A 72,089-nucleotide genomic window follows, 5' to 3' on the forward strand; every position below is an offset into this window, starting at 1 on the left:
CGCCTCACCTCGATCCAAGGAATTCCCACCCCACTCCCAGCCCATTCCCAGTCCATTCCTGGTCCATCCCCATCACTTTTTCACCATTCCCGCACCTGCCCAGACCCCTCAATCCATGGAATTCCCATTCCATTCCATTCCCAGCCTGTTCCTGCCCCGTTCCCAGCCCATTCCCAGTCCCCTTTCCCTGGCCCCATTCCCAGCCCAGTCTCAGCCCATTCCTGTCCCATTCCCATCCCTTTTCCACCTCTCACCCCATTCCCACCTTTCCCAACCCATTCCCTGGCCCCACTCCCGCACCTGCCTGGCCACCTCACCTCGATCCAAGGAATTCCCGCCCCATTCCCAGTTCCCATTCCCAGCCCATTCCTGGTCCATCCCCATCCCTTTTCCACCATTCCTGCACCTGCCAGACCCCTCTATCCATGGAATTCCCACCCCATTCCCAACTTTCCCAACCCATTCCCACACCTGCCTGGCCACTTCACCTCGATCCAAGGAATTCCCACCCCATTCCCGCCCCATTCCCGCCCCATTCCCGCACCGGCCTGGCCACCTCACCTCGGTCCAAGGAATTCCCACCCCATTCCCACCCCATTCCCGCCCCATTCCCGCACCTGCCTGGCCACCTCCCCTCGGTCCAAGGAATTCCCACCCCATTCCCACCCCATTCCTTGTCCATTCCCGCACCTGCCAGGCCACCTCCCTTCGGTCCAAGGAATTCCCACCCCATTCCCACCCCATTCCCGCCCCATTCCCGCACCTGCCTGGCCACCTCCCCTCGGTCCACGTCCTCCTCCTCTCCGCCGCCTCGGCCGCTCCCCCCGCGGAGCTGCACGATGCCCAGCACCAGGGCGTGCCCGCCGCAGGCCGCGGCCGCCAGCAGCAGGATGCGCGCCAGGCCCTCAACCCATTCCCATTCCCAGCGTTCCCAAACCATTCCCTGACCGATTCCCAAACCATTCCCAGTCCATTCCCAGTCCATTCCCAGTCCATTCCCATTCCATTCTCTTTCCATTCCCACCATTCCCAGGCCCCATTCCTGCTCCATTCCCTGCACCTGCCTGGCCAGAGCCCCTCAACCCATGGATTCCCCATTCCCATTCCCATTCCCATTCCCATTCCCAGCCTGTTCCTGCCCCGTTCCCAGCCCATTCCCAGTCCCCTTTCCCTGGCCCCATTCCCAGTCCAGTCCCACCCCATTCCTGGTCCATCCCCATCACTTTTCCACCATTCCCACACCTGCCAGACCCCTCAATCCATGGAATTCCCACCCCATTCCCAACTTTCCCAACCCATTCCCGCACCTGCCTGGCCACCTCACCTCGATCCAAGGAATTCCCACCCCATTCCCAGCCCAGTCCCAGCCCCCATTCCCGGTCCATCCCCATCACTTTTCCACCATTCCCGCACCTGCCAGACCCCTCAATCCATGGAATTCCCACCCCATTCCCACCTTTCCCAACCCATTCCCTGTACCCATTCCTGCACCTGCCGGACCCCTCAATCCATGGAATTCCCATTCCATTCCCAACTTTCCCGCCCCATTCCCTGCACCCATTCCTGCACTTGCCTGAGCCACCTCACCTCGATCCAAGGAATTCCCACCCCATTCCCACCCCATTCCTTGTCCATTCCCGCACCTGCCTGGCCGCCTCCCCTCCATCCATGGAATTCCCATTCCCATTCCCATTCCCAGCCTGTTCCTGCCCCATTCCCAGTCCCCTTTCCCTGGCCCCATTCCCAGTCCAGTCCCAGTCCATTCCCGGTCCATTCCCAGCACTTTTCCACCATTCCCTGGCCCCACTCCCGCACCTGCCTGGCCGCCTCACCTCGATCCAAGGAATTCCCACCCCATTCCCAGCCCATTCCCAGCCCACTCCCAGCCCATTCCTGGTCCATCCCCGTCACTTTTTCACCATTCCCGCACCTGCCCAGACCCCTCAATCCATGGAATTCCCATTCCCATTCCCATTCCCAGCCTGTTCCTGCCCCGTTCCCAGCCCATTCCCAGTCCCCTTTCCCTGGCCCCATTCCCAGCCCAGTCCCACCCCATTCCTGGTCCATCCCCATCACTTTTCCACCATTCCCACACCTGCCAGACCCCTCTATCCATGGAATTCTCACCCCATTCCCACCCCATTCCCATCTCATTCCTAGTCCATTCCCACCCCATTCCCACCATTCCCGCACCTGCCTGGCCAGAACCCCTCGATCCATGGAATTCCCACCCCATTCCCAGCCCATTCCTGGTCCATCCCCATCACTTTTCCACCATTCCCGCACCTGCCAGACCCCTCTATCCATGGAATTCCCACCCCATTCCCAACTTTCCCACCCCATTCCCGCACCTGCCTGGCCACCTCACCTCGATCCAAGGAATTCCCACCCCATTCCCAGCCCATTCCCAGTCCATTCCCGGTCCATTCCCAGCACTTTTCCACCGTTCCCAGCCCCACTCCCGCACCTGCCTGAGCCGCCTCACCTTGATCCAAGGAATTCCCGTCCCATTCCCGGCCCATTCCCAGCCCATTCCTGGTCCATCCCCATCACTTTTTCACCATTCCCGCACCTGCCCAGACCCCTCAATCCATGGAATTCCCATTCCCATTCCCATTCCCAGCCTGTTCCTGCCCCATTCCCAGCCCATTCCCAGTCCCCTTTCCCTGGCCCCATTCCCAGTCCATTCCCACCCCATTCCTGTCCCATCCCCATCACTTTTCCACCATTCCCGCACCTGCCAGACCCCCTCGGTCCATGGAATTCCCACCCCATTCCCACCTTTCCCAACCCATTCCCTGGCCCCACTCCCGCACCTGCCTGGCCACCTCACCTCGATCCAAGGAATTCCCAGCCCATTCCCAGTTCCCATTCCCAGCCCATTCCTGGTCCATCCCCGTCACTTTTCCACCATTACCGCACCTGCCAGACCCCTCAATCCATGGAATTCCCACCCCATTCCCAACTTTCCCGCCCCATTCCCGCACCTGCCTGGCTGCCTCACCTCGATCCAAGGAATTCCCACCCCATTCCCACCCCATTCCTTGTCCATTCTCGCACCTGCCAGGCCACTTCACCTCGATCCAAGGAATTCCCACCCCATTCCCACCCCATTCCCACCCCATTCCCGCCCCATTCCCACCACTCCCGCACCTGCCTGGCCACCTCCCCTCGGTCCATGGAATTCCCACCCCATTCCCAACTTTCCCGCCCCATTCCCGCACCTGCCTGGCCACCTCCCCTCGGTCCACGTCCTCCTCCTCTCCGCCGCCGCGGCCGCTCCCCCCGCGGAGCTGCACGATGCCCAGCACCAGGGCGTGCCCGCCGCAGGCCGCGGCCGCCAGCAGCAGGATGCGCGCCAGGCCCTCAACCCATTCCCACCCCATTCCCATTCCCAGCGTTCCCAAACCATTCCCTGACCGATTCCCAAACCATTCCCAGTCCATTCCCAGTCCATTCCCATTCCATTCTCTTTCCATTCCGACCATTCCCAGGCCCCATTCCTGCTCCATTCCCTGCACCTGCCTGGCCAGAGCCCCTCAACCCATGGATTCCCCATTCCCATTCCCATTCCCATTCCCATTCCCAGCCTGTTCCTGCCCCGTTCCCAGCCCATTCCCAGTCCCCTTTCCCTGGCCCCATTCCCAGTCCAGTCCCACCCCATTCCTGGTCCATCCCCATCACTTTTCCACCATTCCCGCACCTGCCAGACCCCTCTATCCATGGAATTCTCACCCCATTCCCAGCCCATTCCCATCTCATTCCTAGTCCATTCCCACCCCATTCCCACCCCATTCCCACCCCATTCCCGCACCTGCCTGGCCAGAACCCCTCGATCCATGGAATTCCCTCCCCACTCCCAGCCCATTCCTGGTCCATCCCCGTCACTTTTTCACCATTCCCGCACCTGCCAGACCCCTCAATCCATGGAATTCCCACCCCATTCCCACCACTGCCGCCCCATTCCCACACCTGCCTGGCCGCCTCACCTGGATCCAAGGAATTCCCACCCCATTCCCGCACCTGCCTGGCAACCTCACCTCGATCCAAGGAATTCCCACCCCATTCTCATCTCAATCCCAGCCCATTCCTTGTCCGTCTCCATCACTTTTTCACCATTCCCGCACCTGCCAGACCCCTCCATGCATGGAATTCCCACCCCATTCCCACCTTTCCCAACCCATTCCCTGTACCCATTCCTGCACCTGCCGGACCCCTCAATCCATGGAATTCCCATTCCCATTCCCAACTTTCCCAACCCATTCCCTGCACCCATTCCTGCACCTGCCTGAGCCACCTCACCTCGATCCATGGAATTCCCACCCCATTCCCAGCCCATTCCTTGTCCATTCCCGCACCTGCCAGGCCACTTCACCTCGATCCATGCAATTCCCACCCCATTCCCACCCCATTCCCAACTTTCCTGCCCCATTCCCGCACCTGCCTGAGCCACCTCACCTCAATCCAAGGAATTCCCACCCCATTCCCACCCCATTCCCGCCCCATTCCCGCCCCACTCCCGCACCTGCCTGGCCACCTCCCCTCGGTCCACGTCCTCCTCCTCTCCGCCGCCGCGGCCGTTCCCGCCGCGGAGCTGCACGATGCCCAGCACCAGGGCGTGCCCGCCGCAGGCCGCGGCCGCCAGCAGCAGGATGCGCGCCAGGCGCAGCGGCAGCGTCAGGAAGCAGGAGAAGGCGAAGAACGCCTGCCAGCCCGCCGTGTCCACCGGCTCCGGGGAGCTCCGGCGGAACTCCAGCCCCAGCAGCGCCCACAGCTGCGCCACCGTCAGCGCCCACAGCCCGCACGGCAGGAACCTCTGGGAGAAATCCTCGGGGAGAAGCCGCGATCTCAGCAGCAGGAAAATCGCCCCGTGCGCCACCAGCCCTCCGAGCGCCGCCAGCGCCGGGAGGAGTTTCTCCACTCGGGAGAACGCGGCGCACATCCCGAGGACGTAGAGGTCGAAGAGGGCCGAGAAGACGACGAGGACCAGCAGCGTTTCGTGGCGCTGGCGGCGGAAATAGGTCTGGTAGAGCTTCTCCAGGGACTCCGGGGAGAAGGCGGAGAGGCGGCCGGGCAGGCACGGGCACGGAGCGCCGGGCGCGCCGGGGGAGCCGCGGGAGCGGCGGAGCTGGTGGCTCCCGTCGGGCTCCGAGGGGAAGCTCAGCGAGTAATCGGCCGAGTACTCGGCGGAGAATTCGGGCTCCGAGAAGGCGCGGTTCCTGGGCATCATCGTGGTGGTGGGGTTTTGGGGGTAATTCACGGAGTTTTGGGGGGTTTTTGGGTTTTTTTCCGGAGGGAACGGAGCGTGGGGATGCTCAGCGCAGCGGCGGCGCTGGCGGCATCGGGGTTCGGAGGATGCTTCGGTGCACGGGAAACGCCGGGGTTTGCGGGTTTTGGAGGGTGGGATGGCCGGGATTCCTTCCCGGTTAATTCCCGGGTCCTTCCCGGCTGAATCCTGGACGAATTCCGGCTCCTTCCCGGCTGATCCCCGAAATTCCTTCCCGGTCAATTCCCGGGTCCTTCCCGGCTGAATCCCGGCCGATTCCCGGCCGATTCCCGAAATTCCTTCCCGGTGAATTCCCGGGTCCTTCCCGGCTGAATCCCGGCCGATTCCCGGCCGATTCCCGAAATTCCTTCCCGGTCAATTCCCGGGTCCTTCCCGGCTGAATCCCGGCTGAATCCCGGACGAATCCCGGCCGAATTCGGGCTCGTTCCCGGCTGATCCCCGAAATTCCTTCCCGGTCAATTCCCGGTCCTTCCCGGCTGAATCCCGGCCGATTCCCGGCCGATTCCCGAAATTCCTTCCCGGTCAATTCCCGGCCGAATCCCGGCTGATTCCCGAAATTCCTTCCCGGTCAATTCCCGGTTCCTTCCCGGCTGAATCCCGGACGAATCCCGAAATTCCTTCCCCGCCAATTCCCGGTTCCTTCCCGGCCGATTCCCAAAGTCCTTTCCCGGTTTTTACCCGGCTGAGTCCCGAAATTCCTTCCCGGCTGAATCCCGGCCGAATGCCGGCTCCTTCCCGACCGAATTCCAGAAATTCCTTCCCGGCCAATTCCCGGTTTCTTCCCCAAATATTTCCCCAGGTTTTCCCTATTCCCGGTTTCTTCCCCAAATATTTCCCCAGGTTTTCCCCGGTTGATTCCCAAAATCCTTTCCCGGTTTTTTCCCGGCTGATTCCCGAAATTCCTTCCCGGCCAATTCCCGGTTTCTTACCGGCCCCTTCCAGGCCGATTCCCGAAATCCTTTCCCGGTTTTTTTCCCGGTTGATTCCCAAAATCCTTTCCCGGTTTCTTCCCGGCTGGATCCCGGTTCCTTCCCCGCCGATTCCCGGATTTTTCCCGGATTTTTTCCCGGATTATTCCCGGTCAATTCCCGGCGGAATTCCGGCTCCTTCCCGGCCGATCCCCGAAATCCTTTCCCGGTTCCTTCCCGGTTTTTACCCGGGTGAATCCCGGAATTCCTTCCCGGTCAATTCCCGCTCCGAATCCCGGTTTCTTCCCCGCCGATTCCGGATTTTTCCCCGCCGATTCCCGGATTTTTTCCCGGATTTTTCCCGGATTTTCCCCGGATTTTTCCCGGAATTCCTACCCGGCCGATTCCCGGCTCCTTCCCCTTTAATTCCCGGAATTCCTTCCCGGTCAATTCGCGATCAGTTCCCGGCTGATTCCTGAATTTCCTTCCCGGCCGGATCTCGGCTCCTTCCCCGCCGATTCCCGGATTTTTTTTCCCGGTTTTATCCCGATTTTCCCCCGTTTTTTTTCCCGGTTTTTTTCCCTGTTTTTTCCTGGTTTTTTCCCGGTTTTTTCCCGGATTTTTCCCGGTTTTATCGCGGTTTTTTTTCCCGGTGTTTTCGCGGCCGATTCTCGGTGTTTTGCAGGCGCTTTCCCAGCTGTCCCAGCTCTGCCCCAGAGATGTCGCGATGCCTCCGCTGCTCCTCCTTCCCGAGATCCCGCCGGCATCCGCACACACAAAAAACCAAAAAAACAAAAAAACCCGGGAAAAAAAGGCAAAAAAAAAAAAAATGGGGAAAAAACGCAAAAAAAATGGGGAAAAACCACAAAAAAAATGGGGAAAAACCACAAAAAAACGGGGAAAAGAAAATAAAAATAAAATAAAATACAATAGAATGGAATGGAATGGAATGGAATGGAATGGAATGGAATAGAATAGAATAGAATAGAATAGAATAGAATAGAATAGAATAGAATAGAATAGAATAGAATAGAATAAAATAAAATGAAATGAAATGAAATAAAATAAAATAAAATAATAAAAAAAAAATGAAATAAATAATAAATAATGAAATAAAAATAACAAAAAATAAAATAAAATAAAATAAAATAAAATAAATAAAATAAAATAAGATAAAATAAATAAAATAAAATAAATAAAATAAAATAAGATAAAATAAAAATAAAATAAAAATAAAATAAAATAAATAAATAATAAAAAAATAAATAAAAAAAAATAAAATACAATACAATAAAATAAAATAAATGAAATAAAAATAATAAATAAAATAAAATAAAATAAAATAAAATAAAATAAAATAAAATAAAATAAAATAAAATAAAAATAACAAAACTAAAAAAATGAAATAAAAATAGAAAAATGAAATAAAATGAAATAAAAATAAAAATAAAATAAAATTAAAATAAAATAAAATAAAAATAAAATGAAAATAAATAGAAATAATATAATAAAGTGAAATAAAAATTAAAAAATAAAGTAAAATAAAATAAAATAAAATAAAATAAAAATAAAAATAAAATAAAATAAAATAAAAATAAAATGAAAATAAAATAGAAATAATATAATAAAGTGAAATAAAAATAAAAAAATTAAAAAATAAAGTAAAATAAAATAAAGTAAAATAAAATAAAATAAAATTAAAAATAAAAATAAAAATAAAAATAAAAATAAAAATAAAAATAAAAATAAAAATAAAATTAAAAACAAAAATAAAAATAAAAACAGAAATAAAATTAAAATAAAAATATTTTCGGTTCCCGCATCCTCCTCCCGCCGGGGTTGGGGCGATGTGAAAAGAACGGGAGGGATTTCTGAGGGAATTTCCCGGGATATGGAGGAGATCCCGCCCCCTGTAACCCTTGCGCTGCCGGCATGGGGAGAAAAACCGACAAAAAACCAGAAAAATTTAAAAAAAACCCACAAAAAAGCAAAAAATAACCCCACGAAAAACCAGCAAATCCCCCCACAAAAAACCCCCCAAAAGAACAAACAAAAGAAAAACGAAAAACCCACAAAAAAACCCCAAACATTCAAAAAAAGCCCCTCCCAAATCCCCCAAAATTTTAAAAAGTTCCTCAAAAGGCTCCCCAAGATAGTCAAAAAGTCGCCAAAAAAACCCGCCAAAAATCCTAAAAAAATTTAAAAAAAATATCCAAGAAGTGCCCCCCAAAACCCCACAAAAAATTTTCAAAAAATCCCCCCAAAAAATCCCAAACCCCCCCCCAAAAAAAAAAAAAAGAAAACAAAAAAACCACCAAAAAACTCCAAAAAAAACTCCAAAAGGACCCCCAAAAAACAAATTAAAAAAACCCGAAAGAAAACCGCATGAAAAAACCCAAAAACCCCCCAAAGAACAAATTTTAAATAAACAAGAGAAAAAAAAAAAAAAACAAAAAAACCCAAAAAAACAAAAACAAAAAAAAAACCCAAACCCAAGAAACAAAAAAATGAAACCAATAAAAACCCAAACAAACAAAAAGAAAACCACAAATCCCCCCCGGAAAAACCAACAAATAAAAAAACTCAAAAAAAAAAAAAAACCACAAAAAATCCCCAAAAACCAAGAAGTTCACCCCCAAAACCCCAAATTTCCCCCCAAATTTCATCCCAGATTCCCCCAAAATCCCAAACCCCCAAAACTCACCGCAAATCTCTCCAGTCGCACCCCAAAAATCCCAAATTCCCCAAATCTCACCCCAAACCTCCCCCCAAATGCTCCAAAGCCCCCAAATCTCCCCCCAAAACCCCCAAATTCCCCAAATCTCACCCAAATCTCCCCCCAAAACCCCCAAATTTCACCCCAAACTCCCCAAATCCCACCCCAAACCCCGAAGTCTCGTCCCAAACCCCCCAAAATTTCACCCCAAATTTCACCCCAAATTCACCAAACCCCCAAATCTCCCCAAACTTCCCCAATCTCACCCCAAATCCCCCAAATCTCCCCAAAACCCCCAAATTTCTCCCCCAAAAATTGCCCCAAAAATCCCCCAAATCTGAGCCCAAATCTCTCCAAAACCCCCAAATTTCACCCCAAACACCCCAAATTCCCCAAATTTCCCCAAATTTCCCCCAAATTCCCCAAATTTCACCCCAAATTCAGCAAACTCCCAAAACCCCCAAATCTCACCCAGATCCCCAAATTTGACCCCAAATCTCACCCCAAATCCCCCAAATCTCTCCAAAAACCCAAAATTTCACCCCAAATCCCCAAATCTCACCCCAAATTCCTCAAATTTCCCCAAATCCCAAAAATCTCCACCCAATCTCACCCCAAATTCCACAAATTTCACCCCAAATTCAGCAAACTCCCAAACCCCCCAAATCTCACCCCAAATCTCCCAAAAATCCCCAAAATCTCTCCAAAATCCCCCAATCTCACCCCAAATCCCCCAAATCTCTCCAAAAACCCCAAATTTCACCCCAAATCTCACCAAATTTCACCCCAAACACCCCAAATCCCCAAATTCCCCAAGTTTCCCCAAATTTCACCCCAAATTTCCCCAAATTTCCCCGGAAATTTCACCCCAAATTCCCCAAATCTCCAAAATCTGCCCCCGATTTCACCCCAAATTCCATCCCCAATTCCCAAATCTCACCCCAAATCCCAAAATCCCCAAAGCGCCAAAATCTCCCCCCAATTTTCCCACATTTCAGCCCAAATCCCCCAAACCCCCCCCAAATCCCCCAAAATCCAAAAATCCCCAAAGCCCCAAAATCTGCACCCAATTTTCCCACATTTCACCCCAAATTTCACCCCAAATCGCACCCCAAAACCCCCAAATTTCACCCAAATTTCACCGAACCCCCCAAATCTCCCCAAACTTCCCCAATCTCACCCCAAATCCCCCAAAGCTCCCCAAAAACCCAAAAAAATGCCCCAAAAATGCCCCAAAAATCCCCCAAATCCGACCCCAAATCCGACCCCAAATCTGACCCCAAATCTCTCCAAAAACCCCAAATTTCACCCAAATCCCAAATTTCACCGAAATTTCACCCCCAAATTCCCCAAATTTCCCCAAATCCCCAAAATCTCCCCCAATTTCACCCCAAATTCCATCCCAAATTCCCCAAATCTCACCCAAAATCCCCCAACATTTCAACCCAAATTTCCCCCAAATCCCCAAAATCCCCAAATCTCCCAATTTTCCCACTTTTCACCCAAATTTCACCCCAAATCTCACCCCAAACCCCCCAAATCTCACCCCAAACCCCCAAATCTCCCAAAATCTCCCAATCCCCCAAATCTGACCCCAAACCCCCCAAATTTCACCCAAATCTCCCAGATCCCCAAATCTGACCCAAAATCCCCAAATCTCACCCCGAAACCCCAAAATCTCCCCCAAAATCCAAAAACGCCGAAAATCTCACCCCAAATCTCACTCAAATCCCAAATTTTACCCCAAAAACCCCAAATTTCACCCCAAATTCCTCAAGTTTCCCCAAATTTCACCCCAAATTTCACCGGAAATTTTACCCCAAATTCCCCAAATCTCCAAAATCTGCCCCCGATTTCACCCAAATTCCATCCCCAATTCCCCAAATCTCACCCCAAATCCCAAAATCCCCAAAGCGCCAAAATCTCCCCCAATTTTCCCACATTTCACCCCAAATCCCCCAAATCTCCCCAAATCTCACCCCGAACACCCCAAAATCTCTCCCCAAATCCCCCAAAATCCCCAAAACGCCGAAAATCTCACCCCACATCTCACTCCAAATCCCCCCAAAACCCCAAATCTCACCCCAAAATCCCCAAATCTCACCCCAAATCTCACCCCGAACACCCCAAAATCTCCAAATCTCTCCCAAAGCCCCCAAAATTTCACCCCAACCCCCAAAATCTCCCCCAAATCCCCCAAATCCCACCCAAATCTCACCCAAACTCCCCAAATCTCTCCAAGTCCCCCAAATTCCTCCAAACCCTCAAATCTCCCCCCAAATCTCCCCCAAATTCCCCGAATTTCTCCCCAAATCCCCCAAATTTCACCCCAAATCCCCCAAATTTCACCCCAAATCCCCCAAATCTTCCAAATCTCACCCCGAGTCCCCCCAAAATCCACAAATCGCCAGATCCCCCCAAAGTCCCCAAATTTCACCCCAAATCCCCCAAATTTGACCCCAAATTTCCCCCAAAATCCCCAAATCCCCCCAAATCCCCAAATCCCCAAAATCTCCCCCAAATTTTCCCACTCTCGCCCCAAATCCCACCCCAAATCTCCCCTCGAAACCCCCAAATTTCGCCCCAAACCCCCCAAAATTTCACCCCAAATCTCCCAAATTTCACCCCCAAATCTCACCCAAAGCAACCAAATCTCATCCCAAGCCCCAAATTTCACCCAAAACCGCCCAAATTTCACCCAAACCCCCCAAATCTCACCCCAAACCCCCAAAATCTCACCCCAAAATCTCCAAATTTCCCCCAAATTTCCCCAAATTTCACCCCAAATCCCAAAATCCCCAAAGCCCCAAAACCTCCCCCGATTTTCCCACTTTTCACCCCAAATTCCGCCCTCAAACCCCCAAATTTTGCCCCAAACCCCCCAAAATTTCACCCCAAATTTCACCGAACCCCCCAAATCTCCCCAAACTTCCCAATCTCACCCCAAATCCCCCAAATCTCCCCAAAACCCCAAATTTCTCCCCCAAAAATTGCCCCAAAAATCCCCAAATCTGAGCCAAATCTCTCCAAACCCCCCAAATTTCACCCAAACACCCCAAATTCCCCAAATTTCCCCCCAAATTCCCCAAATTTCACCCCAAATTCAGCAAACTCCCAAAACCCCCAAATCTCACCCCAAATCCCCAAATTTGACCCCAAATCCCCCAAATCTCACCCAAAATCTTCCCCAAAATCCCCCAAATCTCCCCAAAAATCTCCCAACATTTCAACCCAAACCCCCGAAAATTTCCCCCAAATTTCCCCAAATCCCCAAAATCTCACCCCAAATTCCACAAATTTCACCCCAAATTCAGCAAACTCACAAAACCCCCAAATCTCACCCCAAAACCCCAAATCCCCCAAATTTCACCCCAAATTCACCAAAACCCCCAAAATCTCCCCCAAAACCCCCAAATTTCTCCCCAAAAATTGCCCCCAAAATCTCCCCCCAAATCTGACCCCAAATCCTCCCCAAATCCCCAAATTCCACCCAAAATCCCCAAATCTCACCCGAAACCTCACAAATCCCACCCAAACCCCCCAAATTTGACCCCAAATTTCCCCCAAAATCCCCAAATCCCCCCAAATCCCCAAAGCCCCAAAATCTCCCCCAAATTTTCCCACTCTCGCCCCAAATCCCACCCCAAATCTCCCCTCAAAACCCCCAAATTTCGCCCCAAACCCCCCCAAAATTTCACCCCAAATCTCCCCAAATTTCACCCCCAAATCTGAACCCAAAGCCCCCAAATCTCATCCAAGCCCCCAAATCTGACCCCAAATCCCCCAAATTTCACCCCAAAATCCAAATCCCCAAACCGCCAAAATCTCCCCCCAATTTCCCACATTTCACCCCAAATCCCCCAAATCTCCCCAAATCTCACCCCGAACACCCCAAATCTCTCCCCCAAATCCCCCCAAAATCCCCAAAACGCCGAAAATCTCACCCCACATCTCACTCCAAATCCCCCCAAAATCCCCAAATCTCACCCCAAAATCCCCAAATTTCACCCCAAATCTCACCCCGAACACCCCAAAATCTCCAAATCTCTCCCAAAGCCCCCAAAATTTCACCCCAACCCCCAAAATCTCCCCCAAATCCCCCAAATCTCACCCCAAATCTCACCCAAACTCCCCAAATCTCTCCAAGTCCCCCAAATTCCTCCAAACCCTCAAATCTCCCCCCCAAATCTCCCCCAAATTCCCCAAATCTCCCCAAATTCCCCGAATTTCTCCCGAAATTCCCCAAATTTCACCCCAAATCCCCAAATCTCCCAAATTTGACCCCAAATTTCCCCAAAATCCCCAAACCCCCCAAAATCCCCAAAGCCCCAAAATCTCCCCCAAATTTTCCCACTCTCGCCCCAAATCCCACCCCAAATCTCCCCTCGAAACCCCAAATTTCGCCCAAAACCCCCCAAAATTTCACCCCAAATCTCCCAAATTTCACCCCCAAATCTCACCCAAACCCCCCAAATCTCATCCCAAGCCCCCAAATTTCACCCAAAACCGCCCAAATTTCACCCAAACCCCCAAATCTCACCCCAAACCCCCAAAATCTCACCCCAAAATCTCCAAATTTCCCCAAATTTCCCCCAAATTTCACCCCAAATCCCAAAATCCCCAAAGCCCCAAAACCTCCCCCCGATTTTCCCACTTTTCACCCCAAATTCCGCCCTCAAAACCCCTAAATTTTGCCCCAAACCCCCCAAAATTTCACCCCAAATTTCACCCCAAATTCACCAAACCCCCAAATCTCCCCAAACTTCCCCAATCTCACCCCAAATCCCCCAAATCTCCCTAAAAACCCCAAATTTCACCCCAAATCTCACCCCAAATTTCACCAAATTTCACCCCAAACCCCCCAAATCCCCAAATCTCACCCCAAATTCCTCAAATTTCCCCAAATTTCACCCCAAATTTTACCCCAAATTCCCCAAATCTCCAAAATCTCCCCCCGATTTCACCCCAAATTCCATCCCCAATTCCCCAAATCTCCCCCCAAAATCTCCAAATCTCACCCCAAATCCCAAAATCCCCAAAGCGCCAAAATCTCCCCCCAATTTTCCCACATTTCACCCCAAATCCCCCAAATCCCCCAAATCTCACCCCAAAACCCCAAAATTTCACCCCAAAAAAATTGATTTCAAATCCTAAAAAAAAAAGAAAAATTAATTTCGCACGCATCGGTTATTTCAGTTTTTTATTTTATTTTTATTTTCTTCCACAATAAGAATCAAAAGTTTTTAATTTTTCTTTCCTTGAAACCCCCCAAATTTGAAAATTGCAATGATTGAATTTAATTAAAATGTAATATTTTATTATTAATATCAATATTAACGCTAATATTAATATTATATTAAAATAACATTAATGTTAGCATTACTATTAATTTTAATATCAATGTAAATGTTATTACTAATATATTAATATACATTAATATATTAATATTAATATTAATACTAATATTAATATTAATATTAAAATAATATTGTTATATTAACATCAATATTAATATTATGTTCTTATTACGATAATTTAATTCAATTTAATTCCTTTTAATTTAATTCCATTTAAATCCATTTAATTTAATTTAATCCCATTCAATTTAATTCAATGCAATTCCATTTAATTTAAATTAATTAACTTAATTTTATTAATTTAATTTAATTAATTTAATTTAATTATATTAATACATCTTTATTCACAATAAATATTGCAACTTAGGACAGCCTGGAAAATTGGGGAAAAAACCCAAAAACACCCAAAAAAATGGGAATAACCTCAAAAAAATTGGAATAATCTCAAAAAAATGGGAGAAATTGTTGGAAAATGGGAAAATCCAGAAAAATGGGAAAAAATTTCTTGGAAAATTGGGGAAAATTCTTGGAAAATTGGGAATAAATCCACGAAAATTGGGAATAAATCCACGAAAATTGGGAATAACACTCAAAAAAAAAAAAAAAAAGGGAATAATCCTGGGAAAAATGGGAAAAATCCTGGAAAAATGGGAATAATTTTCAAATATTTGGGAATAACCCCTGGAAAATGGGAATAATTCTTGGGAAATTGGGAAAAAATCCTGGAAAATTGGGAAGAATTTTCAAATATTTGGGAATAAGTCATGGAAAAGTGGGAATGACCGCGGAAAAATGGGGAGAATCCGGGGAAAATGGGAAAAATCAGAAGAAAATTGGGAATAATCCTTGGGAAAATGGGAATGAATGTTGGAATAATGGGAATAACCCTTAAAAAATGGGAATAATTGAGGAAAAATGGGAATAATCCTTGGAAAAATGGGAACAGAAAAATGGGAATAAATGACGGAAAAATGGGAATGGAAAAATGGGAATAAACCACGGGAAAATGAGAATAACTCACAGAAAAATGGGAACAGGAAAATGGGAATAAATGACGGAAAAATGGGAATGGAAAAATGGGAATAACTCTTGGGAAAATGGGAAAAACTCACAGAAAAATGGGAACAGAAAAATGGGAATAACCCTGAAAAAATGGGAATAATTGAGGAAAAATGGGAATAACTCACAGAAAACTGGGAACGGAAAAATGGGAATTAATCACAGAAAAATGGGAATAATTGAGGAAAAATGGGAATTACTCACAGAAAAATGGGAACAGAAACATGGGAATAACCCCCTGGAAAAATGGAAAAACCCCAAAAAAATGGGAATAACCGATAGAAAAATGGGAACAGAAAAACGGGAATAACTCACAGAAAAATGGGAACGGAAAAATGGGAATAACCCTTGGAAAAATGGGAATAACTCACAGAAAAATGGGAATAACCAATAGGAAAATGGAATTAAACCTCCCAAAAAAAAAAAATGGGAATAACACTCAGAAAATCGGGAATGAGCCCAGAAAAACTGGGAACAACTCACAGAAAAATGGGAATAAAAGCCCAAAAAATGGGAATAACCCTGAGGAAACCGGGAAAAAATCATTGAAAACTGGGAATGAACCTCCCAAAAATGGGGATAACTCACAGAAAAATGGGAACGGAAAAATGGAATAAATCACAGAAAAATAGGAACAGAAAAATGGGAATAACCCTTGGAAAAATGGGAATAAATCACGCAAAAATGGGAATAATTGAGGAAAAATGGGAACAGAAAAATGGGAATAAATCACAGAAAAATGGGAACAGAAAAATGGGAATAACCCCTGGAAAAATGGGAATAAAACTGGGAATGAACCCCCCCAAAAATTGGGAATAACTCACAGAAAAATGGGAACGGGAAAATGGGAATAACCCACGGGAAAATAGGAAAAACTCACAGGAAAATGGGAACAGAAAAATGGGAATAACTCATGGAAAAATGGGAATAACTCACAGAAAAATCAGAATAATCCTTGGAAAAATGGGAATAAATCCCAGGAAAAATGGGAATAAAACTGGGAATAACTCCCTGGAAAATGGGAATAACTCACAATAAAATGGGAACAGAAAAATGGGAATAAATCACAGAAAAATGGGAATAATTGAGGAAAAATGGAATGGAAAAATGGGAATAACCATTGGAAAAATGGGAATAATTCACAGAAAAATGGGAACAGAAAAAAGGGAATAACCCTTGGAGAAATGGGAATAACTGACAGAAAAATGGGAATGGAAAAATGGGAATAACCCCTTGGAAAAATGGGAATAACTCACAGAGAAATGGGAATGGAAAAATGGGAATAACCCTTGGAAAAATAACTCTGAGGAAACTGGGAAAAAATCACAGAAAAATGGGAATGAACCTCCAAAAAATGGGGATAACTCAGAGAAAAATGGAATAAAAGCCCAAAAAATGGGAATAACCCTGAGGAAACCGGGAATAACCCCCTGGAAAATGGGAATAATTGAGGAAAAATGGGAATAACTCAGAGAAGAATGGGAACAGAAAAATGGGAATAATCTTTGGAAAAATGGGAATAAACCCTGGAAAAATGGGAACGGAAAAAATGGGAATAACTCACAGAAAAATGGGAATGAAACTGGGAATGAACCCCCCCAAAAAATGGGAATAACTCTGAGGAAACTGGGAAAAAACCGCAGAAAACTGGGAATGAACCTCCAAAAACTGGGAATAACTCACAGAAAAATGGGAATGACTCAAAAAAACCAAAACTGGGAATAAATAACTCACAGAAAAGTGGGAATAACCCCCTGGAAAAATGAGAATAATTGAGGAGAAATGGGAATAACTCACGGAAAAATGGGAACAGAAAAATGGGAATAAATCACGGAAAAATGGAAATAATTGAAGAAAAATGGGAATAATTCATAGAAAAATGGGAATGGAAAAATGGGAAGAATCCCTGGAAAAATGGGAATAATTGAAGAAAAATGGGAACGGAAAAATAGGAATAAACACGAAAAATGGGAATAACTCACAGGAAAATGGGAACAGAAAAATGGAATAAATCACAGAAAAATGGGAATAAAACTGGAAAAATGGGAATAATTGAGGAAAAATGGGAACGGAAAAATGGGAATAAATCCTGGAAAAATGGGAATAACTCACAGAAAAATAGGAATAACTCACAGAAAAATAGGAATAACTCACAGAAAAATGGGAACAGAAAATGGGAATAACCCTTGGAAAAATGGGAACAGAAAAATGGGAATAACTCACAGAAAAATGGGGAAAATCCTGGAAAAATGGGAACAGAAAAATGGGAATAATCCCTGGAAAAATGGGAATAAATCACAGAAAAATGGGAACAGAGAAATGGGAATAATCCCTGGAAAATGGAAATAATTGAGGAAAAACGGGAACAGAAAAATGGGGATAAATCACGGAAAAATGGGAATAACTCACAGGAAAATGAGAACAGAAAAATGGGAATAAATCACAGGAAAATGGGAATAACCACCTGGAAAAATGGGAATAATTGAGGAAAAATGGGAATAACTCATAGAAAAATGGGAACAGAGAAATGGGAATAACTCACAGAAAACTGGGAATAACCCCCTGGAAAAATGGGAATAATTGAGGAAAAATGGGAATAACCCACAGAAAACTGGGAACAGAAAAATGGGAATAATTGAGGAAAAATGGGAATAAAACTGGGAATGAATCCCCCCAAAAAATGGGAATAACTCTGAGGAAACTGGGAACAGAAAAATGGGAATAAATCACGGAAAAATGGGAAGAGAAAAATGGAATAATCCTTGGGAAAATGGGAATAAACCACAGAGAAATGGGAATAATTCAGGAAAAATGGGAATAATTGAGGAAAAATGGGAATAACTCACAGAAAAATGGGAACAGAAAAATGGGAATAAACCACGGAAAAATGGGAATAAAACTGGGAATGAACCCCCCAAAAAATGGGAATAACTCTGAGGAAACTGGGAAAAAATCAGAGAAAAATGGGAATAACCCCCTGGAAAAATGGGAATAACTCACAGAAAAGTGGGAACAGAAAGATGGGAATAACCCACAGAAAAATGGGAAAAACTCATAGAAAATTGGGAATAAGTCTGGGGAAAGTGGAAAAAAAAATCCCCAAAAAAATAATGGGAATGACACTCAGAAAATCGGGAATGAGCCCAGAAAAACTGGGAATAACTCAGAGAAAAATGGGAAGAAAAGCCAAAAAATGGGAATAACCCTGAGGAAACCGGGAATAACCCCCTGGAATATAATGGGAATAAATCACAGAAAAATGGGAACAGAAAAATGGAATAAATCACGGAAAAATGGAACGGAAAAATGGGAATAAATCACGGAAAAATGGGAACGGAAAAATGGGAATAAATCCTGGAAAAATGGGAATAAACTCACAGAAAAATGGGAATAACTCATAGAAAAATAGGAATAACTCATAGAAAAATGGGAACAGAAAATGGGAATAACCCTTGGAAAAATGGGAACAGAAAAATGGGAACAGAAAAATGGGAATAACTCACAGAAAAATGGGGAAAATCCTGGAAAAATGGGAACAGAAAAATGGGAATAATCCCTGGAAAAATGGGAATAAATCACAGAAAAATGGGAACAGAGAAATGGGAATAATCCCTGGAAAATGGAAATAATTGAGGAAAAACGGGAACAGAAAAATGGGGATAAATCACGGAAAAATGGGAATAACTCACGGGAAAATGGGAACAGAAAAATGGGAATAAATCACAGAAAAATGGGAATAACCACCTGGAAAAATGGGAATAATTGAGGAAAAATGGGAATAAAACTGGGAATGAATCCCCCCAAAAAATGGGAATAACTCTGAGGAAACTGGGAACAGAAAAATGGGAATAAATCACGGAAAAATGGGAAGAGAAAAATGGGAATAATCCTTGGGAAAATGGGAATAAACCACAGAGAAATGGGAATAATTCAGGAAAAATGGGAATAATTGAGGAAAAATATGAATAACTCACAGAAAAATGGGAACAGAAAAATGGGAATAAATCACGGAAAAATGGGAACGGAAAAATGGGAATAACTCACAGAAAAATGGGGAAAATCCTGGAAAACTGGGAACAGAAAAATGGGAATAATCCCTGGAAAAATGGGAATAATTGAGGAAAAATGGGAATAACTCACAGAAAAATGGGAACGGAAAAATGGGAATAAATCCTGGAAAAATGGGAATAAATCCTGGAAAAATGGGAATAACTCACAGAAAAATAGGAATAACTCATAGAAAAATGGGAACAGAAAATGGGAATAACCCTTGGAAAAATGGGAACAGAAAAATGGGAACAGAAAAATGGGAATAACTCACAGAAAAATGGGAATAACTCACAGAAAAATGGGGAAAATCCTGGAAAAATGGGAACAGAAAAATGGGAATAATCCCTGGAAAAATGGGAATATTGAGGAAAAATGGGAATAACTCACAGAAAAATGGGAACGGAAAAATGGGAATAACCCATGGAAAAATGGGAATAACTCACAGAAAAATGGGAATAATTGAGGAAAAATGGGAATAACTCATGGAAAAATGGGAACAGAAAAATGGGAATAAACCACGGGAAAATGGGAATAACTCACAGAAAAATGGGAACGGAAAAATGGGAATAACTCACAAAAAATGGGAAGAACCTTTGAAAAATGGGAATAACTCACAGAAAAATGAGAATGGAAAAATGGGAATAATTCACAGCAAAATGGGAATAACCCACAGAAAACTGGGAACAGAAAAAATGGTAATAATCCCAGGAAAAATGGGAATAATTGAGGAAAAATGGGAACGGAAAAATGGGAATAAATCCTGGAAAAATGGAATAACTCACAGAAAAATAGGAATAACTCACAGAAAAATAGGAATAACTCACAGAAAAATGGGAACAGAAAATGGGAATAACCCTTGGAAAAATGGGAACAGAAAAATGGGAATAACTCACAGAAAAATGGGGAAAATCCTGGAAAAATGGGAACAGAAAAATGGGAATAATCCCTGGAAAAATGGGAATAAATCACAGAAAAATGGGAACAGAGAAATGGGAATAATCCCTGGAAAATGGAAATAATTGAGGAAAAACGGGAACAGAAAAATGGGGATAAATCACGGAAAAATGGGAATAACTCACAGGAAAATGAGAACAGAAAAATGGGAATAAATCACAGGAAAATGGGAATAACCACCTGGAAAAATGGGAATAATTGAGGAAAAATGGGAATAACTCATAGAAAAATGGGAACAGAGAAATGGGAATAACTCACAGAAAACTGGAATAACCCCCTGGAAAAATGGGAATAATTGAGGAAAAATGGGAATAACCCACAGAAAACTGGGAACAGAAAAATGGGAATAATTGAGGAAAAATGGGAATAAAACTGGGAATGAATCCCCCCAAAAAATGGGAATAACTCTGAGGAAACTGGGAACAGAAAATGGGAATAAATCACGGAAAAATGGGAAGAGAAAAATGGGAATAATCCTTGGGAAAATGGGAATAAACCACAGAGAAATGGGAATAATTCAGGAAAAATGGGAATAATTGAGGAAAAATATGAATAACTCACAGAAAAATGGGAACAGAAAAATGGGAATAAACCACGGAAAAATGGGAATAAAACTGGGAATGAACTCCCCCAAAAAATGGGAATAACTCTGAGGAAACTGGGAAAAAATCAGAGAAAAATGGGAATAACCCCCTGGAAAAATGGGAATAACTCACAGAAAAGTGGGAACAGAAAGATGGGGAATAACCCACAGAAAAATGGGAAAAACTCATAGAAAATTGGGAATAAGTCTGGGGAAAGTGGAAAAAAAATCCCCAAGAAAATAATGGGAATGACACTCAGAAAATCGGGAATCAGCCCAGAAAAACTGGGAATAACTCAGAGAAAAATGGGAATAAAAGCCCAAAAAATGGGAATAACCCTGAGGAAACCGGGAATAACCCCCTGGAATATAATGGGAATAAATCACAGAAAAATGGGAACAGAAAAATGGGAATAAATCACGGAAAAATGGGAACGGAAAAATGGGAATAAATCACGGAAAAATGGGAACGGAAAAATGGGAATAAATCCTGGAAAAATGGGAATAACTCACAGAAAAATGGGAATAACTCACAGAAAAATAGGAATAACTCATAGAAAAATGGGAACAGAAAATGGGAATAACCCTTGAAAAATGGGAACAGAAAAATGGGAACGGAAAAATGGGAATAATCCCTGGAAAAATGGGGAAAATCCTGGAAAAATGGGAACAGAAAAATGGGAATAATCCCTGGAAAAATGGGAATAATTGAGGAAAAATGGGAATAACTCACAGAAAAATGGGAACGGAAAAATGGGAATAACCCATGGAAAAATGGGAATAACTCACAGAAAAATGGGAATAATTGAGGAAAAATGGGAATAACTCACGGAAAAATGGGAACAGAAAAATGGGAATAAACCACGGGAAAATGGGATAACTCACAGAAAAATGGGAACGGAAAAATGGGAATAACTCACAAAAAATGGGAAGAACCTTTGGAAAAATGGGAATAACTCACAGAAAAATGAGAATGGAAAAATGGGAATAAACCACGGGAAAATGGGAATAACCCACAGAAAAATGGGAATAACCCACAGAAAACTGGGAACAGAAAAATGGTAATAATCCCAGGAAAAATGGGAATAATTGAGGAAAAATGGGAATAACCCTCGGAAAAATGGGAATAAACCACGGAAAATTGGGAATAACCCTCAGAAAAATTGCAAATAATTCACAGAAAACCGGGAATAACACCGAAAAAAACGAGAATAAATTCCAGAAATTACCGATTCCGCAGCCCCGCCCCGACGCGGATCCCATCCCGGGGACGGAAATTTGGGAATTTTCCCGAATTTTGTGAATTTTGGGGGTTTTTTTTTTTTGGGGTCATTTGATGTTCTTGAGGAGGGCGGTGCGGGCGTTGACCACGGCCTTGAAGGCGTCCTCGGAGCCGGGCGCCAGGCACTTGTCGGGGTGCAGCAGCACGGCCAGGCGCCGGTACGCACGCGTCACCTCCTCCCTGCGGAGAAATGGGGAAAAAATGGGGAAAAAAATCAAAATTTTGGGAAAAATCGCGAAATTCTGAGAAAAAATATGAAATTTTGGGGTGCAATAATGGGATTTTTCCATGGGGTTCAGGGGTGCAGCAGCACGGCCAGGCGCCGGTATGCGCACATCACCTCGTCCCGGGGGAGAAAAATCGAAATTTTGGGGTGAAATCCTGGGATTTTGGGGTTTTTACAGGAATTTTGGGGTTTTAGGGTAGAGATTTTGGGGTTCGGGGCAGGGATTTTGGGGTTCCCATGGGAATTCCTGAGGGAAAACCGGGTTTTGCTGGCAGGGATTTCAGTTTTTCCCTCAGGAATTCCAGGTTTTTCCACAAGAATTCCAGCTTTTCCCACCGGAATTCCAGGTTTCCCCACAGGAATTTCAGTTTTTCCCTGAAAATTCCTGAGGGAAATCTGGGTTCAGGGCAGGGATTTTGGGGTTCCCATGGGAATTCCTGAGGGAAATCCGGGTTTTTTTGCCAGCATTTCGTCTTTTCTCTCAGGAATTCCAGGTTCTTCCTACAAGAATTTTGGGTTTTCCCACAGGAATTCCAGGTTTCCCCTCAGGAATTTCGGCTTTTCAAGAATATTCCTGAGGAATTCTGGGGTTTCAGGGCAGGAATTTTGGGGTTCCCATGGGAATTCCTGAGGGAAATGTGGATTTTTCTGGAAAGAATTTTGGGGTTCCCATGGGAATTCTGGGCTTTTCCCACGGGAATTTCGGCTTTTCCATGGGGAATCCTGAGGGAAATCTGGGGTTTAGAGTGGGAATTTTGGGGTTTCTCCGGGAATTCCTGAGGGAAATCTGGGGTTCAGGGCAGGGATTTTGGGGTTCCCATGGGAATTCCTGAGGGAAATCCGGGTTTTTCTGGCAGGGATTTCAGGTTTTCCCTCAGGAATTCTGACTTTTTCCTGCAGGAATTTCAGCTTTTCCCTCAGGAATTCCAGGTTTTCCACAAGAATTCCAGTTTTTCCCACAGGAATTCCAGGTTTCCCCACAGGAATTTCAGTTTTTCTCTGGGAATTCCTGAGGAAATCTGGGGTTTTCTGGCAGGGATTTTGGGGTTCCCATGGGAATTCCTGAGGGAAATGTGGATTTTTCTGGAAAGAATTTTGGGGTTCCCATGGGAATTCTGGGCTTTTCCCACGGGAATTTCGGCTTTTCCATGGGGAATCCTGAGGGAAATCTGAGATTTAGAGTGGGAATTTTGGGGTTTCTCCGGGAATTCCTGAGGGAAATCTGGGGTTCAGGGGCAGGGATTTTGGGGTTCCCATGGGAATTCCTGAGGAAAATCCGGGTTTTTCTGGCAGGAATTTCTGGTTTTCCCTCAGGAATTCTCACTTTTTCCTGCAGGAATTCCAGTTTTTCCCACAGGAATTCCAGGTTTCCCCACAGGAATTTCAGTTTTTCCCTGAAAATTCCTGAGGGAAATCTGGGGTTTTCTGGCAGGGATTTTGGGGTTCCCATGGGAATTCCCGAGGGAAATGTGGATTTTTCTGGAAAGAATTTTGGGGTTCCCATGGGAATTCTGGGCTTTTCCCATGGGAATTTTGGCTTTTCCATGGGGAATCTTGAGGGAAATCTGGGGTTTAGAGGGGGAATTTTGGGGTTTCGATGGGAATTCCTGAGGGAAATCTGGGTTCAGGGCAGGGATTTTGGGGGTTCCCATGGGAATTCCTGAGGAAAATCCGGGTTTTTCTGGCAGGGATTTCACCTTTTCCCTCAGGAATTCTGATTTTTTCCTGCAGGAATTCCAGGTTTTCCTGAGGGAATTCCAGGTTTCCCCTCAGGAATTTCGGCTTTTCAAGAGAATTCCTGAGGAAATCTGGGGGTTTTAGGGCAGGAATTTTGGGGTTCCCATGGGAATTCTGGGCTTTTCCCACGGGAATTTTGGCTTTTCCATGGGGAATCCTGAGGGAAATCTGGGATTTAGAGTGGGAATTTTGGGGTTTCTCCGGGAATTCCTGAGGGAAATCCGGGTTCAGGGCAGGGATTTTGGGGTTCCCATGGGAATTCCTGAGGGAAATCCGGGTTTTTCTGGCAGGGATTTCAGCTTTTCCCTCAGGAATTCTGATTTTTTCCACAAGAATTCCAGTTTTTCCCACAGGAATTCCAGGTTTCCCCTCAGGAATTTCGGTTTTTCCCTGAAAATTCCTGAGGGAAATCTGGGTTTTTCTGGCAGGGATTTTGGGGTTCCCATGGGAATTCCTGAGGGAAATGTGGATTTTTCTGGAAAGAATTTTGGGGTTCCCATGGGAATTCTGGGCTTTTCCCACGGGAATTTCGGCTTTTCCATGGGAATCTTGAGGGAAATCTGAGATTTAGAGTGGGAATTTTGGGGTTTCCATGGGAATTCCTGAGGGAAATCTGGGTTCAGGGCAGGGATTTTGGGGTTCCCATGGGAATTCCTGAGGGAAATCCGGGTTTTTCTGGCAGGAATGTCAGGTTTTTCCTCAGGAATTCCAGGTTTTTCCACAAGAATTCCAGTTTTTCCCACAGGAATTCCAGGTTTCCCCACAGGAATTTCAGTTTTTCTCTGGGAATTCCTGAGGGAAATCTGGGGTTCAGGGCAGGGATTTTGGGGTTCCCATGGGAATTCCTGAGGGAAATCCGGGTTTTTCTGGCAGGGATTTCACCCTTTCCCTCAGGAATTCTGATTTTTTCCTGCAGGAATTCCAGGTTTTCCCACAGGAATTCCAGGTTTCCCCTCAGGAATTTCGGCTTTTCAAGAATATTCCTGAGGGAATTCTGGGGGTTTTAGGGCAGGAATTTTGGGGTTCCATGGGAATTCCTGAGGGAAATGTGGATTTTTCTGGAAAGAATTTTGGGGTTCCCATGGGAATTCTGGGCTTTTCCCACGGGAATTTCGGCTTTTCCATGGGGAATCCTGAGGGAAATCTGAGATTTAGAGTGGGAATTTTGGGGTTTCTCCGGGAATTCCTGAGGGAAATCTGGGGTTCAGGGCAGGGATTTTGGGGTTCCCATGGGAATTCCTGAGGGAAATCCGGGTTTTTCTGGCAGGGATTTCACCTTTTCCCTCAGGAATTCTGATTTTTTCCTGCAGGAATTCCAGTTTTTCCCACAGGAATTCCAGGTTTCCCCTCAGGAATTTCGGCTTTTCGAGAGAATTCCGGAGGGAAATCTGGGGGTTTTAGGGCAGGAATTTTGGGGTTCCCATGGGAATTCCTGAGGGAAATGTGGATTTTTCTGGAAAGAATTTTGGGGTTCCCATGGGAATTCTGGGCTTTTCCCACAGGAATTTCGGCTTTTCCATGGGAAATCTTGAGGGAAATCTGGGTTTAGAGTGGGAATTTTGGGGTTTCTCCGGGAATTCCTGAGGGAAATCTGGGGTTCAGGGCAGGGATTTTGGGGTTTCCATGGGAAATCTGGGGTTTATGGCAGGGATTTTGGGGTTCCCATGGGAATTCCTGAGGGAAATCCGGGTTTTTCTGGCAGGGATTTCAGCTTTTCCCTCAGGAATTCCAGGTTTTTCCACAAGAATTCCAGTTTTCCCCACAGGAATTCCAGGTTTCCCCTCAGGAATTTCAGTTTTTCCCTGAAAATTCCTGAGGGAAATCTGGGGTTTTCTGGCAGGGATTTTGGGGTTCCCATGGGAATTCCTGAGGGAAATCCGGGTTTTTTTGCCAGCATTTCACCTTTTCCTCATGAATTCCAGATTCTTCCTACAGGAATTTTGGCTCTTCCCACAGGAATTCCAGGTTTCCCCTCAGGAATTTTGGCTTTTCAAGAGAATTCTTGAGGGAAATCTGGGGTTCAGGGCAGGGATTTTGGGGTTCCCATGGGAATTCTGGGGGTTTAGGGCAGGAATTTTGGCGTTTCCATGGGAATTCCTGAGGGGTTTAGTGCAGGAATTCCAGGTCCTCCAGAGTAAATTTTACCCTTTCCCACCACATTTTCCCACGGAAATTCGGATTTTTTCCACAGGAATTGCACCTTTTCCCTCAGAAATTCCACATTTTGGATAAAATTCCCATTTTCCCCCGTTTTCCCCACCTGGAGGCTCCGGGTTTGAGCCCCAGCATGTCCCAGCTGTCCTTGCTGCCGCGGATCCTGCGGATGGCGTCGGCCTGCTCGCGCGTGAAGCTGAGCCCGGCGCCGCCCGGCGGCCGCTTGCCCCCGTTCTCACACACCTCCACGATGGCCGAGTAGAAGTTCTGGAAGGTTCCAAAAGGAATCAGCAGCCAGGAAAATATTGGGGTGAATTTTGGGGATTTTTTGGGAATTTTTTAGGTATTTTTTTCGATTTTTTGCGGATTTTTTTAGAATTTTTTTGGTATTTTATTGGGATTTTTTGGAATTTTTTGGGATTTTTTTGGGACTTGTTTTGATTTTTTGTGGATTTTTTCGAATTTTTTTGGTGATTTTTTGGGATTTTTTTTGGGAATTTTTGGGAATTGTTTAGGTATTTTTTCCGAGTTTATGGAGATTTTTGTCGGACTTTTTGGGGATTTTTTGGTGATTTTTTTGGAATTTTTTTTTATTTCTTTCATCATTTTTGGGGGTTTTACTGGGAATTTTTTGGGGATTTTTTTGGGGGATTTTTTGGGGTTTGTTGTGTTTTTCTGCAGGGCGTCGGCCTGCTGGCGCGTGAAGCTGAGCCCGGCGCCGCCCGGCGGCCGCTTGCCCCCGTTCTCGCACACCTCCACCATGGCCGAGTAGAAGTTCTGGAAGGTTCCAGCACAAATCAGAGACCAGAAATGGTTTGGGGGATTTTTGCTTTTTTTTTGGAATTTTTTTGGATTTTTTTTTTTATTTTAATAGATTTTTATGGATTTTTTTCTGATTTTTTGCGATTTTTTTTGTATGTTGGGGGGATGTTTTTGGCCATTTTTTGGGATTTTTTTTGCAGTTTTTTGGGATTTTGGGGGGATTTTTTTTATTTTTTCTTTATTTTTCACGGGGTTTTATTGGGAATTTTTGGGATTTTTTTGGGGATTTTTTGGAATTTTTGGTGATTTTTGGAGGGGTTTTTTGGGGACTTTTGAGGATTTTTTGGGAATTTTTTTGGAATTTTTTTGAGATTTTTTGGGGATTTCTTTTTATTTTTTTGGTGATTTTTGGTGATTTTTTTGGGATTTTTTGGGAATTGTTTAGGTATTTTTTTCGATTTTTTGGAGATTTTTGTGGGATTTTTGTGGGATTTTTGTGGGATTTTTTGGGGATTTTTTGGTGATTTTTTTGGAATTTTTTTTTATTTCTTTCATCATTTTGGGGGGGTTTTACTGGGAATTTTTTGGGATTTTTTGGGGGATTTTTTGGGGTTTGTTGTGTTTTTTTGGATGGCATCGGCCTGCTGGCGCGTGAAGTTGAGCCCGGCGCCGCCCGGCGGCCGCTTGCCCCCGTTCTCACACACCTCCACCATGGCCGAGTAGAAGTTCTGGAAGGTTCCAAAAGGAATCAGCAGCCAGGAAAATATTGGGGTGCATTTTGGGGATTTTTTGGGAATTTTTTAGGTATTTTTTTCGATTTTTTGCGGATTTTTCTGCAATTTTTTTGGTATTTTATTGGGATTTTTTGCAAATTTTTTTTAGGATTTTTTGGGACTTGTTTTGATTTTTTTTTTTTTTGTGGATTTTTTTGATTTTTTTGGTGATTATTTGGGATTTTTTGGGGAATTTTTGGGAATTGTTTAGGTATTTTTTTCGATTTTTTGGAGATTTTTGTGGGATTTTTGTGGGATTTTTTTGGGGATTTTTTAAAATTTTTTTTTTTTTTTTTTCATCATTTTTGGGGGTTTTACTGGGAATTTTTTGGGGATTTTTTTTGGGGGGATTTTTTGGGGTTTGTTGTGTTTTTTTGGATGGCATCGGCCTGCTGGCGCGTGAAGCTGAGCCCGGCGCCGCCCGGCGGCCGCTTGCCCCGTTCTCGCACACCTCCACCATGGCCGAGGAGAAGTTCTGGAAGGTTCCAGCACAAATCAGAGACCAGAAATGGTTTGGGGGATTTTTGCTTTTTTTTTGGAATTTTTTTGGATTTTTTTTTTATTTTTAATAGATTTTTAGGGATTTTTTTCTGATTTTTTGCGATTTTTTTTGTATGTTGGGGGGATGTTTTTGGCCATTTTTTGGGATTTTTTTGCAGTTTTTTGGGATTTTTGGGGATTTTTTTAATTTTTTCTTTATTTTACAGGGGGTTTTATTGGGATTTTTGGGGATTTTTGGGGGATTTTTTTGTATTTTTTTGGTGATTTTTGGTGATTTTTGGGGGGATTTTTTGGGGGACTTTTGAGGATTTTTTTGGAATTTTTTGGAAATTTTTTGAGATTTTTTGTGGATTTTTTTGGATTTTTTTGGTGATTATTTGGGATTTTTTGGGGAATTTTTGGGAATTGTTTAGGTATTTTTTTCGATTTTTTGGAGATTTTTGCGGGATTTTTGGGGATTTTTTTGGTGGTTTTTTTGGAATTTTTTTATTTTTTTCATTATATTTTGGGGGGTTTTACTGGGAATTTTTGGGGGATTTTCTGGGGTTTGTTGGGGTTTTTTTGAGGGGCGTCGGCCTGCTGGCGCGTGAAGCTGAGCCCGGCGCCGCCCGGCGGCCGCTTGCCCCCGTTCTCACACACCTCCACGATGGCCGAGTAGAAGTTCTGGAAGGTTCCAAAAGGAATCAGCAGCCAGGAAAATATTGGGGTGAATTTGGGGATTTTTTTTTTTTTTTGGTGATTTTTTTAGATTTTTTTTTAGATTTTTTGGGGGGGTTTTTTGAATTTTTTAGAATTTTATTGTGCTTTTTTGGGAATTTTTTGGGATTTTTTTGGGGATTTTTTTATTTTTTGGGGATTTTTTTGGTGATTTTTTTTGGGGATTTTTTGGGGATTTTTTGGGAATTGTTTAGGTTTTTTTTTTATTTTTTGGGGATTTTTGTGGATTTTTTTTGGTATTTTATTGGGATTTTCTGGAATTTTGGGGGGATTTTTTGGGGACTTGTTTTGATTTTGGGGGGATTTTTTTGGATTATTTTGGTGATTTTTTGGGATTTTTTGGGGAATTGTTTAGATATTTTTTTCTATTTTTGTGGATTTTTTGTGGGATTTTTTGGTGATTTTTTTGGAATATTTTTTTTTTTTCCATTATTTTTGGGGGGTTTTACTGGGGATTTTTTGGGGGACTGTTTTGGAATTTTTGGGGGATTTTTTGGGGCTCTTTTAGGGTTTTTTTGGCGTTTTTTTTTTTGGGATTTTCAGGGGGTTTTTTTTTAGGATTTTGGGGATTTTTTTGGCCCTTCAAACCCAACAATTCCGGATCCCATTCCCAGCCCCTTCCCAGGATATTCCCAACGATCCCAGGTCCATTTTCCAGCATGATCCAGGAAAATCCCACACCCACACCCCACGGGACACTCCCAAAAATCCCAAAGATCCAAGGATTCCCAGGATGATCCCGGGACCATCCTGGATCCAATTCCCGAACCCTTCCCAGGGCGATCCCAACAACCCAGATCCCGTTCCCGGGATGATCCTGGGACAATCTCGGATCCAATCCCCAAACCTTTCCCAAGGAAAAACCTGGAATTCCCAGAAATCCCACCTGGAACATCTCTTGGACCGTTCCCACCCATCCCTTCGTCCCGCATTTCCACCCCAAACCCCACCAGGAATTCCCGCCCACAACATCAACCAGAGCTCCCAGGACAATCCCCGCCTGGAACACCACCCACAATTCACAGGAGATTCCCAGAATTCCCAGGATTCACAGAATTCACAGGAGATTCCCAGAATTCCCAGAATTTCCACCCAGAATTCACAGGAGATTCCCAGAATTCCAAGAATTCCCAGGAGATTCCCAGAATTCCCAGAATTTCCACCCAGAATTCCCAGGAAATTCCCAGAATTTCCACCCAGAATTCCCAGGAAATTATCAGAATTCCCAAAATTTCCACCCAGAATTCCCAGGAAATTCCCAGAATTCCAAGAATTCCCAGGAGATTCCCAGAATTCCCAGAATTTCCACCCAGAATTCACAGGAAATTCCCAGAAAATTCCCAGAATTTCCACACAGAATTCCCAGGAAATTCCCAGAATTCCCAGAATTCCCACCCAGAATTCGCAGGAAATTCCCAGAATTCACAGAATTCCCACCCAGAATTCCCAGGAGATTCCCAGGATTCCCGGATCTTTGGGGTTTCCCACCTGGAACATCTCCTGGATGCCCTCCCCGCTCTGCGCCGAGGTCTCCCAGTAGAGGAAGCCGCGGCTCTCGGCCCAGAGCCGCCCCTCGCTCTCGTCCACCACGCGCAGCTTCCCCGCGTCCACCTGCCAATAAACCATGGGAATAATAAAATAATCACCCGCAGCTTCCCCGCGTCCACCTGCCAATAAACCACGGAAAAAGCGGAATAAACAATGGAATAATGAAATAATCACCCGCAGCTTCCCCGCGTCCACCTGCCAATAAACCACAGGGAAAAGCGGAATAAACAATGGGAATAGTGAAACAATCACCCGCAGCTTCCCCGCGTCCACCTGGGAATAAACCACGGGAAAAAGTGAAATAAACAATGGGAGTAATGAAATAATCACCCGCAGCTTCCCCGCGTCCTCCTGCCAATAAACCACGGGAAAAACAACGGGAAAATTGGGAATAAACAACGGGAAAATGTGAAATAAACAATGGGAATAATAAAATAATCACCCGCAGCTTCCCCGCGTCCACCTGGGAATGAAAATGGTAGAAACGGGAATAAACAACGGGAAAAATGGGAATAAACAATGGGAATAATGAAATAATCACCCGCAGCTTCCCCGCGTCCACTTGGGAATAAACCATGGGAAAAAGTGGAATAAACCATGGGAATAATAACATAAACACCCGTAGCTTCCCCGCGTCCACCTGCCAATAAACAACAGGAAAAACAACGGGAATAAACCACGGGAAAAAGTGGAATAAACAACGGGAATAATGAAATAATCACCCACAGCTTCCCCGCGTCCACCTGGGAATAAACCACGGGAAAAAGTGGAATAAACAACGGGAATAATGAAACAATCACCCGCAGCTTCCCCGCGTCCACCTGGGAATAAACCACGGGAAAAGCCACGGGAAAATTGGGAATAAACAACGGGAAAAAGTGAAATAAACAATGGGAATAATAACATAAACACCTGCAGCTTCCCCGCGTCCACCTGGGAATAAACCATGGGAAAAACAACGGGAAAATTGGGAATAAACACCGGGAAAAAGTGAAATAAACGATGGGAATAATAACATAAACACCCGCAGCTTCCCCGCGTCCCACCTGGGAATAAACCACGGGAAAAACAACGGGAAAATTTGGAATAAACAACGGGAAAATGTGACATAAACACCCACAGCTTCCCCGCGTCCACCTGCAAATAAACACAGGAAAAATGGGAATAAAAAATGGGAATAATAAAATAAACACCCACAGCATGCCCGCGTCCACCTGGAATAAACCACGGGAAAAAGCGGAATAAACAATGGGAATAATAAAATAATCACCCGCAGCTTCCCCGCGTCCACCTGGGAATAAACCACGGGAAAAACAACGGGAAAATTGGGAAGAATAAAAAACAACGGGAAAATGTGAAATAAACAATGGGAATAATAACATAAACACCCGCAGCTTCCCCGCGTCCATCTGGGAATGAAAATGGTAGAAACGGGAATAAACAACGGGAAAAATGGGAATAAACAATGGGAATAATAAAATAATCACCCGCAGCTTCCCAACATCCACTTGGAATAAACCACGGGAAAAACAACGGGAAAATTGGGAATAAACAACGGGAAAATGTGACGTAAACACCCACGGCTTCCCTGCATCCACATGGGAACAAACCACAGGAAAAAGTGAAATAAACAATGGGAATAATGAAATAAACACCCGCAGCTTCCCCGCGTCCACCTGGGAATAAACCACGGGAAAAAGCGGAATAAACAATGGGAATAATGAAATAAACACCCACAGCTTCCCTGCGTCCACCTGGGAATAAACCACGGGAAAAACAACGGGAATAAACACCGGGAAAAAGTGAAATAAACAATGGGAATAATGAAATAATCACCCGCAGCTTCCCTGCATCCACCTGGAATGAAAATGGTAAAAACGGGAATAAACACCGGGAAAAAGTGAAATAAACCATGGGAATAATAAACTAACCACACGCAGCTTCCCCGCGTCCACCTGGGAATAAACCACGGGAAAAACAACGGGAAAATTGGGAATAAACAACGGGAAAATTGGGACATAAACACCCGCGGCTTCCCCGCGTCCATCTGGGAATGAAAATGGTAAAAACGGGAATAAACAACGGGAAAAATGGGAATAAACAATGGGAATAATAAAATAATCACCCGCAGCTTCCCCGCGTCCACCTGGGAATAAACCATGGGAAAAATGGGAATAAACAACAAGAAAATGTGAAATAATCACTGGAAAATGTGAAATACACACCCGCAGCTTCCCCGCGTGCACCTGGGAATAAACAATGGGAAAACTTGAAATAAACAACGGGAAAATTAGGAATAAACAACGGGAATAATAAAATAAACACCCACAGCTTCCCCGTGTCCACCTGGGAATAAAAACAATAGGAAAAATTGGGAATAACCAACAGGAAAATGTGAAACAAACACCCGCAGCTTTCCGCGTCCACCTGGGAATAAACAACGGGAAAATTTGGAATAAACAATGGGAAAATGTGAAATAAACACCCGCAGCTTTTCCGCATCACCTGGGAATAAACAACGGGAAAAAGGGGAATAAACAACGGGAAAAATGGGAATAAACAACGGGAGAACTGGGAATAAACAGTGGGAAAATTTGGAATAAACAACGGGAAAAATGGGAATAAACCATGGGAAAAACGGGAATAAACAACGGGAAAATTGGGAATAAACAACGGGATAATGTGAAATAAACACCCGCAGCTTCCCCATGTCCACCTGGGAATAAACCACAGGAAAAACGGGAATAAACAACGGGACAAATGGGAATAAACAATGGGAAAATGTGAAATAATCACCCGCAGCTTCCCCGCATCCACCTGGGAACGATGGGAAAAACAACGGAATAAACAACGGGAAAATGTGAAAAAAACAACGGGAAAATTGGGAATAACCAATGGGAAAATGTGAAATAACCAACGGGAAAACGTGAAATAAACACCCGCAGCTTCCCCGCGTCCACCTGCAAATAAACAACGGGAAAAAATGGGAATAAACACCGGGAAAAACGGGAATAAACCACGGGAAAATTGGAATAAACCACGGGAAAATTGGGAATAAACCCTGTACCTTGTTGGCGCAGACGGCGAAGACGACGCCGTCCAGGCCGGCGTGCGGCCCCAGCTCGGAACAAAACCCCTAAAAAACATCTCCAGAATTCCCGAAATTCCCACAATTTCAATCCCACGGGGTCCAATCAGGAGCAAAGTTCCAGAATTCCCAAAATTCCCAGAATTTCCTGAAAACTCGCGTACCTTGTTGGCGCAGACGGCGAAGACGACACTGTCCAGGCCGGCGTGCGGCCCCAGCTCGGAACAGAACCCCTAAAACATCTCCAGAATTCCCGAAATTCCCACAGTTTCAATCCCACGGGATCCAGTCAGGAACAAACTTCCAGAATTCCCAAAATTCCCAGAATTTCCTGAAAACTCGCGTACCTTGTTGGCGCAGACGGCGCAGACAACGCCGTCCAGGCTGGCGTGCGGCCCCAGCTCGGAACAAAACCCCTAAAACACCTCCAGAATTGCCGAAATTCCACAGTCTCAATCCCACGGGATCCAATCAGGAGCAAAGTTCCAGAATTCCCAAACTTCCCAGAATTTTCCGGAAACTCACGTACCTTGTTGGCGCAGACGGCGCAGACGACGCCGTCCAGGCCGGCGTGCGGCCCCAGCTCGGAACAGAACCCCTAAAACATCTCCAGAATTCCCGAAATTCCCACAAGTTCAATCCCACAGGATCCAGTCAGGAACAAACTTCCGGAATTCCCAAAATTCCCACAATTTCAATCCCACGGGATCCAGTCAGGAACAAACTTCCGGAATTCCCAAAATTCCCAGAATTTTCCGGAAACTTGTGTACCTTGTTGGCGCAGACGGCGCAGACGACGCCGTCCAGGCCGGCGTGCGGCCCCAGCTCGGAACAAAACCCCTAAAAAACATCTCCAGAATTCCCAAACTTCCCAGAATTTTCCGGAAACTCACGTACCTTGTTGGCGCAGACGGCGAAGACGACGCTGTCCAGGCTGGCGTGCGGCCCCAGCTTGGAACAGAACCCTAAAACATCTCCAGAATTCCCAGAATTCCCACAATTTCAATCCCACGGGATCCAATCAGGAACAAACTTCCAGAACTCGCAAAATTCCCAGAATTTTCCGGAAAATGGCGCACCTTGTTGGCGCAGACGGCGCAGACGACGCCGTCCAGGCCGGCGTGCGGCCCCAGCTCGGAACAGAACCCCTAAAACATCTCCAGAATTCCCAAAATTCCCACAGTTTCAATCCCACGGGATCCAGTCAGGAGCAAACTTCCGGAATTCCCAAAATTCCCAGAATTTCAATCCCACGGGATCCAGTCAGGAACAAACTTCCGGAATTCCCCAAAATTCCAGAATTTTCCGGAAAACTCGTGTACCTTGTTGGCGCAGACGGCGATGCCGACGCTGTCCAGGCTGGCGTGCGGCCCCAGCTCGGAACAGAACCCCTAAAACATCTCCAGAATTCCCAAAATTCCCACAATTTCAATCCCACGGGATCCAGTCAGGAACAAACTTCTGGAATTCCCAAAATTCCCAGAATTTCCTGGAAAATCACGCACCTTGTTGGCGCAGACGGCGCAGACGACGCCGTCCAGGCCGGCGTGCGGCCCCAGCTTGGAACAAAACCCCTAAAACATCTCCAGAATTCCCGAAATTCCCACAAGTTCAATCCCACAGGATCCAATCAGGAACAAACTTCCAGAACTCGCAAAATTCCCAGAATTTTCCGGAAACTCGCGTACCTTGTTGGCGCAGACGGCGCAGACGACGCCGTCCAGGCCGGCGTGCGGCCCCAGCTCGGAACAGAACCCCTAAAACATCTCCAGAATTCCCGAAATTCCCACAGTTTCAATCCCACGGGATCCAATCAGGAGCAAACTTCCAGAATTCCCAAAATTCCCAGAATTTTCCGGAAATGGCGTACCTTGTTGGCGCAGACGGCGATGCCGACGCTGTCCAGGCTGGCGTGCGGCCCCAGCTCGGAACAAAACCCCTAAAACATCTCCAGAATTCCCGAAATTCCACAGTTTCAATCCCACGGGATCCAATCAGGATCAAAGTTCCAGAATTCCCAAACTTCCAGAATTTTCCGGAAACTCGCGTACCTTGTTGGCGCAGACAACGCCGTCCAGGCCGGCGTGCGGCCCCAGCTCGGAACAGAACCCCTAAAACATCTCCAGAATTCCCGAAATTCCCACAAGTTCAATCCCACAGGATCCAGTCAGGAACAAACTTCCAGAATTCCCAAAATTCCCACAATTTCAATCCCACGGGATCCAGTCAGGAACAAACTTCCGGAATTCCCAAATTCCCAGAATTTTCGGAAACTGGCGTACCTTGTTGGCGCAGACGGCGAAGACGACGCTGTCCAGGCTGGCGTGCGGCCCCAGCTCGGAACAGAACCCCTAAAAAACATCTCCAGAATTCCCAAAATTCCCACAGTTTCAATCCCACGGGATCCAATCAGGAACAAACTTCCAGAATTCCCAAACTTCCCAGAATTTTCCGGAAAGTCGCGTACCTTGTTGGCGCAGACGGCGCAGACGACGCTGTCCAGGCCGGCGTGCGGCCCCAGCTCGGAACAGAACCCCTAAAACATCTCCAGAATTCCCAAAATTCCCACAGTTTCAATCCCACGGGATCCAATCAGGAACAAACTTCCAGAATTCCCAAAATTCCCAGAATTTCCTGGAAAATCACGCACCTTGTTGGCGCAGACGGCGAAGACGACGCTGTCCAGGCCGGCGTGCGGCCCCAGCTCGGAACAAAACCCCTAAAACATCTCCAGAATTCCCAAAATTCCCACAATTTCAATCCCACGGGATCCAGTCAGGAGCAAACTTCCGGAATTCCCAGAATTTTCCGGAAACTGGCGCACCTTGTTGGCGCAGACGGCGAAGACGACGCTGTCCAGGCTGGCGTGCGGCCCCAGCTCGCGGCGCATCTCGGCCAGCCACGAGTCGAGCGCCTCGAAGGATTCCTTGGAGCCCACGTCGTACACCAGCAGCACCCCCTGCGTGTCCTTGTAGAACTCGTTACGCACCTGGCACAAAAGGGGGCAAAAACGAAAATATTCCTGGGAAAAATTCAAAATTCCAGGGGAAAAAAAATTCCGGGGAAAAAGGGAAATTTCGCCCCTGCATGTCCTTGAATGAAATGAAATGAAATGAAATGAAATGAAATGAAATAAAATAAAAAATATAAAAGTAAAATAAAATAAAGTAAAATAAAATAAAATAAAATAAAGTAAAATAAGTATGTATTATTTTATATTGTATTATATTATATTATATTATATTATATTATATTATATTATATTATATTATATTATATTATATTATATTATATTATATTATATATTATATTATATTATACTATATTAATGTAATATAACATAACATAATGTAATATATTATAATATAATATAATATCATATCATATCATATCATATTATATCATATCATATCATAATATAATATAATAATATAATATAATAATATAATATAATATAATAATATAATACAATATAACATAATGAAACAGAATTAAATATAATGAAATAAAACAAAATATAATATAATACAATACAATACAATAATATTCCACAGAGAACTCGTTACGCACCTGGCAGAAAACGGGGGAAAAACGAAAATATTCCTGGGAAAAAATTCAAAATGCCAGGGGAAAAAATACAAGGGAAAAAGGGAAAAAACTAAAATATTCCTGGGAAAAATTCAAAATTCCAGGGGAAAAAAAATTCCCGGAAAAAATTCCGGGGAAAAAGGGAAAAAACTAAAATATTCCTGGGAAAAATTCAAAATTCCAAGGGGAAAAGAAATTCCAGGAAAAAATTCCGGGGAAAAAGGGAAATTTCGCCCCTGCATGTTGTTGAATAAAATAAAATAAAAAGAAATAAAAAGAAATGAAATGAAATGAAATGAAATGAAATGAAATAAAATGAAATGAAAAGAAATGAAATGAAAAGAAATGAAATGAAATAAAAATAAAATAAAATAAAATAAAATAAAATAAGATAAAATGAAATAAAATAAAATAAAATAAAGTAAAATAAGTATGTATTATATTATATTATATTATACTGTATTATATTATATTATATTATATTATATTATATTATATTATATTATATTATATTATATTAATGCAATATAACATAATGAAACATAATTAAATATAATGAAATAAAACCAAATATAATATAATACAATACAATACAATAATATTCGACAGAGAACTCGTTACGCACCTGGCAGAAAAGGGGGCAAAAACTAAAATATTCCTGGGAAAAATTCAAAATTCCAGGGGAAAAAAAAATTCCAGGAAAAAATTCCGGGGAAAAAGGGAAATTTCGCCCCTGCATGTCCTTGAATAAAATAAAATAAAATAAAATAAAATAAAATAAAATAAAATTAAATTAAATTAAATTAAATTAAATAAAATAACAAAATAAGATAAAATAAAGTAAAATAAAATAAAGTAAAATAAGTATATATTATTTCCTATTGTATTATATTATTTTATATTACATTATATTATACTATAGTATATTACATTATTGTAATATATGCAATATATGTAATGTAATGTAATATAATTTAATATAATATAATACATTATAATATAATAATATAATACAATATAATATAATGAAATATAATAAAATAAAACAAAATATAACATAATGCAATACAATACAATAATATTCCAGGGAGAAAAAAATGAGGGGAAAAATTCAGGGAAAAAAAATCAGGCGAAAAAGGAAAATTCCCCCCCTGCGTGTCCTTGTGGAACTCGATACACACCTGGCAGAAAAGGGGGGAAAAACTAAAATATTCCTGGGAAAAATTCAAAATTCCAGGAAAGAATTCCGAGGAAAAAGGGAAATTTCACCCCTGCATGACCTTGAATAAAATAAAATAAAATAAAATAAAATAAAATAAAATAAAATAAAATAAAATAAAACAAAATAAGATAAAATGAAATAACAAAAAATAAAGTAAAATAAGTATATATTATTTCATATTATTTCATATTGTATCACATTGTGTTACATTATATTACATTACATTATTGTAATGTAATATAATGTAATATAATGTAATATAATGTAATATAATGTAAGACAATGTAATATAATGTAACATAATATAATATAATATAATATAATATAATATAATATAATATAATATAATATAATATAATAAAATATAATATAATATAATATAATATAATATAATATAATATAATATAATATAATATAATATAATATTATATAATATTATATAATACAATGTAATATAATATTATAATACAACATAATATAATGAAATATAATAAAATAAAACAAAATATAATACAATGCAATACAATACAATAATATTCCAGGGAGAAGAAAATGAGGGGAAAAATTCAGGGAAAAAAAATCAGGCGAAAAAGGAAAATTCCCCCCCTGCGTGTCCTTGTAGAACTCGATACACACCTGGCAGAAAAGGGGGGAAAAACTAAAATATTCCTGGGAAAAATTCAAAATGCCAGGGGAAAAAATTCTGGGGAAAAAGGGAAAAAACTAAAATATTCCTGGGAAAAATTCAAAATTCCAGGGGAAAAAAATTCCCGGAAAAAATTCCGGGGAAAAAGGGAAAAAACTAAAATATTCCTGGGAAAAATTCAAAATTCCAGGGGAAAAGAAATTCCAGGAAAAAATTCCGGGGAAAAAGGGAAATTTCGCCCCTGCATGTCGTTGAATAAAATAAAATAAAAAGAAATAAAAAGAAATGAAATGAAATGAAATTAAATGAAATAAAATGAAATTAAAAGAAATGAAACGAAATAAAATAAAATAAAATAAAATAAAATAAAATAAAATAAAATAAAATAAAATAAAATAAAATAAGATAAAATAAAATAAAATAAAATAAAGTAAAATAAGTATGTATTATATCATATTATATTATACTGTATTATATTATATTATATTATATTATATTATATTATATTATATTATATTATATTACATTGTATTATAATAATGCAATATAACATAATATAATATAATAATATAATACGATATAATATAATGAAACATAATTAAATATAATGAAATAAAACCAAATATAATATAATACAATACAATACAATAATATTCGACAGAGAACTCGTTACGCACCTGGCAGAAAAGGGGGCAAAAACTAAAATATTCCTGGGAAAAATTCAAAATTCCAGGGGAAACAAAAATTCCAGGAAAAAATTCCGGGGAAAAAGGGAAATTTCGCCCCTGCATGTCCTTGAATAAAATAAAATAAAATAAAATAAAATAAAATAAAATAAAATAAAATAAAATAAAATAAAATAAAATAAAATAAAATAACAAAATAAGATAAAATAAAGTAAAATAAAATAAAGTAAAATAAGTATATATTATTTCCTATTGTATTATATTATATTATTTTATATTACATTATATTATATTATAGTATATTACATTATTGTAATATATGCAATATATGTAATGTAATGTAATGTAATATAATTTAATATAATATAATACATTATAATATAATAATATAATACAATATAATATAATGAAATATAATAAAATAAAACAAAATATAACATGATGCAATACAATACAATAATATTCCAGGGAGAAAAAAATGAGGGGAAAAATTCAGGGAAAAAAAATCAGGCGAAAAAGGAAAATTCCCCCCCTGCGTGTCCTTGTAGAACTGGATACACACCTGGCAGAAAAGGGGGGAAAAACTAAAATATTCCTGGGAAAAATTCAAAATTCCAGGAAAAAATTCAGGGGAAAAAGGGAAATTTTGCCCCTGCATGACCTTGAATAAAATAAAATAAAATGAAATAAAATGAAATAAAATGAAATAAAATGAAATAAAATGAAATAAAATAAAATAAAATAAAATAAAATAAAATAAAATAAAATAAAATAAAATAAAATAAAATAAAATAAGATAAAATAACAAAAAATAAAGTAAAATAAGTATATATTATTTCATATTATTTCATACTGTATCACATTGTGTTACATTATATTACATTACATTATTGTAATGTAATATAATGTAAGACAATGTAATATAATGTAAGACAGTGTAATATAATATAATATAATGTAATGTAATGTAATATAATATAATATAATATAATATAATATAATATAATATAATATAATATAATATAATATAATATAATATAATATAATATAATATAATATAATATAATACAATGTAATATAATATAATATAATACAATGTAATATAATATAATATAATACAAGGTAATATAATATTATAATACAACATAATATAATGAAATATAATAAAATAAAACAAAATATAACATAATGCAATACAATACAATAATATTCCAGGGAGAAGAAAATGAGGGGAAAATTTCAGGGAAACAAAAATCAGGCGAAAAAGGAAAATTCCCCCCCTGCGCGTCCTTGTAGGAACTCGATACACACCTGGCAGAAAAGGGGGGAAAAACTAAAATATTCCTGGGAAAAATTCAAAATTCCAGGAAAAAATTCAGGGGAAAAAGGGAAATTTTGCCCCTGCATGTCCTTGAATAAAATAAAATAAAATAAAATATAACAAAATAAGATAATATAAAATAGAGTAAAATAAAATAAAGTAAAATAAATATATATTAATTTATATTGTATTACATTATATTATATTATATTTTATTATATTATATTACATTACATTATATGATATTATATTATATTATATTATATTATATTATATTATATTATATTATATTATATTATATTATATTATATTATATTATATTATATTATATTATATTATATTATATTATATTATACAATATTATATTATATTATATTATATTATATTATATTATATTATATTATATTATATTATATTATATTATATTATATTATATTATATTATATTATATTATATTATATTATATTATTGTAATGTATTGTAATAGAATAAAATATAATAATATAATACAATATAATATAAAAAAATTACAGGGTAAAAAAAAAACCAAAAAAAAACCAGGGGAAAAAAATTCCAGGAGAAAAGAAATTCCAGGGAAAAAAACCAACTGGGGAAAAAAAAATCCAGGGGAAAAAAAAATCCAGGGGAAAAATTCCAAGGATAACAAAAAAACAAAAAACAAAAAAAAACCAAAAAAACCCCCCCAAAATTAAAAAAGACTAAAAAATCCATGGAAAATAAATCAGGGAAAAATGTGGAGTAAAAAACAGGGGAAAAAAAATTTAGGAAAAATTATCTAAAAAATGCAGGGAAGAGTCCAAGGGAAGAATTCCCGACTTTCAAAGGGGAATTTTGGGAATTTTTGGGAATTCTGACCTCGTAGAAGAAGGGGTGCCCGGCCATGTCGAAGATGTTCACCTTGATCTCCCGGTCCCGGATCTGCACCCTGGAAAACGTGTTGGAATTCTGGGAATTCCAGGAATAAAAACCCCTTGGAATTTCAGGGAAAAAAAAAAAAAACAAAACACGGAATTCTGGGAATTCCGGGAAAAACCCCTCAGAATTTCAGGAATTCCCCAAGGATTTGGAATCTCTGGATTCCAGGGTGGGAATTGTTCCTGAATTCCAAGGGGAGGTCATCTGGGGGAACTTGAATCCTATTATCTCATTATCCAAAAATCCCAAAATCCCACAATCCCATAAATCCCATCCCCTTACCTTCGCCATCCATCCCATCCCATCATCCCACAATCCCATTATCCCATCCATCCCGTTATCCCGTTATCCCATCATCCCACAATCCCATTATCCCATCCATCCCGTTATCCCGTTATCCCATCATCCCACAATCCCATTATCCCATCCATCCCATCATCCCACAATCCCATCATCCCACAATCCCATTATCCCATCCATCCCGTTATCCCACAATCCCATCATCCCACAATCCCATTATCCCATCCATCCTGTTATCCCGTTATCCCATCATCCCACAATCCCATTATCCCATCCATGCCGTTATCCCGTTATCCCATCATCCCACAATCCCATTATCCCATCCATCCCGTTATCCCATTATCCCATCGTCCCACAATCCCATTATCCCATCCATCCCGTTATCCCGTTATCCCATTATCCCATCGTCCCACAATCCCGTTACCCCATCCATCCCGTTATCCCATTATCCCACCATCCCACAATCCCATTATCCCGTCCATCCCGTTATCCCATTATCCCACAATCCCACAATCCCATTATCCCGTCCATCCCGTTATCCCATTATCCCATCATCCCACAATCCCATTGTCCCATCCATCCCGTTATCCTGTTATCCCATTATCCCAAATCCCATTATCCCGTCCATCCCGTTATCCCGTTATCCCATCATCCCACAATCCCATTATCCCGTCCATCCCGTTATCCCGTTATCCCATCATCCCACAATCCCATTATCCCATCCATCCCGTTATCCTGTTATCCCATTATCCCACAATCCCATCATCCCATCCATCCCGTTATCCCGTTATCCCATTATCCCATCGTCCCACAATCCCATTACCCCATCCATCCCGTTATCCTGTTATCCCGTTATCCCATCATCCCACAATCCCATCATCCCATCCATCCCGTTATCCTGTTATCCCATCCCATCCCATAATTTCATCACCCCATTATCCCACCCCATTCCATCCCATTACTCCATTATCCCATAAAATCCCATGAATCCCAAGAATTCCATCATCCCATTACCCCATTATCCCATCAATCCCAGGATCCCATTATCCCAGGATCCCATTATTATCCCATAAATCCCATTATCCCATAAATCCCATTATCCCGTTTTCCCATCACCCTGCCGTTCCATTGCTCCCATTCCCATTATCCCGTAAATCCCATCCCATTATCCCTGTTATCCCATTGTCTCACCATCCCGTTATTCCATGCCCTCATACAATGACCCAATCATTATCCCATCCCATTATCCCACCCCACCATGCCGTTGTTCCATAAATCCAATCCCGTTATCCCACTGATCCCATCCCGTTGTCCCGCCAATCCCATCCCCATTCCTTGGGAGAAACCCCAACCCCATCCAGCTCCAATCTCCAGGGACAGCTCCCATTATTCCCATTATTCTCGTTACTCCCATTATTCCCATCCCAATCCCGATCCCATTATTCCCATTCCCATCATCCCCACCATTCCCATTATCCCCATTAACCCTATAATTTCCACTATTCCCACCCCAATCCCAACCCCATTCCCATTATTCCCACTATTCCCATTCCCATTATCCCCACCATTCCCACCATGTCCTTTATTCCCATCACCATTCTCCTCACCATTCCCATCATTCCCATTATTCCCATTGTTCCCATTATTCCCATTATCCCCTTTCGCCATCATTCCCAGTATTCCTGTTGTCCCCTTCATCCCCATCATTCCCATTATTCCTTTCATTACCATTCCCATTATCTCCACCATTCCCACCACTCCCATCACTGCTGTCATTCCCATCCCCACTATCCCCACCGTTCCATCATTCCCATCCCAATCCCAATCCCATTATTCCCAATCCCATTATTCCCATTATCCCCACTATCCCCACCATTCCCATTATCCCCATTCCCATTATCTCCAATCCCAATCCCATTATCCCATTACTCCCATTATCCCCATTATCCCCATTTTTTCCATTATCCCAATCCCAATCCCATTATTTCCAATCCCATCCCCATCATTCCCATTACCCCCATCATTCCCATTATCCCAACTATTCCCACCATTCCCATTATTCCCCTTATCCCCATTCCCATAATCCCCATTATTCCCATTATCCCACTATTCCCATTATCCCCATCCTATTCCCATTATCCCCATTATTCCCATCTTTCCAATTATCCCATTATCCCCATTATCCCATTATTCCCATTTTTCCCATCCCATCCCACAATCATTCCCACCATTCCCAATCCCATTCCCATTATTCCCATCATTCCCATTACCCTCATGTTTTCCATTATCCCAACTGCCCCCACCTCATCCCAATCCCAATCCCATTATTCCCAACCCCATTCCAGTTATCCCATTACTGCCACTATTCCCATTATCCCAGTATCCCCATTAACCCATTACTCCCATCATTCCCATTATTCCCATTATCCCACTGTTCCCATTAACCCCATTATCCCCATTATTCCTGTTATCCCAGTTATCCCATTACTGCCACTATTCCCATTATCCCAGCATCCCCATTAACCCATTACTCCCATCATTCCCATTATTCCCATTATCCCAGTGTTCCCATTAACCCCATTATTCCCACTATCCCCGTTATCCCCATTCCCAGTATTCCCATCATTCCCACTCTTCCTATTATCCCCATTATTCCCATAACCCCGTTATCCCATTACTCCCATCATCCCCATTACTCCCATCATCCCCATTATCCCCATCCTATTCCCATTATCCCCATTATTCCCATTTTTCCGTTATCCCAATTGTCCCCACCTCATCCCAATCCCAATCCCAATCCCAATCCCATTATTTCCAACCCAGTTCCCATCATTCCCATTATCCCAACTATTCCCACCATTCCCATTATTCCCCTTATCCCCATTCCCATAATCCCCATTATTCCCATTATCCCATTATCCCCATTATTCCCATCCTATTGCCATTATCCCCATTATTCCCATTTTTCCAATTATCCCATTATCCCCATTATCCCATTATTCCCATTTTTCCCATCCCATCCCACAATCATTCCCATTATTCCCAATTCCATTCCCATTATTCCCATCATTCCCATTACCCTCATGTTTTCCATTATCCCAACTGCCCCCACCTCATCCCAATCCCAATCCCATTATTCCCAATCCCATTCCAGTTATCCCATTACTGCCACTATTCCCATTATCCCAGTATCCCCATTAACCCATTACTCCCATCATTCCCATTATTCCCATTATCCCACTGTTCCCATTAACCCCATTATCCCCATTATTCCTGTTATCCCAGTTATCCCATTACTGCCACTATTCCCATTATCCCAGCATCCCCATTAACCCATTACTCCCATCATTCCCATTATTCCCATTATCCCAGTGTTCCCATTAACCCCATTATTCCCACTATCCCCGTTATCCCCATTCCCAGTATTCCCATCATTCCCACTCTTCCTATTATCCCCATTATTCCCATAACCCCGTTATCCCATTACTCCCATCATCCCCATTACTCCCATCATCCCCATTATCCCCATCCTATTCCCATTATCCCCATTATTCCCATTTTTCCGTTATCCCAATTGTCCCCACCTCATCCCAATCCCAATCCCAATCCCAATCCCATTATTTCCAACCCAGTTCCCATCATTCCCATTATCCCAACTATTCCCACCATTCCCATTATTCCCCTTATCCCCATTCCCATAATCCCCATTATTCCCATTATCCCATTATCCCCATTATTCCCATCCTATTGCCATTATCCCCATTATTCCCATTTTTCCAATTATCCCATTATCCCCATTATCCCATTATTCCCATTTTTCCCATCCCATCCCACAATCATTCCCATTATTCCCAATTCCATTCCCATTATTCCCATCATTCCCATTACCCTCATGTTTTCCATTATCCCAACTGCCCCCACCTCATCCCAATCCCAATCCCATTATTCCCAATCCCATTCCAGTTATCCCATTACTGCCACTATTCCCATTATCCCAGCATCCCCATTTTCCCCATTATTCCCATCATTCCCATTATTCCCATTATCCCAGTATCCCCATTAACCCATTACTCCCATCATTCCCATTATTCCCATTATCCCACTGTTCCCATTAACCCCATTATCCCCATTGTTCCTGTTATCCCAGTTATCCCATTACTGCCACTATTCCCATTATCCCAGCATCCCCATTAACCCATTACTCCCATCATTCCCATTATTCCCATTATCCCAGTGTTCCCATTAACCCCATTATTCCCACTATCCCCGTTATCCCCATTCCCATTATTCCCATCATTCCCACTATTCCCACTATCCCCACTATCCCCATTATTCCCATTTTTCCATTATCCCAATTGTCCCCACCTCATCCCAATCCCAATCCCAATCCCAATCCCAATCCCAATCCCAATCCCAATCCCATTATTTCCAACCCAGTTCCCATTATTCCCATTATCCCCATCACGCCCGCTATCCCATCTATTCCCACCATTCCCATTATCCCATTATCCCCATTCCCAGTGTCCCCGTTATCCCAGCTATTCCCACAATTCCCATTATCCCATTACTCCCACCATTATCCCATTATTCCCATTATCCCCCTTACTCCCATTATTCCCATTATCCCCACAATCCCAATTATCCCCACAATTCCCACCATTCCCTTAATTCCCATTATCCCAATTATCCCCATTCCCATCACTCCCATCATTCCCAGTATTTCCAATCCCATTCCTAGTATTCCCATTCCTGTTATTCCCATTATCCCATTATCCCCATTATTCCCACCATTCCCATTATTCCCATTGTCCCCATTCCCAGTGTTCCCATTATCCCAATTATTCCCATTTTTCCCATCCCATTCCCAATCTCATTCCCATTATTCCCAATCCAAATCTCAAAATTCCCATTACTCCCATTATTCCCACCATTCCCATTATCCCATTATTCCTGTTATTCCAAATATCCCATTATCCCCGTTATTCCAAATATACCATTATCGCCATTCCCATTATCCCAATTATCCCATTATTCCCATCATTTCCAGTGTCTCCATTATTCCCATTATCCCCATTACCCACATCATTCCCACCATTCCCATTATCCCGTTATTCCCGTTATTCCCGTTATTCCCGCTCTTCTCACTTGGTGACGCCGTAGTCGATGCCGATGGTGGCCAGGTACTTGGGCACGAACCTCTTCTCGCAGTACCGCTTGATGATGCAGCTCTGCGCCGCGGGAAAACGCCAAATTCCCGCCAAATCCCAAAAATCCCCAAAATTCCAACTTTTGGAAACGCCGCCCCCGCCCTATAACGCCGCCGAGCCCCGCCCCCTTCGCTATCAACCAATCAGAACCGCGTGTTCACACAAAGCACCGCCCACCCGCCTGTCAATCAACCGTAACAACAACTACGAGATGCCGGCCGCGGATTGGTTGCGTCGCGCCAATCATCGCAGCGCGCCCGCCCTCCCGCGTTTCTAATTGGTCATCCCGCCTGCCCCTCACGGCCCGCGGGCCAATAGCAGCGCCTCACCTTGCCCACCTCGGCGTTGCCCATGGAGATGACTTTAACCCGCAGCGCCTTGCGCGGCTCCTTCCGCTTGGCCGCGTTCGCCTCCATGGCGGGGCCGCGGCGCCGCGGGCCGGGCCCGGTGCCGGAGCCGGTTCCGGTGGCGGTTCCGGTGCCGGAGCCGGTTCCGGTGGCGGTTCCGGTGCCGGTGGCGGTTCCGGTGCCGGTGGGAGCGGCAGAGGCCGGAGGGAGGCAGCAACGGCGGCAGAGCGGCGCTCCCGCCTCAGCCCGGCCGCGCCGCCCGAGTTCTCGCGAGATTTGAGGCGGGAGCGGGGCGGGGGGGGGAGGATCCGCCAGGGGGCGCCAAGCGCGCGGCGCGGGTCACGTGGCCGTGCCGGGGTCACGTGTCAATTGTCATTGTCACGTGTCACTGTCCCATGAAAATCCGCCAAAAACGCAAATCGCAGAAAAAAATCAAAATCTCACCAAAAAACCCCCGAAAATCCCAGGGAAAAAACGAAATAGCACCAAAAAACCCCAAAAGTCCTATTGGAATCCCACCAAAAACCCAAAACTCCTGGAAAAAAAAAACACCAAATCCCACTATAAAACTCAAAAAAACTTAAAAATCCCAAAAAATCCTATAAAGAAGCCCAAAATCCCACCAAAAAACCTAGTCCGATAAAAAAACTCCAAAATAGCCTATTATAAATTTAAAAAAATCCTATCAAGAACCCCAAAATACCACTAAAAAAAAACTCCAAAAATCAAACTTAAAACAAGCCAAAAAATCCCAGGGGAAAAAAAACCCAAATCCCACAAAAACCAAACAAAAAAAATCATATTAAAAACTCCAAAAAAATCCTACAAAGAACTCCAAAATGCCAAAAAAAAAAAAAAAAAAAAAAAACAAAAACCCAAAATCAAACTTTAGAAAGCCCCAAATCCCAGGAAAAAACCCAAATCCCGCCAAAACAACCAAAACCCCACCCAAACCCTAAAAGCCACCGAAAAACCCCAAATGCTCCCCCCCAAAAAAAACCAAAATCCCACAAAAAACACCAAAAATCTCCCAAAAAATCACCCAAAAATCTCACAAAAAAAAAAAAAAAAAAAAAAATTCAAAAATATCCCAAGAATGTCCTGTGTCATTATCAGCTGTCACTGTCCCCATCCCTGTCCCCCTGTCCCTCTGTCCCTGGCTCACCTCTGTCCCCTCCCTCTGTCCCCTTTCTGTCCCTCTGTCCTTGTCCCTCTGTTCTTCTGTCCCCACCCGTGTCCCTCTGTCCTTGTCCCTCTGTCCCCTCCCTCTGTCCCCTTTCTGTCCCTCTGTCCTTCTGTCGCCCCCCCTGTCCCTCTGTCCCCATCCCTGTCCCTCTGTCCCCTCCCTCTGGCCCCTTTCTGTCCCTCTGTCCTTGTCTCTCTGTTCCCATCCCTGTCCCTGTCCCTCTGTCCCTCTGTTGTCCCTCTGTCCCCATCCCTGTCCTTGTCCCTGTCCCCTCCCTGTCCCTCTGTCCCTCTGTTCTTCTGTCCCCATTCCTGCCCTTGTCCCCGTCTCCATCCCCATCCCTGTCCCTCTGTCCCCATCCCTGTCCCTCTGTCTCTCTGTCCCCGTCCCTGTTCCCATCCCTGTCCCTCTGTGCCTGTTCCTCTGTCCCTCTGTCCCCTTTCTGTCCCTCTGTTGTCCCTCTGTCCCCATCCCTGTTCTTGTCCCTGTCCCTCTGTCCCTCTGTCCCTCTGTCCCTCTGTTCTTCTGTCCCCATTCCTGCCCTTGTCCCCGTCTCTCTCCCCATCCCTGTCCCTCTGTTCTTGTCCCTGTGTCCCTCTGTCCCCCTTTCTGTCCCTCTGTCACCCCCCTGTCCCTCTGTCCCCATCCCTGTCTCCATCCCCATCCCCGTCCCTCTGTCCCTCTGTCCTTGTCCCTCTGTCCCCTTCCTCTGTCCCCTTCCTCTGTCCCCTTTCTGTCCCTCTGTCCCCATCCCTGTCCCTCTGTCCTTGTCCCTCTGTCCCCTTCCCTGTCTCCATCCCCATCCCTGTCCCTCTGTCCTTGTCCCTCTGTCCCTCTGTCCCCTTTCTGTCCCTCTGTCCCTGACCCTGTCCCATCCCTGACCCTGTCCCCATCCCTGTCCCTCTGTCCCCCTTCTGTCCCTCTGTCCCCATCCCTGTCTCCATCCCCATCCCTGTCCCTCTGTCCTTGTTTCTGTCCCTCTGTCCCTCTGTCCCTGTGTCCCATCCCCGGATCCCAGCACCAACCCCAGAACAAATTCCCAAACCAATCCCAGAACCTGGAAATGAACCCCAGGAACCCCAGAGCCGATCCCGGAACCGATCCCCAGAGGAACCCTGGAACGAACCCCGGAAACCCGAACCAATCCCAGAATCCCGAACCAATCCCCAACCAATGAATCCCAGAATCCCGAACCAATCCCGGAACCAATCCCGGAATCCCGAACCAAACCCGAACCAATCCCAGAATCCCAAAAGGAATCCCAGAAACAACCCAGAACCGATCCCCAAAGGATCCTGGAATGAACCCCAGAATCCCAGAACACAACCCCGGAATCTCGAACCAATCCCGGAAAAAATCCCAGAATCCCAGAACACAGCCCCGGAACCCCAAAGGAATCCCGGAAGCAACCCCAGAATCCCGAACCAATCCCAGACAAATGAACCCCAGAATCCTGAACCAATCCCGGAACAAATCCCAGAACCCATCCCCAAATGAATCCCAAAGGAATCCCAGAGGAATCCCAGAACAAATCCCAGAATTCCGAGCCGACCCCAGAATCCCAAAAGGAATCCCAGAGCCGATTCCAGAACCAATCCCCAAAGGAATCCCGGAACCAATCCCAGAATCCCAGAACACAACCCCGGAACCCCAAAGGATTCCCAGAACAAATCCCAGAATCACGAACCAATCCCAGAATCCCAAAAGGAATCCCAAAACAACCCAGGACCGATCCCAGAGGAATCCTGGAATGAACCCCAGAATCCCGAACCAATCCCAGAACCCATCCCCAAATGAATCCCGGAATCCCAGAGGAATCCCGAACCAATCCCAGACCAATGAATCCCAAAACCCAAAAGGAATCCCAAAGGAATCCTGGAATGAACCCCAGAATCCCGAACCAATCCCGGAACAAATCCCAGAATCCATCCCCAAATGAATCCCAAAGGAATCCCAGAGGAATCCCAGAGGAATCCCAAAGGAATCCTGGAACGAACCCCAGAATCCCGAACCAATCCCAGAACAAATCCCAGAACCGATCCCCAAATCAATCCCAAAGGAATCCAGAGGAATCCCGGAACAAATCCCAGAATCCCCAACCAATCCCGAACCAATCCCAGACCAATGAATCCCGGAATCCCAAAGGAATCCCAGAACCAATCCCAGAGGAATCCTGGAACCAATCCCAGAATCCCAAAGGAATCCCAAAACAACCCAGGACTGATCCCAGAGGAATCCTGGAATGAGCCCCAGAATCCCGAACCAATCCCGGAACAAATGCCAGACCAATGAATCCCAGAATCCCGAACCAATCCCGAACCAATCCCAGATCCCATCCCCAAATCAATCCCGGAACCCCAGAGGAATCCCAAACCAGTTCCAGAACCAATGCCAGAACCTGGAAACCGAGCCCAGAATCCCAAAGGGAATCCCATAGACAACCCAGGACCGATCCCAAAGGGATCCTGGAAGGAACCCCAGAATCCCGAACCAATCCCGGAACAAATCCCAGAACCCATCCCCAAATGAATCCCAAAGGAATCCCAGAGGAATCCCGGAACAAATCCCAGAATCCCGAACCAATCCCAGAATCCCAAAAGGAATCCCAGAGCCGATCCCAGAACCAATCCCCAAAGGAACCCCGGAACCAATCCCAGAATCCCAAAAGGAATCCCAAAACAACCCAGGACCAATCCCAGAGGAATCCTGGAATGAACCCCAGAATCCCAAACCAATCCCGGAACAAATCCCAAACCAATGAGCCCCAGAATCCTGAACCAATCCCGGAACAAATCCCAGAATCCCCAACCAATCCCGAACCAATCCCAGACCAATGAATCCCGGAATCCCAAAGGAATCCCAGAACCAATCCCAGAGGAATCTTGGAACCAATCCCAGAATCCCAAAGGAATCCCAAAACAACCCAGGACTGATCCCAGAGGAATCCTGGAATGAGCCCCAGAATCCCGAACCAATCCCGGAACAAATGCCAGACCAATGAATCCCAGAATCCCGAACCAATCCCGAACCAATCCCAGATCCCATCCCCAAATCAATCCCGGAACCCAGAGGAATCCCAGACCAGTTCCAGAACCAATCCCAGAACCCGGAAACCGAGCCCAGAATCCCAAAAGGAATCCCAGAGACAACCCAGGACCGATCCCAAAGGGATCCTGGAAGGAACCCCAGAATCCCGAACCAATCCCGGAACAAATCCCAGAACCCATCCCCAAAGGAATCCCAAAGGAATCCCAGAGGAATCCCGGAACAAATCCCAGAATCCCCAACCAATCCCGAACCAATCCAGAATCCCAAAACGAATCGCAGAAACAACCCAGGACTGATCCCAAAGGAACCCTCGAATGAGCCCCAGAATCCCAAACCAATCCCGGAACAAATCCCAAACCAATGAATCCCAGAATCCCGAACCAATCCCGAACCAATCCCAGATCCCATCCCCAAATCAATCCCGGAACCCCAGAGGAATCCCAGACCAGTTCCAGAACCAATCCCAGAACCTGGAAACCGAGCCCAGAATCCCAAAGGGAATCCCAGAGACAACCCAGGACCGATCCCAAAGGGATCCTGGAATGAACCAAGAATCCCGAACCAATCCCGGAACAAATCCCAGAACCCATCCCCAAAGGAATCCCAAAGGAATCCCAGAGGAATCCCGGAACAAATCCAGAATCCCCAACCAATCCCAGACCAATGAATCCCAGAATCCCCCAAAAATCCAAAGAAATCCCAGAACAAATCCCAGAATCCTGAACCAATCCAGAACTCAAAAGGAATCCCAGAAACAACCCAGACCCAATCCCAGAGGAATGCTGGAACGAACCCCAGAATCCCGAACCAATCCCGGAACAAATCCCAGAATCCCGAACCAATCCCGAACCAATCCCAGACCAATGAATCCCAGAATCCCCAAATGAATCCCAAAGGAATCCCAGAGGAATCCCGGAACAAATCCCGAACCAATGAATGCCAGAACTCAAAAGGAATCCCAAAGGAATCGCAGAACCAATCCCAGAGGAATCCTGGAGTGAACCCCAGAATCCCGAACCAATCCCGGAACAAATCCCAAAGAAATCCCAGATGAATCCCGGAATCCACACACGAACCCAAATCAATCTCAAACAAATCCGAGAATCCCCAAACCAATCCAGAATAAATCCCAGAATCCCAGAGGAATCCCAAAAAATCCCAGAATCCCAAAACAAATCCCAAAATGCCACAGAAATCCCAAACCAATCCCCAAAAGATCCCAACGAAATCCCAAAATGGATCCCGGAATCCACAAAAAATCCCAAAACAAATCCCAAAGAAATCCCCGATTCAATCCCGGAAGGAATCCCAGAATAAATCCCAAAATTCCCCAAAAATTCCCAAACCAGTCCCAAAGGAAATCCCAAACCCGTCCCACAATCCCCCAAAAAATCCCCAAAAATCCCAAAATGAATCCCAAAAAAATCCCAAAATGAATCCCAGAATCCCCCAAAAATCCCCCCAAAATCCCCAGGAAATCCCAGATTCAATCCCGGAACGAATCCCAGAATGAATCCCAAAATTCCCAAAAAATCCCAAACCACTTCCAAAGGAAATCCCAAATCCATCCCAGAATCCCCCAAAAAAATCCCCCCAAAAATCCCCAAAAAAATCCCAAAGAAACCCCAAAATGGATCCCGGAATCCCCGCAAAATCCCCCAAAATGAATCCCAAACAAATCCCAGATTCAATCCCAGAAGGAATCCCAGAATAAATCCCCAAATTCCCAAAGGAATCCCAAAACAAATCCCAAAATCCCAAAGAAATCCCAAACCAATCCCAAAAAATCCCAAAGAAATCCCAAAGAAACCCCAAAATGGATCCCGGAATCCCCCAAAAATCCCCCAAAATGAATCCCCAAGAAATCCCAGATTCCCAAACCCATCCCAGAATCCCCCAAAAAAATCCCCCCCAAAATCCCCAAAAATCCCCAAAAAAATCCCAAAGGAATCCCAAAATGAATCCCGGAATCCCCCAAAAATCCCCCAAAATAAATCCCAAACAAATCCCAGATTCAATCCCAGAAGGAATCCCAGAATAAATCCCCAAATTCACAAAAAATCCCAAAGGAATCCCAAAAATCCCAAAGGAATCCCAAAACAAATCCCAAAATCCCAAAGAAATCCCAAACCAATCCCAAAAAATCCCAAGGAAATCCCAAAGAAATCCCAAAATGGATCCCGGAATCCCCCAAAAATCCCCCAAAATGAATCCCCAAGAAATCCCAGATTCCCAAACCCATCCCAGAATCCCCCAAAAAAATCCCCCCAGAAATCCCCCAAAAATTCCAAAAAAATTCCAAAAAGAAATTCCAAAAAACCTCTGGGAATTCCGGATTTTGGGGTTTTTTTGGAATATTCTGGATTTTGCCCCTCCCCCTCTCCCCAAAGCCAAATTCCCAAATTTCCACCCCAAAAAAATTCCCGACAACGGCGCCAACGTCAGCATTCCTTTATTGGGGGGGAAAAAATTGGAATTTTTGGGGAAAAAACACGGGATTTTTGTGAAGAGAAACGGGATTTTGGGGAAAATATTTGGAATTTTTGGGAAAAACCACGGAATTTTGGGGGAAAAAAACCTGAAATTTTTAGGGGGAAAAAAAATTGGAATTTTTGGGAAAAAAAAAAAAGGAATTTTTGGGGGAAAAACCCCGGAATTTGGGTGAAAAAAACCTGAAATTTTTAGGGGAAAAAAATACGGAATTTTGGGGAGAAAACACGGAGTTTTTGTGAAGAGAAACGGGATTTTGGGGAAAATATTTGGGATTTTGGGAAAAAACCCAGAATTTTTGTGAAAAAAAGAGTGGAATTTTTGGGGAAAACCCCCGGAATTTTGGGGGGAAAAAACCTGAAATTTTTAGGGGGAAAAAAATTGGATTTTTTGGGAAAAAGCACGGAATTTTTGTGAAAAAAAAAGTGGAATTTTTGGGAAAAAAAACACGGAATTTTTGTGAGGAGAACCAGAATTTTGCGGAAAATATTTGGGATTTTTGGAAAAAAACACGGAATTTTTTGGGGGAAAAAAAAAAAAGTGGAATTTTTGGGAAAAAAACACGGAATTTTTGTGAAGAGAACTGGAATTTTGGGGAAAAAAACCCGTAATTTTGGAGGAAAAAACCTGAAATTTTTAGGGGGGAAAAAAATGGAATTTTTGGGAAAAACACCACGGAATTTTTGTGACGAGAGCTGGGAATTTTGGGAAAAAGCACGGAATTTTTGTGAAGGGAACCGGAATTTTGCGGAAAATATTTGGGATTTTTGGAAAAAAAACACGGAATTTTTGGGGAAAAAAAAAAAGTGGAATTTTTGGGAAAAAAACACGGAATTTTTGTGAAGAGAACCGGGATTTTGGGGAAAAAACCCCGGAATTTTGGGGAAAAAAACCCTGAAATTTTTAGAGGAAAAATAATTGAAATTTTTGGGAAAAAAAAACCCCGGAATTTTTGTGAAGAGAACCAGAATTTTGGGGAAAATATTTGGAATTTTTGGGAAAAAACCACGGAATTTTTGTGAAAAAAAATTGGAATTTTTGGGAAAAAAACCCCGGAATTTTTGTGAAAAGAACCTGAATTTTGGGGAAAATTTGGGGAAAAACCCTGAAATTTTTAGGGGGGGAAAAAATGGAATTTTTAGGAAAACACACAGAACTTTTGTGAAGAGAACCGCAATTTTGGGGAAAATATTTGGAATTTTTGGGAAAAAAACCCCGAATTTTTGTGAAGAGAACTGGAGTTTTGGGGAAAATTTGGGGGAAAAAACCTGAAATTTTTAGGGGGAAAAAAAATTGGAATTTTTTGAAGAGAACTGGAATTTTGGGGAAAATATTTGGGATTTTTGGGAAAAAACATGGAACTTTTGTGAAAAAAAAAAGTGGAATTTTTGGGAAAAAACCATGGAATTTTTGTGAGGCGAACTAGAGTTTTGAGAAAAATATATGGAATTTGACGGAAAAAAAATTATCGGGATTTTTGAGGAAAAAAATTGGGATTTTGAGGAAAAAAATTGGGAATTTTGGGGAAAAAAAATCGCAGGATTTTGGGGAAAAAATTACAATTTTGAGAAAAAAATAAACTCTGGAATTCTGCGGTTTTTTGGGGAATTTTCCAGTTTTGCTGCCAGGAATTCCCGATTTCCCCCCATCCCAAATCCAGTTGGGTCCCAGGAATGTGAAAATCCCCAAAATCCCAAAAATCCCCCAAATTCTTCCTCCCTTTTTTTTTTTTTTTGGGAATTCTTTGGGATCACAAAAAATCCCCAAAATTTGGGAATTCTTCCAGGCGGGGACGCCCAGAACTGCAGAAATTCATCCCAAAATTGTGGGAAAAAATGGGAAATTCATCCCAAAACTGATGGAAAATTTGGATTTTTCCCACAAAAAAAAAAAAAAAACCCATTCCAAGGGGGGAATTTTCCAGCCCTGAATTCCGGGAGTTTTCCATTTTTGGAATTTTCCATTTTGGGATTTTTCTCCTTTTGGGGTTTTCCATCCGGAATTTTCCTTTTGGGATCGGAATTTTCTATTTTGGGATTTTCCATTTCTCCTTCTGGAATTTTCCATCTGGAATTTTCCATCCCAAATTTTCTTTCTGGGATTTTCCAATTTGGATTTTTTCCAATTTGGGATTTTCCTGTCCGGAATTTTCCATCCCAAATTTTCCTTCTGGGATTTTTTTTTTTTGTGGGTTTTTTTTTTTTTTTTTTTTTCCCATTTGGAATTTCTTCATCCAGAATTCTCCATTCGGAATTCCGGGATTTCCCACTTGGGATTTTCCATCCTGGATTTTCTATCTGGAATTTTCCATCCACGAATTCCAGGAATTTTCCGTTTGGGATTTTCCTTTTGGGATTTTCCATCTGGGATTGGAATTTTCTCTTTGGGATTTTCCATTTGTCCTTCTGGAATTTCCCACCTGGGATTTTCCATCTGGAATTTTCCATCCCAAATATTCTTTCTGGGATTTTCCAATTTGGATTTTTTCCAATTTGGGATTTTCCTGTCCGGAATTTTCCATCCCAAATTCTCCTTCTGGGATTTTTTTTTCCCATTTGGAATTTCTTCATCCAGAATTCTCCATTTGGAATTCCGGGATTTCCCACTTGGGATTTTCCATCCTGGATTTTCTATCTGGAATTTTCCATCCACGAATTCCAGGAATTTTCCGTTTGGGATTTTCCTTTTGGGATTTTCCATCTGGGATTGGAATTTTCTCTTTGGGATTTTCAATTTTTCCTTCTGGAATTTCCCACCTGGGATTTTCCTGTCCGGAATTTTCCATCCCAAATTCTCCTTCTGGGATTTTTTTTGTTTTTCCCCATTTGGAATTTCTCGTCCAGAATTTTCCATTTGGAATTCCGGGATTTCCCACTTGGGATTTTCCATCCTGGATTTTTTTCGTTTTGGAATTTTCCTTTTGGGATTTTCCATCTGGAATTGGAATTTTCTCTTTGGGATTTTCCACTTGGGATTTCCCATCCCAAATTTTTTTTTTGGAAATTTTCAATCTCGAATTTTCCACTTGGAATTTTCCATCCTAAGTTTTTTTTTCTTTTGGGATTTCTCCTTTTGTGATTTTCAATCAGGATTTTTCCATCCATCCCGTATTTCCCCATTTGGGATTTTTCCATTTGGGATTTTCCATTCTGGATTTCTCCTTTTGGGATTTCTCCATCTGGAATTGGAATTTTCCCCCTTTGGGATTTTCCATTTCCACCGGGAATTTTCCGTCCTGAATTCTCCCTCTGGGATTTCTCCTTTCGGGGTTTTCCAACTGGAATTGGAATTTTGTCTTTGGGATTTGCTTTTGGGGACTTTTCCATCTGGGATTTTCCATCCCGAATTTTCTTTTTGAAATTTTCAATCTCGAATTTTCCACGTGGAATTTTCCATCCTGAACTTTTTTCTTTTGGGATTTCTCCCTTAGTGCTTTTCCATCTGGAACTGGGACTTTCCCTTTGGGATTTTCCATTTTCCTTCTGGAGGTTTCCATCCCGGATTTTCCATTTGGGATTTTCCATCTGGAATTGGAATTTTCCACCTGGGATTTCCCATCCCAAATTTTCCTTTTGGGATTTCCCATTCGGGGATTTCCCTTTTGGATTTCCCGGGTGGATTTTTCCGTTCAGGATTTTCCATCCTGGATTTTTCCACTCGGGATTTTCCATTCAGGGTTTTCCTTTCGGGATTTTTCCATCGGGAATTTTTCATCCTGGATTTCCATTCAGGATTTTCCATCTGTAATTTTCCATCCTGGATTTCCACTCAGGATTTTTCCATCCGTAATTTTCCATCCTGCATTTCCACTCAGGATTTTTCCATCCGGAATTTTTCATCCTGGAATTTTCCATTCAGGATTTTCCATCTGGAATTCCGGGGGTTTTCCATTCGGGAATTTCCACCTGAGATTTTCCGCTTGGGTCTTCCCAGTTCAGAATCTTCCATCCAGAATTTCCCATCCCGAATTTTCCATTCGGGATTTTCCTGTCCAAAGTTTTCCATCCCAAACTCTCCCTCAGGGATTTTCCGTCCCAAGTTTTTCCTTTTGGGAATTTCCATCCAGGATTTCTTGTCCGTAATTTTCCATCCCGAATTTTTTCCTTTTGGGAATTTCCATCCAGGATTTCTGGAACTTTCCATCCCGAATTTTTTCCTTTTGGGAATTTCCATCTGTAACTTTTCACATCCGGGACTTTCAGCCCGGAATTTTCCTATCCTGAATTTCCCTTTTGGGGGATTTTCCATTCTGGGAATTTTCCATGATGGAATTTTCCAGGGTTTTCCATTTGGGATTTTCCGTTCTGAATTTCCCATTTGGGGAAAAAACAAACAAACAAAAAAACCAAAAAAAAACCCCCAAAAAAACCAACAAAACCACAGAAAATCCCAGGAAAACCCCAAAAAACCCTCACGAAACCCCAAGAAAACTGAGGACAATCCCAAAAAAACCCCAGGTGGACGGACCCCAGAAATTCCCAAAAAAATCTCAGGAAAACCCAGAACAATCCCAAAAAATCCTGGAAGAATCCCAGGAAAACCCCAAATAACCCTCAGGAAAATCTGGAACAAAAAAAAAAAAAAAAACAAAACAAACATTTAATTCCGGGGAAACCCCAAAAAACCCCAAAAAACAGTAAATCTCAGGAAAAAACGCAGAGAATTCCAGGAAAACTGGGAATGATCCCGAAAAAAAAAAACCCCAGAAAGAATCCCCGGGATTCTGAGATTTCCAGGATTTTTTGGGATGATCCCCAAAAACCCGCTGGAAAATCCCAGGAAAAGCCCCAAGAAATGCCAGGAACATGGAGACGATCCCAAAAAAAAAAAAACCCCAGGAAATCCCAGGAAAAGCCAGAACGATCCCAAAAAAGAAATCCACAAAATCCCAGAAAACCCTGGAATGATCCCAAAAAGAAAAACCCAACAAACCCCTCAGGAAACCCCAGGAAAACCCAGAACAATCCCAAAAAAAAATTCCACAAAATCCCAGGAAAACCCAAAAAAAAAACCCAAGAAACCCCAGGAAAATCCCCCCCCAAAAAAAAAAAACCCTCAGGAAAACCCCAAGAAACCCCTCAGGAAATCCCAGAAAAAAAATTCCACAAAATCCCAGAAAAACCTGGAATGATCCCCAAAAAAGAAAACCCAAAAAACCCCGGAAAACCCAGAAAAATCCCCCCCAAAAAAATTCCACAGAATCCCAGAAAAGCCTGGAATGATCCCAAAAAAGAAAACCCCAAAAATCCCCAGGAAAACACAGAACGATCCCAAAAAGAAATCCACAAATTCCCAGAAAAACCTGGAATGGTCCCAAAAAAGTAAACCCCAAGAAACCCCGGGAAAATCCAAAATAATCCCAAAAACCCCAAAAAATCCACAGAATCCCAGAAAAACCTGGAATGATCCCCAAACAAAAACACCTGGAAAATCACCCCCCAAAAAAAAAACCCTCAGGAAAACCCCAAAAACCCCTCAGGAAATCCCAGAAAAAAATTCCACAAAATCCCAGAAAAACCTGGAATGATCCCCAAAAAGAAAACCCAAAAAACCCCAGGAAAACACAGAACAATTCCCCCAAAAAATTCCACAGAATCCCAGAAAAACCTGGAATGATCCCAAAAAAGAAAACCCCAAAAATCCCAGGAAAACACAGAATGATCCCAAAAAGAAATCCACAAATTCCCAGAAAAACCTGGAATGGTCCCAAAAAAGTAAACCCCAAGAAACCCCGGGAAAATCCAAAATAATCCCAAAAAACCCCAAAAAATCCACAGAATCCCAGAAAAACCTGGAATGATCCCCAAACAAAAACACCTGGAAAATCACCCCCCAAAAAAAAAAACCCTCAGGAAAACCCCAAAAACCCCTCAGGAAATCCCAGAAAAAAATTCCACAAAATCCCAGAAAAACCTGGAATGATCCCCAAAAAGAAAACCCAAAAAACCCCAGGAAAACACAGAACAATTCCCCAAAAAATTCCACAGAATCCCAGAAAAACCTGGAATGATCCCAAAAAAGAAAACCCCAAAAATCCCCAGGAAAACACAGAATGATCCCAAAAAGAAATCCACAAATTCCCAGAAAAACCTGGAATGGTCCCAAAAAAGTAAACCCAAAAAAAACCCCAGGAAAACCCAGAACAATTCCCCCAAAAAATTCCACAAAATCCCAGAAAAACCTGGAATGATCCCAAAAAAAAAAAACCCACAAAAACCCTGGGAAAATCCAAAATAATCCCAAAAAACCCCAAAAAATTCCACAGAATCCCAGAAAAACCTGGAATGATCCCAAAAAAAAAAAAAACAAACCCACAAAAACCCTGGGAAAATCCAAAATAATCCCAAAAAACCCCCAAAAAATCCACAGAATCCCAGAAAAACCTGGAATGATCCCAAAAAAAAACACCTGGAAAATCCCCCCCCAAAAAAAAACCCTCAGGAAAACCCCAAAAACCCCTCAGGAAATCCCAGAAAAAAAATTCCACAAAATCCCAGAAAAAGCTGGAATGATCCCAAAAAAGAAAACCCCAAAAAAACCCCGGAAAACCCAGAAAAATCCCCCCCAAAAAAATTCCACAGAATCCCAGAAAAGCCTGGAATGATCCCAAAAAAAAAAAATCCCCAGGAGAAATCCCAGGAAAACGGGGAACGATCCCGAATCCAGGCTGGTGCTGCCCAGGGAATTTTGGGAATTTTTGGGGAAATTTTGGGGAATTTTGGGGTAATTTTTTGGGGAATTTTGGGGTAATTTTGTGGGAATTTTGTGGGAATTTTGGGGGAATTTTTGGGGAATTTTGGGAGAATTTCGGGGGAACTTTTTTGGAATTTCGGGAGAATTTTGGGAGAATTTTGGGGGAATTTTGGGGGAATTTTTTTGGAATTTTTGGGGGAATTTTGGGGGGAATTTTTGGGGGAATTTTGAGGGAATTAATTTTGGGGGGATTTTTGGGAATCGGCGGCGCTTCCGGAAGGTTCAGTAGACGCAGAGATCCGGGAATTTCATCTCGTACACGGGGATGGAGTGCGGCTGGGATTGGGGTTGGATTGTTGGGATTGTTGGGAATGTTGGGATTGTTGGGAATGTTGGGATTGTTGGGATTGGGACGGGCCCAGCACGGCCGAGACGGCGCCCGACGGACTCGGAGGCGGCCTGGGGGAGAAAACGGGAAAAATCCGGGAATTTGGGTTGGGAAAATTGGGATTTGGGAATGGGAAAATGGCATGGGAATGGGTTCCGGGATGGGAAATCGGGAATTTGGAAATGGGAAAAATGGGAATTTGGGATGGGCGTGGGAAAATTGGGATATGGGATGGGGAAATTGGGAATTTGGGAATGGCAAAGTGGGGATTTGGGAATGGGAATTTGGGGATTTAGGGTGGGGGAAAAAGGGGATTTGGGGACGGGGAAAGTGGGGATTTGGGACAGGGAAAATGGGAATTTGGGGTGGGAAATTGGGAATTTGGAAATGGGAATTTGGGGATTTAGGGTGGGGGAAAAATGGGGAATTTGGGGTGGGAAAAGTGGGGATTTGGGGTGGGAAATTGGGATTTTGGGACAGGGAAATTGGGGATTGAGGGTGGGGGGAAAAGGGGATTTGGGGTGGGAAAAGTGGGAATTTGGGGATGGGAAATTGGGATTTTGGGATGGGAGAAAAATGGGGATTTGGGGTGGGAAAATGGGAATTTGGGATGAGGAAATTGGGGATTTAGGGTGGGGGGAAAAAGGGGATTTGGGGTGGGAAATTGGGAGTTTGGGACAGGGAAATTGGGGATTTAGGGTGGGGGAAAATGGGAATTCAGGGATGGGAAATTGGGATTGGGAATGGGATTTGGGGTGGGGAATTGGGAATTTGGGGATGGGGAAAGTGGGAATTTAGGGTGGGAAATTGGGGATTTGGGATGGGAAATTGGGAAGGGAAAGTGGATGTGGGGTGGAAAATAGGGAATTTGGGAATGGGAAATTGGGGATTTGGGAATGGGATATTGGGGATTTGGGGTGGGGAAAAAGGGGAATTGGGGTGGGAAAAGTGGGGATTTGGGACAGGGAAATGGGGATTTGGGAATGGGAAAATGGGGATTTAGGGTGGGGGAAAAATGGGAATTTGGGGTGAAAAAATGAGAATTTGGGGTGGGGAAAGTGGAAATTTGGGGTGGGAATTGGGAATTTGGGGTGGGAAATGAGGGATTTGGGGGGTGGGAAAAGTGGGGATTTGGGAATGGGAAATTGGGGATTTAGGGTGGGGGAAAAAGAGGGATTTGGGGTGGGAAAAGAGGGAATTTGGGAATGGGATTTGGTGTGGCAAAAATGGGAATTTGGGACGGGGAAAGTGGGGATTTGGGGTGGGAAAAGAGGGGATTTGGGGGTGGGAAAAATGGGAATTTGGGGATGGGAATTTTGGGATTTAGGGTGGGGGAAAAGGGGAATTGGGGTGGGAAAAGTGGGGATTTGGGGGCGGGAAATTGGGATTGGGAATGGGATTTGGGGTGGGGAATTGGGAATTTGGGGATGGGAAAGTGGGGATTTAGGGTGGGAAATTGGGGATTTGGGATGGGAAATTGGGAAGGGAAAGTGGATTTGGGGTGGAAAATAGGGAATTTGGGAATGGGAAATTGGAAATTTGGGACGGGGAAAGTGGGAATTTGGGGTGGGGGAAAAAGGGGAATTTAGGGATGGGGAATTGGGATTGGGAATGGGATTTGGGTGGGAAAATTGGGAATTTGGGACAGGGAAAGTGGTGATTTAGGGTGGGAAATGAGGGATTTGGGGTGGGAAATTGGAATTTGGGGTGGGGGAAAAAGGCATTTGGGGATGGGAAAAGTGGGAATTTGGAATGGGAATTTGGGGATTTAGGGTGGGGGAAAGGGGAATTGGGGACGGGGAAAGTGGGGATTTGGGATGGGGAAAGAGGGAATTCAGGGTGGAATTTGGGGATGGGGAAAGTGGGGATTTGGGAATGGAAAATGGGGATTTGGGGTGGGAAATTGGGATTTTGGGGTGGGAAATTGGGGATTTGGGACGGGGAAAGTGGGAATTTAGGGTGGGGGAAAAGTGGGGATTTGGGAATGGGAAATTGGGGATTTGGGGTGGGGGAAAGGGGAATTGGGGACAGGGAAAGTGGGGATTTGGGATGGGGAAAGAGGGAATTCAGGGTGGAATTTGGGATGGGGAAAGTGGAATTTGGGGGTGGGAATATGAGGGATTTGGGGATGGGAAATTGGAAATTTGGGGTGGGAAATTGGGGATTTCGGACGGGGAAAGTGGGAATTTAGGGTGGAAAAAATGGGAATTTGGGGATGGGAAATTGGGGATTTAGGGTGGGGAAAAGGGGAATTGGGGTGGGAAAAGTGGGAATTTGGGACAGGGAAAAGGGGGATTTAGGGTGGGGGAAAAAAGGGGAATTTGTGGTGGGAAAAGAGGGAATTTGGGATGGGGAAAATGGGGATTTGGGGTGGGAAAATGGGAATTTGGGAATGGGAAATTGGGGATTTGGGAATGGGAATTTGGAGATTTAGGGTGGGGAAAATGGGAATTTGGGGGTGGGAAAATGGGGATTTGGGGATGGGGAAAGCGGGAATTTGGGGTGGAAAATGACAGATTTGGGGTGGGAAAAGTGGGAATTTTGGGGTGGGAAAAGTGGGGATTTGGGGTAGGAAAAGGGAAATTGGGAATGGGAAATTGGGATTGGGAATGGGATTTGGGGTGGGAAATAGGGAATTTGGGACGGGGAAAGTGGGGATTTGGGGTGGGGGAAAAAGGGGATTTGGGGATGGGAAATTGGGATTGGGAATGGGATTTGGGGTGGGAAAAGAGGGAATTCGGGATGGGGAAAGTGGGAATTTGGGAATGGGAAATTGGGGATTTAGGGTGGGGGGAAAATGGGGAATTGGGGTGGGAAAATTGGGATTTGGGGTAGGAAATTGGGAATTTGGGGTGGGAAAATGGGGATTTGGGAATGGGGAAAGCGGGAATTTGGGGTGGGAATTTGAGAATGGGAAATTGGGGATTTAGGTTGGGGGAAAAGTGGGAATTTGGGGATGAGGAATTGGAAATTTGGGAATGGGAAATTGGGAAGCAGAAAGGGATTTGGGGGGTGGGAAAAGTGGGGATTTGGGACAGGGAAAATGGGGATTTGGGGTGGGAAATTGGGAATTTGGGGTGGGAAATTGGGGATTTCAGACGGGGAAAGTGGGAATTTAGGGTGGGAAAAATGGGAATTTGGGAATGGGAAATTGGGGATTTAGGGTGGGGGAAAAAGTGGATTTGGGGTGGAAAATCAGGGAATTTGAGGGGGGATTTCGATGGGAAATCGGGGCAGGAAAAAATGGGAATTTGGGATGGTTAGGATGGGAATTCGGGAATGGGGAATTGGGAGGGAGAAGGGGATTTGGGGTGGGAATAAACGGGGATTTGGGGTGGGAAGAGCGGGAATTTGGGGTGGGGAATCGAGAAGGAAAATGGGATTTGGGGTGGGAAGAACGGGAACGGAAAGGAGGCTTCAGGCAGGAACTGCAGCAATCCCCAAATTCCCAAATAATTCCCAAATCCCACCTCAGCATCCTCGATCCCACATTCCCAAACCCCCAATCGCACATTCCCGACCCCAAATTCCCAATCCCCAATTCCCACTCCCGATCCCAAACTCCGGCTGCCATTCCCAACCCCAAATCCCCGATCCCAAATTCCTGTCCCCGACCCCCAAATTCCCAATCCCGAACCCCCAATCCCCATTCCCACATCCCCGTCCCCAAATTCCTGTCCCCGATCCCGAATTCCCAAATCCCCATTCCCAAATCCCCACATTCCCAAATTCCCAAATCCCGTCTCATTCCCAAATTCCCGTCCCAATTCCCAAATAATTCACCCTTCCTGTCCCAATTCCCAAATAATTCACCCTTCCCAATCCTGAATCCCCAAATTCCCAATCCGAACCCCCGATCCCATTCCCACATCCCGGTCCCCAAATTCCTGTCCCCGATCCCGAATTCCCATCCCAAATCCCACATTCCCAAATTCCCAAATTCCTCCTAATTATCAAATCCCTCAATTCCCAAATCTCTGATCCCCACATCCCAAATCCCAAAATTCACTCGAATTCCCAAAATTCCCAAACCACCAACCCCCAATCCCGCATGCCCAAATTCCTCGTTCTGAAATTTCCCCCCAATTCCCAAATTTCCCCCCAATTCCCGTCCCCGATCCCAAATTCCCAAATAACCCGTGACCCCAAATTCCCGTTCCGAGTCCAAATTCCATCACCCATCCCCAAAACCCAAAATCCCATTCCCAAATCCCAAAATCCCCATTCCCAAACCCCCGTCCCCATTCCCAAATCCCAAAATCCCCATTCCCAAATTCCCGTCCCCATTCCCAAATCCCAAAATCCCCATTCCCAAATCCCCGTCCCCGAACGCCCAAATTCCCGAATCCCCCGCCCCGAATTCCCACCCCAATTCCCGAATCCTCGGCCCCGATCCCAAACCCCTCTGATTATCAAATCCCCCAATTCCCAAATCTCTGATCCCTACATTCCCAAATCCCAAAATTCACTCGAATCCCAAATTCCCTCATTCCCAAATTCCCAATTCCTAAATTCCCAGAATTCCCTCATTCCCACAATCCCAAATTCCCCAAATTTCGTAAATTCCCAGAATCCCCAAACCTCCAATCCCGAATCCCCAAACCCCCAAATTCCCAAATTCCCTCATTCCATCACCCCCTCATTCCCAATTTCCCCAAATTCCCTCATTCCCAAATTCCTAGATTCCCAGAATTCCCTCATTCCCGCATTCCTAAATTCCCCAAATTCCTCACTCCCACATTCCTAAATTCCCAGAATTCCAGAATTCCCTCATTCCCAAATTCCCCAATTCCCCAATCCCCAGAATTCCCTCATTCCCGCATTCCTACATTTCCCAAAATCCCCGAATTCCCTCATTCCTAAATTCCCAAAAGTCCCAGAATTCCCTCATTCCACAATCCCGAATTCCCCAAATTTCATAAATTCCCAGAATCCCCAAACCTCCAAATTTCCCAAATTCCCTCATTCCCAAATTCCCCAATTCCTAATTTCCCAGAATTCCCCCACTCCCACATTCCTAAATTCCCAAAAGTCCCAGAATTCCCTCATTCCCACATTCCCAAATTCCCCGAATTCCCAGAATTCCCTCATTCCCAAACTCCCCCTAATTCCTCAATTCCCAAAATCCCCGAATTCCCTCACTCCCGCATTCCCAAATTCCCGAAAATTCCCACACTTCCCTCGTTCCCACGATCCCAAATTCTCCAAATTCCATAAATTCCCAGAATCCCAAACTCCCCAAATTTCCCAAATTCCCTCATTCCGTCACCCCCTCACTCCCAAATTTCCCCAAATTCCCTCACTCCCAAATTCCCTCAATTCCCAGAATTCCCAGATTCCCAAATTTCCCAAATTCCAAAATCCCTCATTCAAAATTGCCCAAATTCCCTCATTCCCGAACTCCCCCAAATCCTGAATTCCCAAATTCCCTCATCCCCGCATTCCCAATTCCCAAAATCCACGAATTCCCGCATTCCCAAATTCCCCAAAATTCCCAGAATTCCCTCATTCCCACAATCCCAAATTCCCCAAATTCCATAAATTCCCAGAATCCCCAAATCCCCAAATTCCCTCATTCCCAAATTCCTCAGTCCCACATTCCTAAATTCCCAGAATTCCCAGAATTCCCTCATTCCAACAATCCTAACTTCCCAAAATTCCCAGAATTCCCTCATTCCCACATTCCCAAATTCCCCGAATTCCCAGAACTCCCTCGTTCCCAAATCCCTCATTCCCAAATTCCCCAATTTCTCAATTCCCAGAATTCCCTCACTCCCACATTCCTAAATTCCCAATTTCCCTCAAATTCCCCCATTCCCACGTTCCCAAATTTCCCAAATTCCCGGAATTCCCTCATTCCCAAATCCTGAATTCCCAAATCCCCCAAATCCCCCAATTCCCAATTTCCTCAAATTCCCCAATTCCCTCATTCCCAAATTTCCCAAATTCCTCACTCCCACATTCCCAAGTTTCCAAATTCCCAGAATTCCCTCATTCCCAAATCCTGAATTCCCAAATTCCCTCATTCCTAAATTCCCAAAAATCCAGAATTCCCTCATTCCCACGATCCCAAATTCCCCAAATTCCATAAATTCCCAGAATCCCCAAATTTCCCAAATTCCCAAAAATCCCAGAATTCCCTCATTCCTAAATTCCCAAAAATCCCAGAATTCCCTCATTCCCACAATCCGAAATTCCCAAATTCCATAAATTCCCAGAATCCCCGAATTCCCTCATTCCCCAAATTTCCCACATTCCCAAATTCCCCAAAAATCCAGAATTCCCTCATTCCCACAATCCCAAATTTCATAAATTTCATAAATTCCCAGAATCCCCAAACTCCCCAAATTTCCCCAATCCCCAAACTCCCCAAATTCCCTCATCCCGTCCCCCCCTCACTCCCGAATTTCCAAATTTCCCCAAATTCCCTCATTCCCAAATTCCCCAAATTCCCTCATTCCCAAATTCCCCGAATTCCTAATTTCCCACATTCCTAAATTCCCCAAATTCCCAGAATTCACTCATTCCCGCCATCCTAAATTCCCAAATTCCTCACTCCCGCATTCCTAAATTCCCAAAATTCCCAAAATTCCCTCATCCGCCACCCCCCTCACTCCCGAATTTCCCACAATTTCCCAAATTTTCCCCGGAATTCCCGGGATTTTCCCCCCATCCCCGCTGCCCTCTCTCACCGGACGTTGATCTGCAGGATCTGGTTCAGTTTGCTCTGCAGCAGCGACGCCTGCGGGCAATTAATTAATTCATTAATTAATCCCTTAATTAGCTGGCTGATTAACCAAAGGGAGCCGTTAATGAGCTGATTAGTTAACGGTAATAATGATTTAATTAATTCATTAATGGGAGCGGCGAGCAACGGGAATTAATTAACGGGGGAATTAATTCATTAACGGGGGCAGCGAGCAACGGGAATTAATTAACGGGGGAATTAATTCATTAACGGGGGCAGCGAGCAACGGGAATTAATTAACGGGGAATTAATTCATTAACGGGGGGGCAGCGAGCAACGGAATTAATTAACGGGGGAATTAATTCATTAACGGGGGGCAGCGAGCAACGGGAGTTAATTAACGGGGGAATTAATTCATTAATGGGGGGCAGTGAGCAACGAGAGTTAATTAATTAACGGGGAATTAATTCATTAATGGGGGGCAGTGAGCAACGGGAGTTAATTAATTAACGGGGGAATTAATTCATTAATGGGGGCAGCGAGCAACGGGAATTAATTAATTAACGGGGGAATTAATTCATTAATGGGGGGCAGCGAGCAACGGGAATTAATTAACGGGGGAATTAATTCATTAACGGGGGGCAGCGAGCAACGGGAATTAATTAACGGGGGAATTAATTCATTAACGGGGGCAATGAGCAACAGGAATTAATTAATGGGGGAATTAATTCATTAACGGGGGGGGCAGCGAGCAACGGGAATTAATTAACGGGGGAATTAATTCATTAACGGGGGGGCAGCGAGCAATGAGAGTTAATTAATGGGGGAATTAATTCATTAACGGGGGGGCAGCGAGCAACGGGAATTAATTAACGGGGGAATTAATTCATTAATGGGGGGGCAGCGAGCAGCGGGAATTAATTAACGGGGGAATTAATTCATTAATGGGGGGGCAGCGAGCAACGGGAATTAATTAACGGGGGGATTAATTCATTAACGGGGGCGGCGAGCAACGGGAGTTAATTAATTAACGGGGGAATTAATTCATTAACGGGGGCAGGGAGCAACGGGAGTTAATTAATTAACGGGGAATTAATTCATTAATTAACGGGGGGGCAGCAAGCAACGGAGTTAATTAATTAACGGGGGAATGAATTCATTAACGGGGGGGCAGCGAGCAACGGGAATTAATTAACGGAGGAATTAATTCATTAATGGGGGGCAGCGAGCAACGGGAATTAATTAAGGGGGAATTAATTCATTAACGGGGGCAGCGAGCAACGGGAATTAATTAACGGGGAAATTAATTCATTAATGGGGGCAGTGAGCAACGGGAGTTAATAATTAACGGGGAAATTAATTCATTAATGGGGGGCAGTGAGCAATGGGAGTTAATTAACAGGGGAATTAATTCATTAATGGGGGGCAGTGAGCAACGGGAATTAATTAACGGGGGATTAATTCATTAATGGGGGGCAGTGAGCAACGGGAGTTAATTAATTAACGGGGAAATTAATTCATTAATGGGGGGCAGTGAGCAATGGGAGTTAATTAACAGGGGAATTAATTCATTAATGGGGGGCAGTGAGCAACCAGAGTTAATTAACGGGGGAATTAATTCATTAATGGGGGGCAGCGAGCAACGGGAATTAATTAACGGGGGAATTAATTCATTAATGGGGGGGCAGCGAGCAAACGGAGTTAATTAATTAACGGGGGAATTAATTCATTAACGGGGGCAGCAAGCAACGAGAGTTAATTAACGGGGGAATTAATTCATTAATGGGGGGCAGCGAGCAACGGAGTTCATTAATTAACGGGGGAATTAATTCATTAATGGGGGGCAGTGAGCAACGGGAATTAATTAACGGGGGAATTAATTCATTAATGGGGGCAGCGAGCAACGGGAGTTAATTAACGGGGAAATTAATTCATTAATGGGGGCAGCGAGCAACGAGAGTTAATTAATTAACGGGGAAATTAATTCATTAACGGGGGCAGTGAGCAACGGGAATTAATTAACGGGGGAATTAATTCATTAACGGGGGCAGCGAGCAACCAGAGTTAATTAACAGGGGAATTAATTCATTAATGGGGGGCAGTGAGCAACGGGAATTAATTAACGGGGGAATTAATTCATTAATGGGGGCAGCGAGCAACGAGAGTTAATTAATTAACGGGAGCAGCACATGGAAATTAATTAACGGGAATTGGGAAAAACGGGAATCGGGGAAAGCGGGAATGGGTAAAAATGGGTTTTGGGAAAAGCAGGAAGTGGGAAAAAATGGGAATGGGGGAAAAAATGGGATTTGGGGAAAACAGGAATTGGTAAAAAACAGGAATTGGTAAAAAACAGGAATTGGGGAAAACAGGAATTGGGGAAAAATGGGAACTGGAGAAAACAGGAATTAGTAGAAAATGGGAATTGGAAAAACCAGAAATTGGGAAAAAATGGGAATTGGGAAAAGCAGGAATTGGTAAAAAACGGGAATTTGGGAAAAAATGGGAATTGGGAAAAGCAGGAATTGGGAAAAAACGGGAATTTGGGGAAAACAAGAATTGGGAAAAAACGGGAATTTGGGGAAAACAAGAATTGGTAAAAAAATGGGAATGTGGGAAAAAATGGGAATTGGGGAAAACAATTGGTAAAAAACAGAATTGGTAAAAAATGGGAATTGGGCAAACAGGAATTGGGGAAAACGGGAAAAGCAGGAATTGGGAAAAACAGGAAAAAGAAGGAGAAACAAACGGGAATTGGGCAAAAAGGGGAATTCTTGTTCCTGGGGGAAAAATGGGAATTGGGGAAAACAGGAATTGGGGAAAAATGGGAATTTGGGAAAAAATGGGAATTGGGAAAAGCAGGAATTGATAGAAAATGGAATTTGGGGAAAACAAGAATTGGTAAAAAATGGGAATTTGGGAAAACAAGAATTGGTAAAAAAATTGGAATTTGTGAAAAAATGGGAATTGGGGAAAACAGGAATTGGGGAAAACGGGAAAAAGCAGGAATTGGGAAAATGGAAATTGGGGAAAGCGGGAAAAAGAAGGAGAAACAAATGGGAATTGGGCAAAAACGGGAATTGTTGTTCCTGGGGAAAAGCGGGGATTGGGGAAAATGGGAATTGGGGAAAACCGGAATTGGTAAAAAACGGGAATTGGGGAAAACAAGAATTGGGGAAAACGGGAAAAGCAGGAATTGGGAAAAGTGAGAATTGGGAAAAGCAGGAAAAAGAAGGAGAAACAAACGGGAATTGGGCAAAAACGGGAATTGGGCAAAAAGGGAATTGTTGTTCCTGGGGGAAAAGCGGGGATTGGGAAAAATGGGAATTGGGGAAAACGGGAATTGGTAAAAAATGGGAATTGGGGAAAACGGGAATTGGTAAAAAATGGGAATTTGGGAAAATAAGAATTGGGGAAAACAGGAATTGGGGAAAACAGGAAAAGCAGGAATTGGGGAGAATGGAAATTGGGGAAAGCAGGAAAAAGAAGGAGAAACAAACGGGAATTGGGCAAAAATGGGAATTGTTGTTCCTGGGGAAAATGCGGGGATTGGGAAAAATGGGAATTGGGGAAAACGGAATTGGTGGAAAACGTGAATTGGGGAAAACGGGAAAAGCAGGAATTGGGAAAAGTGGGAATTG

The 72,089-nt window shown here is 43.6% G+C and overlaps 1 protein-coding gene and 1 long non-coding RNA gene across 2 annotated transcripts in view; both read right to left on the reverse strand.

Annotated features, from left to right (window-relative positions):
• Positions 1–20,181: 20,181 nt before the first annotated feature.
• On the reverse strand, positions 20,182–48,196 carry DNAJC27 (DnaJ heat shock protein family (Hsp40) member C27). The gene is made up of 7 exons (XM_063182660.1): positions 47,938–48,196; positions 47,547–47,629; positions 42,042–42,111; positions 36,527–36,691; positions 30,555–30,677; positions 26,420–26,580; positions 20,182–22,376 (listed from the first exon to the last, which is right to left on the reverse strand). Exons 1-7 carry the CDS (start codon positions 48,022–48,024, stop codon positions 22,244–22,246), a joined length of 822 nt encoding a protein of 273 aa, XP_063038730.1. The 5' UTR covers positions 48,025–48,196; the 3' UTR covers positions 20,182–22,243.
• A 13,418-nt stretch (positions 48,197–61,614) lies between these two features.
• Positions 61,615–72,089, reverse strand: part of LOC134433980 (uncharacterized) — a 20,611-nt gene continuing 10,136 nt past the window's right edge. The window contains exons 3-4 of the long non-coding RNA XR_010031785.1: positions 68,453–68,502; positions 61,615–61,831 (exon numbers count right to left, since the gene is read on the reverse strand). This is a non-coding gene — a long non-coding RNA (uncharacterized LOC134433980). The remainder of the gene's footprint in view (positions 61,832–68,452; positions 68,503–72,089) is intronic.

Source organism: Melospiza melodia, unplaced genomic scaffold, assembly GCF_035770615.1.
Source record: "Melospiza melodia melodia isolate bMelMel2 unplaced genomic scaffold, bMelMel2.pri scaffold_285, whole genome shotgun sequence".
Lineage (NCBI taxonomy): Eukaryota > Metazoa > Chordata > Aves > Passeriformes > Passerellidae > Melospiza > Melospiza melodia.

Coding starts and splice junctions, on each gene's coding strand:
- DNAJC27 (XM_063182660.1), bottom strand. CDS start 48,024: ATGGAGGCGAACGCGGCCAAGCGGAAGGAGCCGCGCAAGGCGCTGCGG. Junction 42,112..47,546: donor ATCGACTACGGCGTCACCAA/GTGAGAAGAGCG, acceptor CACGTTTTCCAG/GGTGCAGATCCGGGACCGGG. Junction 36,692..42,041: donor GGCACCCCTTCTTCTACGAG/GTCAGAATTCCC, acceptor CTTTTGTGCCAG/GTGCGTAACGAGTTCTACAA.